The 72,089-nt window shown below is 40.7% G+C and overlaps 2 protein-coding genes across 3 annotated transcripts in view; both read left to right on the top strand.

The window, feature by feature from the left end:
• ndnf (neuron-derived neurotrophic factor) overlaps positions 1-833 on the top strand; it is a 9,294-nt gene extending 8,461 nt beyond the window's left edge. Inside the window, exon 4 of the mRNA XM_085348380.1 lies at positions 1-833. This exon is cut by the window's left edge and continues 555 nt beyond it. Within this exon, the coding sequence (XP_085204506.1) occupies positions 1-833 (833 nt within the window).
• Positions 834-15,268: 14,435 nt separating this feature from the next.
• On the top strand, positions 15,269-55,873 carry prdm5 (PR domain containing 5). 2 transcript variants are annotated; one of them, XM_085348287.1, is made up of 16 exons: positions 15,269-15,367; positions 16,082-16,165; positions 18,608-18,730; positions 21,261-21,426; positions 21,554-21,731; positions 22,518-22,610; positions 22,733-22,854; positions 23,542-23,621; positions 27,010-27,094; positions 27,191-27,348; positions 27,857-27,950; positions 30,431-30,591; positions 34,781-34,874; positions 45,291-45,376; positions 52,048-52,152; positions 55,709-55,873. In XM_085348287.1, exons 1-16 carry the CDS (start codon positions 15,269-15,271, stop codon positions 55,871-55,873), a joined length of 1,893 nt encoding a protein of 630 aa, XP_085204413.1. The 2 variants fall into 2 exon arrangements, with proteins under 2 accessions (XP_085204413.1, XP_085204414.1); XM_085348288.1 differs by having other exon boundaries at positions 15,275-15,367; positions 21,261-21,431; positions 21,568-21,731.
• The last annotated feature ends 16,216 nt before the right edge of the window (positions 55,874-72,089 follow it).

Genomic DNA, 72,089 nt, shown 5'->3' on the forward strand with positions numbered 1-72,089 from the left:
TTGGCAATAAAAACATATTCACGGTGTCAGACCTAAAACCAGACACACAGTACTACTTTGATGTATTTGCAGTAAATGCTGCTACCAACACCAGCACAGCATATGTGGGAACCTTTGCCCGCACTAAAGAGGAGGCTCGTCAGAAGACAGTTGAGCTGAAGGACGGCAAAGTATCAGAGGTTTTCATCAAAAGGAAGGGCAGCAAGTTCCTGCGCTTCGCTCCCGTGTCTTCCCACCAGAGGGTCACTCTTTTTGTACACACATGTCTGGATGCTGTGCAGGTGCAGGTGAGGCGAGATGGCAAGCTGCTGCTCTCCCAGAATGTGGAGGGGATACGGCAGTTCCAGCTACGGGGAAAGCCAAAAGCCAAATACCTGATCCGTTTCCGTGGCAGCAGAAAAGGAGCCTCCACTTTGAAGGTGCTTGCCAGCACCCGACCCAGCAGCAAACAGCCTTTCCCTTCACTTCCGGAGGATACACGCATCAAGGCCTTTGACAAGCTGCGCACCTGCTCCTCCGTCACTGTGGCCTGGCTGGGCACGCAGGACCGCAACAAATACTGCATTTACCGCAAGGAAGTGGCTGACAATTACGGCGAGGAGCAGCGGCGCCGGGAACAAAATCAATGTGCTGGACCAGAGACCCGCAGGAAGTCAGAAAAGGTCCTGTGCAAGTACTTCCACAGCCCGAACCTGCAGAAAGCTGTGACCACAGAAACCATCACAGGTCTGGAGCCAGGAAAGACCTACCTGCTGGACGTTTACGTGGTGGGACACAGTGGCCACTCAGTAAAATACCAGAACAAACTGGTGAAAACAAGGAAATACTGCTAAAAGACTCTGCAAAGAATAAATCTATTATAAATATATATATTAAATAAGTTTATTTAACTCTAAGTGATATTCTACTAAGGAGTGTATACAGACTGACTACTCACACAGCTGATGGGCCCGTGGCAGGGACTGAACTGTTTGTAGAGAGAGATTTCAACCTGTATATTTATGTTTACATTTCATTGTGGCACGTCTGGGTGGCCCATAGCGTGAGGTGCTTTGTTACCAGGCTTGTCATCTTGACATCATGCTGCCACTGGGAGGGCAGAACTTCAAAGAAGATCCCCCTTTTTCATTTTCTCTGTTCCTTTGTTGCTGCATGACTTTCGCTTTTGTCTGTCATATTTGTTGCATCCTTCGGTTTCAGTGTGTCAAGGAGATACAATAGCTGCCCGCTTTGTATAGATCTGTCACCGCATATTCATGACGCATTTTAGGAGGAATTTAAATTATTTTATACTTTTCATCTCTCTTTTTAATTGTCTGTTTTATTGATGACAATAGTAACTGTTACAAGAAAATTCCAGTTTTATGAGGAAGTTGTCGTAGCTCAGACATTCCCGTGTGTATCTCAGCCAGTGTTTGCTCTAGAGCCCATCTTGTAAATGTGTTCTGTGCTGGAGATCTGTGTTATTATCACTGTATCGCTGTGTATGTGTGTGCGTGTGTATGTGTGTGTGTGTGTGTGTGTGTCACATGTACAGAGCTGTCCTGCCAATATTCATGTACATAAAGACTAAATATAGAACATGTAATCCCCGTGTCACCCTGGGTGTCATGTTCTTTTGCCAAGCAGTTAACATCCCTATCATGGCTCTCGGAGAAAGAGCTGAACAGCATATTGTGATTATAGACTCAGACATCTAAATCAGGGCTGCATAAGCACAACCTAATACTAAGAGGGATTTTGACATCAAAACATGACCCTCTAAAAGATTTGCAACAGCAAAAGAACAACAACAGATAAGATATATGCTGTAAATAAGCATATATCTTAAAAAATAAAAACACCCCTTGATATCATCACAAGTGGCTAAATGAGGAAATGAGCGTATATCCTAATAGATTTAGTTTCAAGTGTATTTCTTGATTTTTTCTGGAGAACAAGTTATTGTCTTGATGATCTGCAAAGAGCCTGATCTGATTTTTTTTACCGGTGGGAGTATGAACCATCTGTATCACGTGGTCCCCGTGTAATCTGTAATTTTATAAAAAGAGTATAAATTAAAAATCGTCATACAGTGTTGTTGTTCTGTACACTAGTGCCACTGTAAATTTAAGAAAATGGAGAGCATGTAGCTTGCTTTGCTGATGGAAGATGAACCAACCATGAAAGGGAAGTGATAAATTTATGTATAAAATGATGTAAAAAACAAAAAAAAAGCTGTAATAGGTTGAGCATCGGATGGGTGATTTAAAAATCCAAATTTGTACTGCAGTAGTTCTGCTCACATTACCATACATATGACATATAATAGATATGATATATCTGGTGTTTCATCTTATGTTCTTTTTTAATGAGAACAGAATATCTATGGTGTAACCGAAAGCTGCCTTAATGGCCAAATTCCACCCTTCCATAGAAATACTTGGCCTTACAGCAAAAGGTTTTCCCTTTAGCATCAAGTAATCTCCCAAAGATCTACTTCAAATAATGTCAATGCAAGGTTTATGCATATCATGACAAATTTAACCTTCTAATGTCCAATGACACCCGTTTTTGCATTTCAAACACAAATAGCCTGCAGTCTAACTCTTGGTCTGCTACTAAACATTTTTCCTAAGACATCAACATGAACACAAGAATGTTTTCGGTGAATCATAAATAAAAAACAGCCTCTGCTAATTTTGAGTCGGATTTTGCCACCTGACTTTCTGTCGCTCTGTTTTTCATTTATAGTCAAATCAATCTGAAAATAAACATGATTTAAACCAAATATGCCAGAAAGAAACAAACAGGATAGCCTTTTTGTGTCAGTTTAATCGGACAGTTTCTTACTAGAACAAGTTTATGGAACTGAAATGAATGATTCAGATTGACTGTAGCTCTGCTACTGCAGCACTGATTTTGTCAAGATTAAAAATATCAAAGAATATAAACCCAAAAGTGGTGACGTCAACAAACTAACAAACTAATTACAATAGTAATTAGCTACAATAATACACTCAACAAAAATATAAACGGAACACCTTTGTTACTGCTCCCATTCCCCATGGGATGGACGTAGAGACCTAGAATTCATTCCAGATACACAATATAACCATCCCTCCCAAACAGTGGTCACAAATCAGTCCAAATGTGTGGTAGTGGGCACATCTGCTATATTTAGATAATCCATCCCACCTCACAGGTGTGCCACATCAGGATGCTGATCTGACATCATGAGTAGTGCACAGGTGTACCTCAGACTGCCCACAACAAAAGGCCACCCTGGAATGTGCAGTTTTGTCTCACAGCAAAATGCCACAGATGCCACAAGCAATGAGGGAGCGTGCAATTGGCATGCTGACAGCAGGAATGTCAACCAGATCTGTCGCCCGTGCATTGAATGTTCATTTCTCAACCATAAGCCGTCTCCACAGGCGAGAATATGGCAGCACATCCAACCGGCCTCACAACCGCAGACCTCGTGTAACCACACCAGCCCAGGACCTCCACATCCAAGATCGTCTGAGACCAGCCACCCAGACAGCTGCTGGAACAATTGGTTTGCACAACCAAACAATTTCTGCACAAACTGTCAGAAACCGTCTCAGGGACGCTCAACTGCATGCCCGTCGTCCTCATCGGGGTCTTGACCTGACTCCAGCTCGTCGCCGTAACAGACTTGTGTGGGCAAATGCTCACATTCGATGGCGTCTGGCACGTTGGAGAGGTGTGCGCTTCACGGATGAATCATGGTTCACATTGTTCAGGGCAGATGGCAGCTGAGAATGTCCCAGTTCTTGCATGGCCAGCATACTCACCGGACATGTCACCCATTGAGCATGTTCGGGATGTGCTTGACCGGCGTATACGACAGCGTGTACCAGTTCCCACGAATATCCAACAACCTCGCACAGCCATTGAAGTGGAGTGGACCAACATTCCTCAGGCCACAATTGACAATCTGATAGACTCCATGCGACGATGTGTTGCACTGCATGAGGCAAATGGTGGTCACACCAGATACTGACCGGTTCTGGGTCCCCAGACCCCCAATAGCGCAAAAAACTGCACATTCCAGGGTGGCCTTTTGTTGTGGGCAGTCTGAGGTACACCTGTGCACTACTCATGATGTCAGATCAGCATCCTGATGTGGCACACCTGTGAGGTGGGATGGATTATCTCAATATAGCAGATGTGCCCACTACCACACATTTGGACTGATTTGTGACCACTGTTTGGGAGGGATGGTTATATTGTGTATCTGGAATGAATTTTAGGTCTCTACGTCCATCCCATGGGGAATGGGAGCAGTAACAAAGGTGTTGCGTTTATATTTTTGTTGAGTGTAGCTATCAAAAATTAGCCACTTATCGCTAATAGTCAAACCAAGTAACTCTGTGAACGTAATCTTGATTATATTTAAGTGGGGAAAAATGCCTTGCTCTAAAGCAAAATAAACATAAATACAATCATCAGAATCCTACTCTGGACTTCGCACTTTCCAAATGGTTTTAACTACACTATAAACATAGTGACACTGAACAGGCCACCCTCTATGAAGCAATGTCGCTGTTCATTTCCACTTATTTTTTTAAGTGCTTACACTCAAAATCCAGGCTTCAAATTCGAGGGACTTGGTGCAATAGTATTTAGTCAATAGACACATTTAATCACAAACAAGCAAAGAGAAAAGCCAGACGCACATGCATGACCATATCTACATGTACTGAGTAGTCTTAGATGAGTGGAAATGGCGCCTCTGTTGAGGCCAAGAAAAGCAGCTGTTGTTTGAGAATTGCCATGTTTCCATCCCGACCCTGATTGTGGGTAGCTGCACTCCAATTCATCAACACAGTTCACTGTCAATCAAGTGCTCCTGGTGGAGTGAGGCTCCACCTGGCTTCCATTAACCTGCCATTACCCCGAAATAATGTAAAGGAGCTTCCAGAGAGCTATGGGACTGTCATAGATATCCCTGTAAACTGCCACTAATAAAGCTGGCCAGCTCTGCTCAAATGTTATCCTACATGTGTGAATAATATCTGCTGTGTGCTAAAAAAAAAAAAAAAGTCCTCGTCTTTGGTCCACCCAAGAGGTTTAAGATGGAAAGAAATATACAGACACTTCTATTTTTCTAACATCTTTCAGGAGATCTCCTCACAAACACTCATGCAAACATGAACATACAGAGAAACCTCTATCCTAGAGCTAACCATCTGCAGGGCTTCCCGTGTTTATCTTTTGCGTGGAATCGAGTGCAGCGCTTTGATGTATGAGTTTTGTATATATGTGTGTACATGAGTAGGACGAGGAGTGGAGACAGACATGTAGGGCCTGGATAAGTGGTGTAGTAATGACAGCAGTGCACGGAAGAGCTGGCTCTGATTCTGGGGCTTATGTGAAGTGATCAGTGTATGGAATAAAACAAATAATCTGTACATAACACCTCAATTAAACTGTGGCTGGAAATGTCATAAAATGTTAGTTGCGCCCATAGAGCCAGATGTTTGAGCTCAAAGGCTTTTGATGTCTCTTATCAAACATTTTAAACAAAGAGCTTAATTTAAAAAATAATCCAGCCGTCCATTTTCCATCCATTTTCTTCCACTTACCCAATTCAGGATCACGGGGGGGCTGAAGCCTATCCCAGCTGTCATGGGATAAAAGGCGGGGTACACCCTGGACAGGCCACCAGTCCATCATAGCACTGGAATATTATATTGCTGGTAATTTTCTGGTGGCTTAGGCGCTTTATGTGGCACAAAAAAGAAATCCTGTATGGAGGAAAAATGAACCCTCCTACTGTGTTCAAGTCAAAGCTGACCTATTTTAATTTGAAATATTTCATAAATATTATCCTTTGAAAACAGTGATGACATAAAATAGATGGCTGTCGCCAGAGCCATCATCCATCATCCATCCATCACCATATTGTTTTAGCCACCATATTTGGACGAGAGGGTGGAATTCAAAGGCATCAGCCAATAACCTGCATCAATAAGCTGTAGCACCAACAGCATGAATTCAGTGGAGAGGTCCAGCTGAATAACTGATTTGTGGAACGGAGGCCTAGCAGACAGAAATCAGCTACAGTGGCCTGCGCATAATCCATTTGGATACATTCAGTATCCAGATAGATGAGAAATAACAAAAGTCATCCACCATACTGCTGCTTTGAAGGGGGAAGCTATCCATATAGAAGAGTCTATGGAGTCTACGGAGAAGAACTTGTTTTTGGAGCCAGCCTAAAGTGACAGTTAAAGAAACTGCAATTTTTGGTTCCTTCACCCCAACGGTTGTCCCTTACTTTTCACTAAGACATCTAGCTAGTGGCCGAGCCTCTGGAAATTAAAGCAACAGTCACAAAGGGAACCACTTTTCACTGGGAAAATGCAAAAATTAGTGTTCCTCAGATGATAAGTGGGTAACTGTAGGAGGTTGTTTGCTAGTCGCAAGCAAACCTCCTGCAGTCGTCCTGCTTGTTGCAAAGAGGTGTATGGTACCACACCTAAAATATCCCAACTTGATCTGAGGTTGCACAGTTTGAAAGTTGGGCTTTTTAAAATGACTTGTTTTCAGCTTCAAACTTTTACTTTGAAAGCAAACATTCTTTTCAAGTTTAACTCATGCTTGGTGGTTAGCGAGTGTGTGCAGGCATGCCAATATCTTCTCTAAATACTGTGAGCAAGCTTGGCAATATGCTAGCAACCAAAGCATTCACACGGAGGGTTTTGTACATTGCCAGGTGGGGTCGCCAACCAGTCTTTATGCCTCTGTGACTGGAGTCTAGGTCTTCTTTCGTCTGTTTTATCGTAGTTACAGAGAATACAGAGCTAGGTTCTTCTTATAGCTAGCTAAAGACCCATAGTTTGTGGCAGTGGTATCACTCAGTGAGTCTAATGAACGTCTCTTTCGCAGAAATCAAAAACGCCATTTTTGAAACCTGGCATTGAGAAAAATGGCAACACTGTGGTCTCTGAGTCTGTCAAAAGCCATTTGCATAGCAGCAGGTACACCATCGACTTGACTTCCTCCATTGTTGTGGTGTTCATGTTGCACAAATGATGTCACAGAAATATCGGCTAATTGCCACGCACATTAAGTGGAACTTAATTGTAATGGAAAACAACATAAACCGAGTCGAGTCACGTCAAATCAACCAGGTACTAGTGGAAAAGGGCTTTATGTGTTCACCCAACTTAGATCTAAGAAGCCCTTCTCACTTTTACAGGGCAGTGTACCATCAAAAGGAATTTTAAGCTAAAATTGTTTCTTAATCAAAACTAAAAATTGTAAAAATACCTTTACCCAAAATGATTATTTAACTGCCAGTCTAACTAGCTAGCAGTTGCTAGCAGCATGATAAATAAAACTGCCTCCTAGAGTTTTAAAGCTCACCAGTGACCATTGTTAAGGACTTTACACACAAGACGCATAAAATTCATGTGAAAATTTTGCATGTTAGAAATATCTTTTGAACTCACCTAATCTTAACGCAGCCATTCGCACCGACTCTGGAATTTTGTTGGATGAATTTGCAGCATTTATTTTTCAGATTTTTTGCATGAAAATAAACAGATCTGACCAATCAGATCTTTTTGAAGATTAATTTAACAACTGAGTCAGCGATTATTTATCGCCACTCTAATGAATAATTTAACCTCATTCTCAACAAGAAACGCAAAAAGATTATTTTAAAAGAATTTCAACTGCTGTTAAAGTAGTGTAACATTTCAGCAGATGCAGAGGCCTAAGAAAATAAACGTTTGTACTGTTAAACTGAGCAAGCCAATGTAATGTCACAGATGTGCTTTGTAGTCCTATAGCTGTTAATTTGTTGCAGAATTTCCATCACCCTCTCTTCAGGGAGGTTTCAGGAGTTGGCATTTGTGCGAGCGTTTTGTGTAAGTGTGCATGAATGCACTTGCTGCTCAACTTAGAGCTGAGTGACACTTTTGGACAGAGATCGTGAAAAGAGAGTCGAGGCTCGAACAGAATCCAAACAGAGACAGACAGCAACCAGACGGGCACGCTGGGGGGGCTTTGACTCCAGCTTCTGTTGTAGAGAAAAGTAGGGAAACACTGTTTTGTGTAAACTCAATAGCAAAGTGAATGAAGGGCTTCTGCTATCTATTGGGTTGGTACTATACTTGTGGGTGGTTAAATTAAATGATTCAGTTTCACACTGGTGCAATGTGCTGCAAATCACCAAAGTAAACAGTGTGAAATGAAATTATAATGCTTGAAAACTTGACACATGCACACAGAGGGAACCCCTTCTAGGGACTAAAGAGGCATAGACCATGATGAAAATGATTCCACTTCAGCAGTTCCAGGGATAGATCATTACCAAGGCTCAGGTCCAAACCAGCTCTACATAGCTCTGATTTAGCAGAGGGCCAGGCAAAAAAATCGGAGGCTTCCTTCCAAACCCATCCTGACCGAGAGCCCATTCCCAGGAAGGGTGGAGAGGGACCAGTGGCCCTCGGGCATTACTCGTCTCAGCCGATCTCCATTAGGATAACTCAAGCAGTGAAAAAACACAATGACTGGCTCCTGAATATGACTTTCATTTAACTCCACCATGTACTTAACTGTAAGGTCAATTTTATTATCGTACACAGAAAAACAATCCTCAACACATGATACGCATTTGAGGATGAGGAAACTGTTATGGTGCTGATTCATCTGCACTTGAGGGAGATATGTGTGTGTGTGGGGGGGCATGTGTGTGTGCGGATGTGTTTATATATTAACACTGTGCACATGCAAGGCCATGTGTGTTTGTGTACTCACTGCCATCGGTCCCTCTTGCCTGCATGGGGGTGGTCCCTAAGCTCTCTTGTGCTCATGAAATCACTTCTAAGTGCCTGTAATTTCTCACGCTTCATCAGTACTGTAATTTCAAAAGGCTCCCTCTGAAGACCCTCCTTTAGCGGCGACCTGGGGTTGTCAAATGAAAACATCATTTATCCAGTGACCTCGGAGCTTCAGGAAATGGTTTGCTGGCTATTCAACGACAGCCTTGAAATAGGGAGCTGTGGTAAGGAACTGTGGGGGTTTGTGAAACATGAAACAAAAGGTGGTCTGGCCCCTAAATCTACAGTATCAGGTTTGAGAGATTTCAGAAAAATGCACCCATCCATTTGGAAAATCTTGTGTGGAACCATTTGTATGTTTGCCAAACTGAGGCTTTTTCCCCAGTGAAAATATTTACTTAGAAAAAAAGGAATGCTGAGAGTATTTATTTCAATGCAGTGCTTTCCTTCACTGTGCCCTAAATGTGGTTTCTGTAGTTTTTGGCCTTCAGAGTCTCAACCAGCAGCACAGCAATGAGTGGCTCAGTTCCAGGGCTGGGTACGTTCACGTTCAAAGGGAATGTCCTATGGCGACCCTAACCCTCTCTTTTGGCAGTATTTTTTTTTTTAAAGTCCCCCCCGTTTTGCATTGTTTTCTCATAGCTTTAATCTTGCAAGGCATGTTGGTTAAACGGGTTGGTCCATCATTTATCGTGTGTTGGTGATTTTCCTCCAGCATTTTCATAACTGACCTGTCCTGTTGCTGTAATGACACAACTTTGCAACTTTAAAGAAACAGGCCGAGGAAATGTAGACGAGGAAGTTTGGTGTTAAGTTAGGTCTGGCAGAATGACGGAACAAAGTCATCCTGAGGAACAGGCTGTGGTGGAGGAATTGATCTATTTCACTTGGAAGACACTTTTTGTTTGACTTTTTTGTAATTTAGTTGGATTATTTATTTATTTTTCATCTTTTGTTTCAGCTTTTAGTTGAAATGAACTGGTTAAGATTAGGACCTGACCATTGTTTGGATTAAACTATGCCTTTTCACAAAAATCATTTGTTGTTAGAAAAACAAAAAAACCCCAGCTATAACTGAGTGAAGCTCAGCCATAATCCCAGCAGATCAGCTGATCTCGGTAACCCACAGTTTCTACACATCTGCAGCCTACTTCAGCAGAGAGATTTCTTGTGTGCGTGCTACTGTTTAACTTGAAGCTCTGCTGTGATGCCTTACTGAGCTGCTAGCATGTCTGTGGAGTCCTGAGCAATTTTCCCATATGAACTAAAGGTGGTGTTTGTCTTCAATCAGGTCAGGATATTGTTAATATTTCTTATATTAAGCATACAACAATAGATCTGGACTGGATGTGTAGTGGCGAATTTCTGTCCCAAGCTTTGAAAAAATAATTCTTTCACTTCTTAATATGAGCTGTCCAGATTTATTTCTAACTTGTACATACAAACAAACGATATCACGGTCAATAAACTATTTGCTGCTACAGCGCACATTTCCATTACCGTCCTGGCTCATTCTAACCTGCTACCACACATGCGCTGTGCATATATTCTCTAACCACATATTATACAAAATCATACATGTAACATAATAACTGAAACAGTATCAAAAATATTTCTCTGTAGATTGGCTCTAACATTTCCAGCCCCCTCATTGGAGGGCGTCAAGACTGACAGTTAGCGAACACTTACAAAAGAGCCAAATAACGTTAACACTTCCGGTATCACACAAAATATTTCTCTATAGATTGGCTCTAACAGGATGTGTTCTCACTGAAATACTGTTTTTGGTTTAGGGAAGGGTTGATTGTTAAACAGAGTGCAGAAGCTTCGAAAGATAACAGCCTCAAGCACATTGTGCATCCACTGAACACTTACCTGAACTCTTCTCAAATGAGTCCAAGAGTGGATTAGACTTTTGTATTTACCCATGCAGCACTTCTAGGTAAAGTCTAGAAAGATTTAGAGGTGTAGTGCATGTGTGAAATTGGCCTTCTCAGTGTAGTAGTAGTAGGCTAGCAATACAATGCTGTCCTTCGTTTTTGTGCTTAAAAACGCTGATGGAGCACATTTACGGACAGAGCCTGGCCAGTTTTTTTTAGACGACTTATTTAGCAAGTCACAAATATACCAAAAAGTAGTACAGATGACAAGTTTGACAGTTTTACTACTATTCATGCAAACTGCTGCCATCTTGAATTGTGAAGTTGGTGTTGGTGGGGCTTCTCCAACTTTTCTGATTGGAACTCTGACCTGAGGGGTCAGAATTTAGTAGAGCATTGCAGGTTTATGCCTTGAAGAACTATCTGCACTTAATCTAGCTGATTTATGTCATTTTGCTTCATAGATGACTACAACTTCATGTCATCTGCATGACATCTAGGCACTGAACCCTGTGCAACTCCATGACTATTTTATTAAACGAGGACAACTTAAAATCTAACATGAAAAAATTCAATTTTCTCACATTTAGTAGTAAATGTTTTGAGATTCTTGCTTAGACCATGGGATTTTTGGATGATTCCAGTATGCCTAAACTTAGCTCAAGATACGCTAACACCAAAAATATTGAATTATCTGTACAGACCACCACAGACTCTCACTGATCCTAAAATAACGTAATGGTGTCCCTGCTTTCAGGGAAGACTCCTCTGCGAGCCTCTTTGTGTCTTCAATGCAGGTGTTGGGGATAACCAAGGGATCTTAGTGAAAGCCGAGTGAAAGTTAATGGGTTTGAGGGTCCTCAGAGGGCACAGAGGGAAAAAGGGGTCATGACATTTGATCGTCCTGCCCTGACAGGCCAAGGCACTGACAGAGAGGTCGGGGTTGGAGGGGGAGCAGAAATGTACCAAGAAGCACATGGGTGGGGCAGGCACGCACAAAGACCCTCTCAGTGCAGTGATCAGGCTTGTCACCCAAGTGTAACCCTCTCCTATGGCTTAACTCTCCGGAATACACTGGGAATATGACTCCAAGCCACTGATGAAAACATTTCGAATACAAAAGTGACCTGGGAGGAAAAAAATCCCTATTGAAGGACATGTTTATCCCCGTTTTGAAGCGCAAATCCTGTAAAAACAGCAGTCGAGACATTCAAGCGCACCAGCTCATTGACTCTGATGTAAACGCGTACATCATGATTCAGTCTTCTTCGTAGCCGTCTACCAACGCTTGTCATATGGACCAATCATGGAGCAGTTGGGCATAGAGCCACAACATAACAGGAAGCAAGTGGCATAAACACGGGCTATAAACACAGTAAACAAAACCAACAGAGCACTGACATGCTGCTGATTAAAAGGGTGAGACGTTTGCTGAAGAGGTGTTCAGAAAAAGAATGTACACAAACAGTCGGTGATTAGAGATGATACTAATCTCTCTCTGCAGGGCGAAAGTCAACAAATCAAGGTGAGGGGAGATAAAAAAAAAGAACATAATGGAGATAATGCGAGGTCTGTTACTTTCAGCGTTTCCACAGCACCATATTCAAGAGTTATGGTTGTTGTGAAACCACAACCAGTGTTGGCTGCTTGAACTGTTTGTCAGATAAAGAACAAAAGAAAAGTCATCTGGCATCACTTTAAAGAGCTTTAATTTCAAATGTTATGTATTCGCTTTACACTGATCCAGTCTGAAGTCCATTTTCTCAGCCTCCTCAAATAATAGTGATGCTATTCAACGTTGTTTTCTTTTTTGAGAAGTAAAGTTTTGACTTGCAGTCCATTTTAAATTAGCATTTTTACAATTACATAGTTAAACCAGCACTTTAATAGGACAGTAATGCTGCTTTTACTGGAAAACAGAACCAATAAGATAATAATCCAATGTTCCCTTTGAGGAATATTGACTCACCAGCCACTTTATTAGGTACACACTGATAGTATATGGTTGTACCCTGGAACTACTGCAAACATTCATTTTGATCCAAATTGACGTGACAGTATCACACAGTTGCTGCAGACTTGTGGGTTGCACATCCATAATAGGACTCTCTCGTTCCACCACATCACAGAGGTACCGTTTTTGGATTGAAATCTGGTGACTAGAAGCCATTTGAGTACACTGAATTTATTGTCAAGCACAAGAAACCATTTTTAGGTGATTTGAGCTGCTGGAGTTGGTACACTGTGGTCATAAACGGACGGACATGGTCATCAACAATACACAGATGGGCTGTAGCTGTAGATGCTCAGTCGACACTAAGGGAACCAAAGTTTGCCAAGAAAAGATTCCCCACACCATTACACCACCGCCAGCCTAAACTGTTGATACAAAGGAGGATGGGTCCATGCTTTCATGTGGTTCACATGAAATTCTGGCCCTAACATCTGAAGGTCACAGCAGATATTGGCACTCAGCAGACAAGGCAATGTTTTTCCTCTTTCTATTGTCCAATTTTACTGAGCCCATGTGAACTGTAGCCTCAGTTTCTTTGTCTTTGCTGCTGTAGCCACATCTGCTTCAAGGTTCGACATGTTGTGCATTCAACCACAGGACGTTCAACGTCACTTAAATAACCCGTCTTCTCAATTCTGATGCTCAGTTTAAATTAAGTGGGTTGTTTTGACTATGTCTACATTCATAAATGCACACAACTGCTGCCACGTAATTGGCTAATTAGATATTTGCATTAATGAGCATTTAAAAACGAGCCGGTGAATGAAAAACATATCAAAAGAAATATAATCTGTTTGATTTTTAATTTATATATAACAGAAAGATGTGAATTAAACAGGCCAAACACATATGTACCATTATTTTGTTTTATTTCATTATTATAAAACAAAGGTTCAAAGACGTTGAGATTATGAAATGTTGGACATCATTTACCAACAATGGAAAACCATCATCCTCACTTGCAGGACACTGTCTACTTTGAAATAAATGTTTGGTTCACATGGTTGTTGAGCATTGTGGTTGAGTCTATAACAGACATCTAGAAATCTGTCTTAGCAGCCTGAGTTTGTTGGTAAACTGTGGTTTCTGGCCTGCTGTTAGGACTGTTTTAGACTGAAAGGGTCTGTCAGGCCTCTGGTCTTCTGCTTGTTGGTACAGTGTGGTTTCTGAATTACAGAACAGATATGTTCAAGCCAAAACACACAGAACATCACAATATTGTGAGGTTTCTGGGGTTAATGGAGAATGGAGTAATTGAGGGGGGCTGTATTTCTGTGCTATGTGAAGTGCAGGATTGAAGTGTATTGCGACATTTTTCTATGTAATAACTAATCTCTGCGAGCTAACGGTAAGTAGTTTTAGTGATGATCAAACTGGCACATGAAGCTCCTACAGTCTACACAACAACTGCATTAGTGTAATATATTTTCTCATTGGATGGTATGTATGAATTCATTTCAGTCTTACTTAAATGGGCAAACAGATGCTCAATAACATATCCATCTAGTTACCCTTTATGGTAGTTACATTGTTACTAAGATCCAGCATTTGTATATAGAGAATACTCAGTGCTAAAATACAACTAAGTACATTTACTCAACTACACAAAATGACTCTGAAGTACTTCTCTTTTATATTACTTCTTTTTTTTTGGGTGGGAATTATTTCCCACCAAACAGTAACATCTGTTTTTTTTTTTTTTACCTTATTCTTGCCATATAATACAGTGATAGTGCTGCAACCTCATATTTAGTCATGGCCAAAGATTCAAATAATGAGGTCAGTGTATGTATAAGTAATCCCTGAGAGCACAAAGCTCAAGCTTCAGTCTGCTCTTTCAGCAGTTGTTCTGGTCTTAGCTCTGATGATCTCAAAGAGAGTAGATATCACTCAAATTATTTAGGCGCATGAGTCCTACCCACCAGCTTTTCAAACCTTTTTCTTGCTAGTAATAGCCAATCAACAAAGTTGGCTCAAAGGTAAAACAGCTTGTACGATCTGAGGGACTGCACCAAGTATTGGTGTCAGATAACCACCGATTACTTTAACCTGGGAATCATGAAAAACTACTGTTGTAATGTATAAGAATAAACATATAAATGTGGAAATGAGCATAAGATGTCCACTTAGAGTTAAAAATTTGCAGAACATTAAATAAAAGTATGGAAACTTTTATCTATTCCTAAAGCTAAAAGATTCATTAAACTAATCCATGAGCTCTTAATGGAGCCTTTCATTAAGTGAGCTGTCTTTATTAAATAATGTCATTACTTTCATTTCTGTAGCTCCTCTGATACTCCTGCACAACCATCGTCAGACTGGGTAAGCTGGGAGTGCAGGCTGAATGAAACAGGCAGCAGCGTGTTGCTCGACAGAAAAGGTAGCTTCTGGTTACAAACTTTGGACCAATCAGGGCGCTGCTTCGCTTTCCTGCAGCAGGAGCAACAGAAGTTCAACCTGGACCCCTTCACGAAGAAACTATCTGCTCTAAATTCATACTGACAATGCCTTTTCACTTCCGCTGACATATCTGATAGCCAACTAATTGTCACCGAAGGAAACATTTCCGAGCGATGACAATGTTGGGCATGTATGTGCCAGACAGATTTTCCCTGAAGTCGTCAAAGGTCCAGGATGGAATCGGTCTATACACGGCGAGGCGAGTCAAAAAGGTTTGTAGTTTCTGACTCGGGCAACTTTGTAACCAGGTTTACACGCGGGAAAAGTTTCGTGTTGCTTTTTAAGAGACTCCCAGAGGTGTAGATACTTTTTTCTGTTCGCCTTTTCCCACTGATAGTCGCTGTCAAAATCTCAGCCAGAAGCCAAGGCGTCTGTGACGTGAAGTGCCACGTAGCTACAGTAACTCCGGCTGTTTCTCCGGGTTCACTTCACGTATTCCTGCCTGCAAAGAAGGCTCGTTCCGCGGATAGACATCCATGTTAAATCCAACGTAAAGATTTTAACTGTTCACGCCAATTAACTTATACATTCACATTCATGTCCCCCCACCCTTTGTTGCCATATATGCAGAAAAGGAGGTGGGAATGTTGCGGAGGATGAGTGGGTTGAAGTGTCTGTACTGGGGATGTTTGGTCATTTAAATGTGTGGTAAAAGTTGCAGAGTGTGAACATGAATACAACAAGAAGAGCGGCACAATTTGACCACGCCCCCTGGGAAGTCAAAAGGAAAAATGTCCCGTACTGAGGGACACATGTACATGTCACATTAAACAGTAGGCGGGCCCACCATCCACCCAACACTCATCAGTGCAGAAATCATGTCCTCTGGGGTGTATTATTATGGTTTAATGTCATTCATTTTTGGCTGCCACTGTTTTCTTTAAAGGCATCGTGTTTGACAAGTGATCCCTCTGTTTGTGTTAAAGGGAGAAAAGTTTGGCCCCTTTGCTGGTGAGAAAAAGCTGCCCAGTGAGTTGGATGAAAGCTCGGACACCAGGCTGATGTGGGAGGTGAATGCGCTTCTTTTTTAAAAATTTAAAACCTCAGGGAATGGAAATGCTGAATCTTCAGCCAGTTTGACAGACATCCTTCAGACCAAGTAGTTTTAACTCCAGAGTTCCCACGACTGCACCTCTGATAGCAAAAACCAAACATGTAAAATGCTGTAACGTACCCGAATCTTTCTAATTACTACAACAGTGTTATTTCTGTGATGCTGCATAACACGACAGCTATAGCTACAAGCTATATTTCAGAATAAAATCTTATGTTTAATAAGAATTTAACAGATACCGCAATCCAATACCCTGTTCAAGATTAATCCGGTATTTCTCTGCATTTTGGCCTGTGATTTTTAACCATAATAATCAGGGTGTTGTGGTGTCTTGTTGTCATGTTTAAAATGTCTGTAAGAAGTCAGTGTTGGTCTTGTCACATGGTTTCATTTAAATTTCTGTTCAAAGTCCAAAGAGATACATTTGTCAAAAAAATGTCACCACCCCTGACAATAAATAGTACCCAATCCTGCAGTCTCACAATGTCAAAGCATCATTCCAAAAAATCTTTCACTGGATTGGGATCAACTCCAAGTGTTAACCACATTGGGCCAAGACCAGTCTTTGGTGAAAATTTCATTCAAATCCATTTCTAACTGGATGAGTAATCTTGCAGTACTGTGCAAACATCTATAGCCAGCCCTCATTTCCTTATCCTTTGCTAGGAAATTTGGAAATGGGTGTAACAGTTTATTGAAACATGTGCAAACATACAAGGAAATACAGTATAAATAACAGTATATATTGCATATATACATTTTGTAAGTCAATATTTGTTATGCCTGCCCTCATTCATCATCACAGTCAGCACTCTCTGATTCATGACTGATAGTGTTGCACATCTTTTTAATCCAGGTATGCTTTTACTGTATTGAAAGTGTGTTTGGGATCACTGTCACGTGAAAAAATCAAGCTGTTGCCAATCACACTTAACAGATGGTACTGATGGTGTCAAAATCCATCAATTTTGACAAGATTCCCAATGCCACTGGGTGAAATGCAGCTCCAAACCATGACAGCCTCCATCCCGTTTTACAGATGGATGCAGACGCTCAGTGTTGTTCCTCTCTACTGACCTCCATAAATACTGATGATGATTTGAACCAAAAATTACAGGTTTGGATGCAGGTCTTGTGTAACTTGGCATACCGCAGTTTTTTCTCCCTGGTTCCCTTTACTAAGAATGGCTTCCTGACAGCCACGGTTCCACTGTGACCATTTCTGGTGATGCTTCAGTGAACAGTAGATGGATCAACTGAAGGGCCAGAGGCACCTCTCAGGTCCTTTGTCAGGTCTTTGCTGGATTTTTTTCTATTTCTTAAAGTCATTACTTTCAGATATTGCTTGTCTGATGCCTAACATGTCTTCTTTTATTCTCCACTTGTCCTATTTCCACATATTTTTTAAGGAAACACTGCAACCCATGCCAAGTTTTCAGCTAATAGCTCTTTGAGAGCTATTATTTGGTCCATAAAAACAATTTTATGTCTTTCAAACTGTGTTATATTTGGCTTTTCCCGCATAGATTCAACTAAAGCGCCTAAAGATGTAATTTAAACTTGGTTCTTTGCTTCTTTTAGTTATGTTGTAAGCTTTGTGCCTGTTTATGCTTGAATGAGTCAGTGTTTTAATGCTGACCAAACCAAACTAAACCAAAACATTCCTTTAAAAATGGTCACATACAAGGACTGGACTGAAAATGAGTGAAAAAGCAGCCAATGTTCAGATAAAAAGTTCAGAAAGTCTGTAGAACTATTTCTCAAGACCACTTTAAAGAATTACAAGAAAGTCTGGATCACTGGAAGCTAAATTTATAGAAAGGTGACTCAAGACTTTTTGCACAGTACTGTATAAAAAAGGAGACAAACTGAACCAATCAAATAACCGCTCTGGTGGAAGCAGCTAGTCAACTGTATTAAGACCAGTTTAACCATAAACAGCTGCAGCGGAGAAAACAGACACATAACAACTTTAAGAAACGTGTTTTTGTGTAGCATTAATACAACTAAACACAGTAAATATTCTTATAAAAACCTGTATGACAATTCAATGCAAAAAAGCCCCAGATCAGTCCTTTATCACACGATGCAGCTGCTTGTGGGTCTGTCTGAGTACATTCTTGTTTTTTCTGTGATAAAGGAAACATTTAATTACGTTGCAGACAAATGAACCATAATGCCTGACTGAAAGTCAGTCTTATCTCGTCTTGTGTAGAAACGCTGTGATGTAGTTATCTGTAGCTGCCACACTGGTGTTCATATGTAAGGCCAGCACGCTTTGATGTACAGAAGACGAACCTTCAAAGAAGGCAATGAGAGCAGAAGAAGAAGAAAAAGAATCAGTTGTTCTCATCTGACAGCTCATGTCGTTGCTGTTTCTTTTTTTCCCCCTCTCTAGGTCCGTGGCAGTAAAGGAGATGTTCTGTATATTCTGGATGCGAGCAATCCCCGCTATGCCAACTGGCTGCGGTTTGTCCATCAGGCGCCTTCACAGGAGCAGAAGAACTTGGCAGCCATTCAGGTACATTTCCACTCTGCAGACAATGAATCCCTCAGACCTTCCTGAAAGAAAGAAAATGATAAATATTACAGACATCTGTCAAACCTCTAAACCCGAAGTTCGAAATTATGTAAATTATTTCAAATTTGATCTCAGAAAATACGGAAATCTTATTTTCTTCTGGAAAAAACCTTGAAAACAAGATCGAAATGACAGGCTTTTTTCAGCAGCTATTTATTGTTTTTGTTGTGTGAAAAATCACAGATGTGCATGCGAGATAAAGTAGTTGCAAAAGAGCAACGTTAGTAGAAAAAGCACGGGTAAGAAAAAAGTCTGGAGACCTACAAGCTGAACTGAAATGGAATACTGCTTGAAAATTGATTGTTTTTCTAATGATTAAAGGTTTAAGGCAAAAAGGGAAATTTCTGCCAAAAAAATTCAGAGTTCATTTATATTGCAAAACAAATTACTTTGGCTCGAAGTCTCTTTGTTGCCAGATGTTTAAACTGTTAAAGGCTGTTATTAACGTAAAAAGGACATTAAGTTGGAGAAAGAGAGAAGTGTATTTGTTTCTTTTCTCTGTTTTTATCCTTGGTGTCCTTAGGATTTATACATTTTTCTGGATTTTGTTGAGGGAATATTTTGCAGCTGCAAAATTCCTTTTCTTAATTTACTTCCAAGACCAGCTTTTATAAAGTTATTATATTGACAAATAATGTGTTAACTACAGTTATGCGGGAAATGAGAATCGGAAAATATGCAGAATTTTCCAAACGCACAATGTCGATTTTCACAGTCTTGTGAATACAGTACAGTGGATATGGGAAAGTTCAGCTTCTGCGCTTCTATGTGAAAGATGAAAAGAGGTTATCCGCTCATCTTGGGAGAAAAATGAAAGTCCAAGGAAGAGAAGATGAACATTTGAGGTCTGAGGGCCAAGTTGCTGCCATTAATAGTTGAATACACGGAGTGATCGGTCTTTTAAAGGTCACACATGTGAGTTAAATCTCTGTGTTTCATCAACGGTGACATTTATTGTGTAGCTTTCATCCGTTATTTATGTATATTTAGGGTCCCATAGTTAAAAACCAAATGACAGTTTGATTTTATTAACATGACCTTTAAGGCAGGGAAGTGAATGACAATATTTTTAAGAGTTTCACCGTTTGACCTGTGGCCTCAATCAAGCATTAACAGACTGCTGTCAGGGTGTAATAAGTTCAGCTAGCCTTACCGCAGAAGGTTAAAACTGTTAGCAACTGACTTTAATTTTTAATTTTTTAATTTTTTAATTTTTAATTTTTAATTTTTAATTTTTAATTTTTAATTTTTAATTTTTTATGTGTCCCGTTTGGATCTTTAGCCATCAGAATTGTTGTCTTAAGGCCAAGAAAGATGCCAAGCGGATTTATTTTACCAAGTGGATCATCATGGCCTTGCCATATTGGTCCATTTGATTGACCTTTATTATAATTATGAATTTATTTTATTTTCGGTTGCTACAAACGGGACAGACATGACTGGGGGATAGGACAGGGAGAAAGAATGAAAGAAAGAGAGGGAGAGAAAGCAAACCAAAGGGGAGAAGAGACGGTGAGAAAGGGGGGAAGAAAGAAAGAAAAACAAACAAAACACCTGGATCACCTGTATGGAGAAAAAAAAAAACAGAAGAGAAAGCAAACCAAAAAAAGAGCAACATAATAAAAAAAGCAGCACCATCACAATAAACTAGCTAGCAGTAGATAACAGTAGATACTAAATATTAAACGATATTATGCAGCACGCAAGATAAACAGCGCACAATGTGCTTTGAGGCAGCAGCCAAGAAAGCTGTAGTCCGCGTCTGTGAACACCCGTCTGTACACCTGTGTGCATACCTGTGTGGATCAGCATGCTTGTATTCCAAAGGTTTCTCCATGTAACGATCTGCTAGGGAGTGTGGGGAGCCATAGCCCCGTCCACCAGGGTATGAAGCTCCCCCGCTGACCCCAGTAGGCACCCCCACACTCTGGAACCCACCAGGGCAAGGGGGCCCAGGCCCATCCGGACCGGGGCCCGCAGCAGCAGCACCGCCCAGCCCCACAGAGTCCGGGGCAGCCCACCTGACTCCACCCCAGAGAAAACTGCACCCACCCCATCATCCAACCATCTCCCAAACTACACAAGACAATAGACACCCAGGTTGAGTTCATTCTCCACCTCTCCTATATCTCTCCCCCCACCTGCAGAGTGAGCTCCTGTAGTGAGGAGACCACCTGCAAAGATATAACAACCTCCCCACCAGTTAGAGAGCCCCCTAGTTGGGCCGATGCACCAGAGGTCCCCTGCACCCACCTGCCCACTGCTCCGGCGACACAACAGCCAGGACCCAAGCCCCCAAGGCCCGGCCAGCACCCCAGACCAGGGGGCGGAGCACCCCCAGACCCCCAAGCCTCCACGCCCGTCCCGGACCCCCCCCAGGGGCAGCCAGGCTTAATTTTTTATTTTTACATTGTTAAATATATCGAGTCACGTTCAGCCAATGTTCAGGCTGTGTTTGTGTTTTTTTTAGGACGGGGAGAACATCTTCTACCTGGCTGTGGATGACATAGAGACAGACACGGAGCTCCTGATAGGCTACCTGGACAGTGATATGGAAGAGGAGGAAGAAGAAGAGGAAGAGGATATTAAAGATGAAGATGAGAACAGTAAAGAGGCCAAGCACCTTGTAGAAATGGGTACAGTGGAATGTTTTAGTTTGCCTTCTTATGTATACACATTTACAGGTGATCAGTTTATAGCACACACATAAAAAAAAACAACTTGCCCTACAGTATGTCGTACTGTGTTCATTAACCTTAATAGAACTAGTAATAAAGAAGGAGGACCACCCCTGCTTGCTGTGTGAGAGCAGTTTTCCGAGTGAAGAGATCCTGGCTGCCCACCTCCAGAGTCTGCACCAGAGGCCCAGCACAGAGGAGAAGGAGTTCAAATGCAGGAACTGTGGCAAAAAGTTTCCCATCAAACAGGCTCTGCAGCGCCAGTGGGTTTACTCTTTCATTACTTCTAGTGTAGTTTTATTTCATGCTCAACGTTTCTCTGATCTCTGAGAAGTCTGAAGTTTGAAGAGATGCTAAATCAATCCAGGGAACTGATTAGATTATGTGTTAGATAGATAAAAGTTTGGCCCAATTTTTGATTTCGAGTCGAGGATGAAGTATGTGTATCACTTTGACCCCACAAAACATTAATATGGCATAAAGCAACAGTTTATACGCTATTATTTGACACAATCTAACACAAACATATAATAACATCAAGTAAATACATTTGATCACATTGCACAAAACACTGGCCAATATTTAAAGCCATAATCAGGTAAAATTAATGTCATATTTCATCTTTGGCCCAAAACTGAATTAGCAACAGTCTTTGGTGCCTGGCTATTACAAGTCTTTACAAAATATTTAACATTAGTCTGGGCAGGCATAGAGACCTAGAGGCTTGAACGTGAGTGGTTAGTGGAGGCATTCATTCTAGTTTTACCTTTCGACATAGATATGCTAACTGCTCTCCCTTCTTTTAACTCTTAATGCTAATTTAAGCTAAATGGGTGCTAGCTTTAGCTTTATTTTGCAGTATTTGAATGAAGAGTCTGTTTCAAAAAATGTTTAAATTCAGTTTTTTTTTTTAAATTTACTTAAAAGAAGAAAATAATTTGACTTTTTTCAGTGGAAAATCTTTTAATAATGTTACGCTGATGTTTTTCTGCTCTTGATTATTTGTGGTAGTCATCCTGGACTTGTTTTTATTTTCAATCCTCCCCCAGTGTTTTGCATTGTTCTGAGTCACTAGACCCATCAGCTGACTCCAAAGCCCATCAGTGCTCCCTGTGCCATTACACATTCGGCTCAGAGTCCAGGTAACATGCATCATCCAAACCATAGTACAGGACAGTGTAAAGCATGCAGTTGCACCACTGTTACTCTGTAACTCATAACTCTTCCTCTTCTCCTTTCGTCTTTGATATCTCTGTGTGTGCAGTTTTGAACAACATAAGGAAGCCTGTAAAGGAGATGCCAGGTTTATATGTAAAGCCGAGAGCTGCGGCAAAAGATTTAAGAGCAAAGACGCTCTGAAGAAGCATAAAGGAAATGTTCACACAGGTTGGCACCTCTGTCTCTCTCTGTTTCGCAGTGTTTCTCTGTGATGTTCACTGCCTCGTTCTCTCTGTTGTACACATGCGTAGCACTTTCATGTAATAAAGATAATCGTCCATTAGCAGCCTCAGCACTCAAGGAACTGCAGTTAGAGTGCATGACCTCGATCAGTTAAAATCTCTGCGATGTTAAGACACATCTCTAATTACTTGTGTTCCATAATTGCTGACCTGTGTGTGCTGGGGCAGCTCACTCTTTCAGATAATTGGACTTCCATAGCTATTTATGATGGGATGTAGGGCAGTGGGAATCTGTGCAGCCTTACATATCAACCCGAGATTAAGACATTAATCTGAGAGGCTGATGGAGCTGAGATCTGCGCCTTTATGTTTTTTCCCAGTGCAGTCAGAACTAAGTGGTGTGTGTGTGTGTGTGAATGTGTGGGCGAAGGGGGAAGTGGATCAGACGCAACAGATGTGGGTCATGTAATTCAGACGGGGATAAAGGGAGGGTGTCACTGGTCCCAAAATGGTGGGATCACTGGGGCTATGAGTAAGGGAGTTCAATGACAAATAAAACATTTGGTGTTTTTCTTTAACCACGTAATGATGTGTTAGTGTACCAAAATTGTTGTTCATTGCTAACAGCTCTGTACGTGGAGTTTTGTAATGCACTTTGTTTGTTTCTTTATAGGGAGTGCACGACGGAAACTCACATGCACCATATGCAACAGAAAATGCTCCTCTTCCCTGAATTTACAAGAACACAGGAAGGTGAGCTTCTCTAACATCTTCTGTACAGCTCAGTTTATCCCAGGCGGATACTTTGCATTGGATCTGAGAGGATTTGCTCAGCTTACGCAGTTTTGCATAAATCCATTTTTACAGCGATGTCTCTTTGGTGCTGTTTCTCGCTCTACAGTGGTATCCGTCAATCTCCACTGTTTCTGTAACCCAGTCTAACCTCTTAATCTTGCGTCTGCTTTACATGCTTTAGGGTTCATTTATTCCCTCTTTACGATCAGGTTTAAACTTATTTGGGATGACAGAGCAGAGAGAGGACGGCGGTTTCTTTTTCACTAGCTCATCCCACAGGTCTGTTGAAATTGACGAGGCTCTGCTTGCCGAGCACAAGGTTTTAACAGGGTCCCCTTTCTCACTGATGGATTACAGATTTGAATTTAGCTGTTTAAATAGTTCTTTAAAACATTTTTATACAGCTAAAATTAATTTTATTGCTGTGTATATAAACCCTTTTTCAGTACATGATTTTTCTATGTCTAACACATGCGATTAGACAAGTTTTTCCAAGCTACATTCCTCTGTTGAGTAGGCTCATGGGTCATCCAAAGATGTATTTTCTTTGCAATTACATTCTATTAAATTAATTGCATTAACTAGTTATTAATAATGTAGCTGACATGATTGAGGGGTTAACGTTTGCTATGACAATGCCAAGATAAACACTAGAGAATGGTATTTATGTAAAAAAAGTAAATGCGTGGTCACACTACAGCTATTTGGCTTTCGCTTATATTCTCTTCTATTTATGTGTAAATGCTGCAGTAAGAGCAGATGTGGCTGAATGTCTTGATTTGCCAGATGGGCTTTAAGGCATGTAAAACATGGTGCACAATATTTGTAAAGACATTAGATATTATCATTTTATTTTTTATTCCAGCCTGTTTTGCTACATTTTTAAACATTTTTATCGTCAAACTATAGACTGTATATAAAAAATGGACACAGCCACTGTGACATTACCCATTAGTTGTGAAGCTCTGTTTTGAAACTTTGATTTTGGCACTTTGGATTCTTCTATGCTGTTCTTGTTTTTTGTGAACATATTTTAACCAGATGGTGATGTGTTAAATTATTAGCTAATGCTAGCATGTCTGGTTATTAAAGTGATCCCTGGTACTTAGTATAATTAGACAAACGCGTTCAGGATCACATAGTTTGTGATGTTTGCTGACGACATAGTGATCTGTAGTGAGAGTATGGACCATGTGGAAGAGAGCCTGCGGCAGATGGCCCCGCCCCTCCCTGAGCCTGGTTCTGCTGGAGGTTTCTTCCTGTTAAAAGGGAGTTTTTCCTTCCCACTATCGCCAAAGTTCTTGCTCATAGGGGGTTGCATGATTGTTGGATTTTTCTCTGTATGTCTACCTTACAATATGAAGTGCCCTGAGGTGACTGTTGTTGTGATTTAGCGCTATAAAAATAAAACTGAAAAAAATTGAATTGAATTGAATTGAGGTGGTGGTATGCACTGGAGAAAAGAAGAAGGAAAGTCAGTAGAAGTGAGACAGAATAAATGTGTGTGAATGAGAGAGAGACAGTTTGAATGGTGAAGTTGCAAGGAGTAGACATAGTGAATGTGGATGAGTCAAATACCTGGGGTCAACCATCCACAGCAATGGTCAGCGCACGAGGGGGAAGAGTGTCCAGCCGAGGTGCAGCAGGTGGAAACTAGTGCCAGGGGTCATTTGTTACATCACCCCTTTGTTTACAAGATGATAGTGAGATCTGCTGCGATGTATCATAGCAGATTAAAATGCATATATGCAAATATCAATTTGGGGAAACTATCCGTTGAGACCAAAAAGGTTATACTCATGCTGGCCATGTTAACATGGGAATCTATGACTGTTCTAGTTTGTGTCCCTTCTGCATTAGCATAATGTGAACCAGCCTCGGACTGCAAGAAAACTCAAAACAAAACAATCTCAACTGCTCAAAACAATCTCTTACCAGATGGTCTTATACGCCAGCACAAGTTGAACCTGTTTAAGCATCTTTGCTGAGCTCAGTCATATTCAATTGAAGAAAAAGATGCCTTTTTTTTTTTTTCATTCTTTACACGCCGGTCAAGCCAGATCTTGATTTGCAGAGAAAAGTCTGAGGCATAAAATAAGCCTGCTGCTGTCAGCAATATCAAGCTGCTTTAATATTTTCAGTTGAAGACCATGTGCTTTTTTTGTGTAAGGGTCATGTTGTATGACTAGGCAAACTGCTCTCTATCCAGTTGTATGCATTTTATATATAATAGTAAGTCAAAGGTGTTAAGGAAAAACTATAATATCTTAGTCTACTGTTTTTTGTGCTAATTATCCCTTCATTTTAGTCTTGAGAACCTATTTTGTACAGCACTTTTCAGTGATGTTGGTTAATAAATTAGTTTGCAAGTTGTCTCAAATAATTTGTCTTATTAGAAGTCATTCATTAATTATCCCAGTTGGTGATTGTGAAATGTAATTTTCTGCTGTCAACATCTATCATCCAGATTAATCAGCTGACATTGTTCCATCCCTGTCCACTCATTCATCAGCAAGCTTCTTCCAAACCGTGCAACTGTTGTAAAGTCACCTGGAAGTGACACAGTTCTGCAGAGAATCATTTAACCTACTTCACCTGTCTATGCATCGGTATTCTCCAGTTTCAGATCTCCAAGGGGTTTTAAAATAGGAGTGTGTGATATTCCTGTGTGGCCTCTGGATCTGTCTGTGTACCAGTTTTACATCTTCTATTATAGTAAATGTGTTTTCTAATCGCACACTGTTGTCTGAAAGTAAAGTAAAGATGTTTCTATAAATTTAGGCCACAACCACATGGGGTTTATATAAATTACCTATTTTTTTTTTTACAGTAAGAATCAAGTCCCATTAAAAGTGTTATTTTAAATATGTCACATTTCTGACAAAAATCTGACATGTTCTTATAGCTTCAATCAAAGCCAATGGGCATTTAGTATTATTCTTACAGAAGAGAAATCAAACTTTCCATACTGATAATTTGGCTCCAAAGCAGCTTAAAAACTGCCTTTATCATCATTTAGCTGAACAAGGTTTTGCAGAAGCAGCTGACAAGAGGAGCTGCGTTACATTAGCATATGCTATTGTAGCTGTACGCCGGGGAGCTATTGAATATGCAATTACTGGAACTGTGTTGTGAAGCAGAAAAGGGATTGAAAGTTTTCATCACTTTAATTGCTTTTCCGTCTGTAGACATCAGTCTAATGAAAGCGGACAAGATTTAGTTTCAGTTGACCATCGCACACTGAGATCCTTGAACTTTCGCAGCTCATTTCCCCTGAATTTTTTCAGTGGTCAGCAAGAACAAAACTTCAAATGCTCTCGCTCTGTTTTTTGCTCTTGTACCGTAGATACACGAAATATTTGAATGCCACGCTTGTGACAAAAAGTTCATCTCTACGAATCAACTGAAACGCCACATGATAACACACTCGGGTAAGACGATGACGCTGCAACGATGAGCTGACCTTTTTGCTTCATGCGTTCTCTCTGCTTCTCGGAGATAATCTCTGTTAATCTGTCACTGATCAGAGAAGCGACCGTACACCTGTGAGATCTGCAGTCGGTCATTCAAGCGTTTGGACCAGGTGACGGCTCATAAGATCATCCACAGCGAGGACAAACCGTACAAATGTAAGCTGTGTGGGAAGGAGTTTGCACACCGCAATGTCTACAAGAATCACAAGAAGGTGAGCAAGTGTATAAGATGTGAAGATCCACTTTAGATTTTTATGTTCTATAATTAGGTAAATTATGTTAACTATACCACTGTATCCAGACGATCGGTGCTTTCAAAGAGGAGATACTCCTTAAAAGTCAGTGTCACTTCAAAGCTAGAATTATTAGTGAAGCTGTGATCAATCAGGGTCTCGTTGGTTGCTGTTATCTGTGGGGTCTCTGGGCATTTCCACCCTTGAGGTTCCCTGTGTTTACTTTTGAGATTGAGCTGTCACTCAGACAGATATGTGGGGGGTGGGGGGTGGGGGGGGGGACAGACGGGTGTCGCAAAAACAGAAGCACTTTGAATCTAAAGCCCCTCAAGCTGCTTGTCTTCATCAAGTCAACAAACTTAATTGGCTACGGAGCCTTAAGCAAAATCCTCCTGCATCAATTTATGAAGCCTCCCCGACGTCCACGTCGAGGCGGGAGACGGCTTGTGTTACACTTTATAAACATGCTGCTCGATTCTCTTTGCAGACGCACTCTGAGGAAAGGCCTTTCCAGTGTGAGGAATGCAAAGCGCTGTTCCGCACCCCCTTCTCTTTACAGCGTCATCTTCTCATCCACAATAGTAAGTATAACCATTTATGTGTCCATCAGACTCCTCAAACACTGTTGACATAGAAACCCCCTATCTGGGATGATAGTAGTAGATAAATCTGCTACTATCCAGTTGAAACTGCTGAAAACTGCTCCTGTGCACATACATGAGTACAGCAATATGACCAGCTCATACATTTCCTGGCTAATTGTGATCAGCTGCAGTGGAAACACAGTTACTCCCACAGGTTTCTGTTCAGGATTCTTTGAGCTCCATGTGTTCTCCTTATAATGCCTCAGAAGCTGTAAGTAGATATCTCCTTAAAAACATAGACATCTTTGATCTTAAAGTGACGAGTTCGCCACATTCTTTCACAACATTTTAAAATAAAATTGCCCCGTTAAAACCAGCCTACTAAGTTTTACAGGCTATAGTCCTGTATTTTTACTGTTTTTATTGCCGTCTCATCCCTACCACTGTGGATATTTCCAGACGCTGTAACCCCATCAAAAGTCTCCCTGTTAAGACATCAGTTGTCTGATTGTCTGGTCCCCCCTGAATGCTTTGCTTTGACAGAAACTTTCTCCCTGGACAGTTGAGCTGCAGATGAGTCTTGGCAGGATGCATTAGTCGTCCTCAAACTGTGCCAGATAACAAAAGGATTGTAAAGCTCAAGGCATTTCCTGCTGCTGTCTCAGGCGGCAAGAAGCAATATAATATCAGGACTTTTATTATGTACCAATGGGATATAGGGCTTGAGGATTGGATGTGTGATTTCATTGTGCTCTAGGCGAGAAAACAGAAATAATGTACCAGTAAAGCTATCCAGTAATTGGCCAATGAGTAATTTTCAAAGACTTTTTTTTAAGTGCTTCTTGGTCAGTTGGATCACAGACAGAGAACCAAGACACTCAAGTGTTTACACCTGAATCTAATATGTGTTACTATCAGTATCGCTTCCATAAGAAGGTCAAAAGTCTTTCCTCGAGGTCTCTGTGTTCACCAGTGAAGTGGCAGATTTTTGAGCAAAGAGGAGAAAATGTTTCGGGGAGTTTGCCCATTTTTGGACTTGACTTTTTAAGTCCTGCATTGATGGTATATTTTCCTGCTTTTCTAGCTGAGGATGTAAAATTTAACATAACAAAAGACATGTACACGCGCGCTTTAAAACCAAGTGTAAAAACCACCCATTTCTCACATTTTGCTCAAAACTGCAGAACTATTGTGTAAATGTGCCAAAAGAAACAAAAAAGGCCATATTTTGGGGTTATTATTGTGATAGAATAACAAAATGTGTTTCAGTATTTTTCAGTTGTTTTATAGATATGAAATTATTTATTAGATCTAAAAAATGCAATTCCAGAGATTATAGGTAGATGTTGGGGTGGTGGAGGGGTTAGAAGAGAAAGCAGCAGCATATTTATAAATGTATACTTATACATTTTGCAGCATATGTGGACCATCAAATTGAGAGGGTGTGTCTGGCATATGACGTGCCTGACATGAGAGTGTGTGTGAAGCAGTGCAGTTGAAGCTACCTGCCTGAACTGGCTCACAGGCTTCGCTCTATTTAAACCTTTGGTTCTTTCATATTATGTCATCATAATTCTTAAATCCCACATTCTTTAGCCCTTTTCTGTACACGACTTTAAAGTTGCAGTGTATTCGTAACAACGTGACAAATCAGTATGTAGTTCTTGCTTTGGGTAGGGCACATTTATGTGTTTAGACCCCATTTGTAGACCTTTGGCATAACCCCTGCGTGTGTGTGTGTGTTTGCATCTAAATTAAAGTTTGTGCATGCTTATGTAGGAGCGTGAGTACCTTATTATCAGACTGAAGCCTTGCTCTGTGTTTTCATGGAATCACTTTGCGAGTGTGCCGTTGACGTTAATTACCATCACGAGAGTGTTTCCATCTAAATTAAAAAACAAAGCGAGCCTCAGCTTTCGCTGGTGTTCCTTTTCACTGAGCTGACCATCATCTGCCTTGGTAATAGGAGAATGAGTGCAAGCTTGTAACCACTTGCTCCCTCCATCTAAACTACTCTGTGGAAATTGAATGATCTCCATATAATTGAAACATCTTTTCTTGAACAATAGAAGCTGTTGTGTGGAGGCAGAGAGCCGAGGCGTGAAGGAAAACATCAGGCTTCGCTATCCCAGCAGCTGACATAACTGTCTAAAAGCTGTCTGTCTGGAGTTTTAGGCCTGTTCAGGGAAATGATTAATAAAATAGGGCATGTTTTTTAACTTTTTGACGTACAGGCCAAACATATGGCAGAGTATTTTATTTTATTGTTTACTTTGGCGTGTGTTCAGCTACACATACACAATAAAAGGCAACCAGAGCTTTTTAAAAGATGGTTGTCTGGGTTTTCTTTGTAGTTATCTGCCCACACAATAGCCCTGGTGAAATTGGGTCCCCTCTTGTTGTGCGTGATGACTCTGTGTTCAGACGTTTAACAATAGCTGAGGCTCTTGCAAATGTTCATCTTTTCCTTGCTGCAGGTGAGAGAACATTCAAGTGTGACCAGTGTGACGCCACCTTCAAGAGGAAGGACACGCTCAACGTCCACATCCAGGTGGTGCACGACGGCCACAAGAAGTACAAGTGCGACCTGTGCGAGAAGGCTTTTGTCACTCCTTCTGTCCTCAAGAGCCACAAGAAGGTGGGTGAAAAGAGCTGGAGCCAGACGACCTCAATCATACGCGGTGATTGCACGTCTGCTGGGGCTTTGTCCTGAAATTGAGTTCAAACACAATTGTAGTTGCATTTATTTGAAATGCGCACAGACATAACAGTTAGAAAATAAGTTGTGAAACTTTGCAAAGTAAATTTTAGACAGTTACTAAGATTATATGCCATTTTGAGATAAATGTTAAAGTAATGGAAGAACTTTGCTAAATTGCAGCTTAAAGCTGATTTTCCATCATCATCACTCTGCTATCAAACTAAATTGTAATAAAATCAATGGCATGGTGAACATCTATTCTAACAAAATATTTCCATTGTTTCACATTCTGTCCTGCTCCTTGCCCCTTGACACTGATTTCAACATCCATCTTGACCGTTGTTGCCTAAGCAGGCTTGGAAATCAGTTCATATGTTGATTAGAAATGGCAGTTAGTCCATTAGCGCCGCAGGCTTTCAGAGCCCCGAACAGATCTCGCTGCAGATTGCGAGCCCTAAATCTGACAACGTCCGGTGCAGTTATGGATCAAGATTGAAACCAAACAGTTTCTTGGCACACGGCAAAAGAAAATGTCTTGGAGGTTGTCTCAGAACAGTAGGGCTGAAGACAGGCATGTTGAACTGTCTCAGTGCTCGGGGTGTCTGGAGGCTGCTGAGAAATCTGGCGTTGATCAAAGTCAGGTTGTTGAGGAGATGACAACTTGCCGACTGTGTTTACACGCGTGGAGCAACCCCACTTTTGGCCGCGTTATTGTTGAAGTTGTTTTTAATATGCACTTTGATACTATGCAACTGTTTGTCTCTGCAAACCTGGCTTCACAAATAATTATCACACCCACGCTCTAACTGGAGCTCCGCTCACAATTCGGAACATATGACGAGAATCTAAAATATATGTAGAAGGATACGAATCTTTCTTAACCTCAGGAAACGTGTGAGTCAGACTTCTTATGATCACAGTAAGAGCTTACTTCCCTTTTTTAACTACCAAGGTCATGAGGCGTTTATGCAGGGCTGCAGCTGCAGGTTGATTAGAACAGATATTTTTCAATTACTGTCGTTCAGTTGGAGTTTTTGAAAAAAAGAAACTGTTAAACTTAAAAACACACACACACACACAAAAATAATCGCTTGTTTATTAAAACTAGTTGCCGGTTATGTTTTTGTAAGCTGGCCACCATCTGACGTCTTTTAGAACAGAAACAGAAGCAGCCATTGAACTGGAATAATTTGATTTAGTTCATCAAGTGAATGAATCAGTTTCACTCATCGTCCGCGTCATTAGGTACCCATGCTCAGCCAGAATTTGCCATAAACAGCAAACACCACACCCTGAACTCTGTTGTCATTTGGTAGTTGCTTCAATTCTTTCTATTAGATATAAACTGATATATCAGGTTATAATGCCAAATAAAGTCATGTTTTTACAGTGTTTATCTGTTGTGACACATTAGTTGTGCTAAATATTCAAAGATGAGGAAGAATATAACCACTTATTTCAAGAGGCAAGGTAAACCCTGGACAGGACGCCCAATAAGTGCATGTCTTTGGGAGGAAGCCGGATGACAGGAGGAGAACATGTAAACTCCACACAGAACTCAGGATCTTCTTGCTGTGAACCACCATGCCACCGTGCTGCCCATGTTGAAAGTTTCTGTTAATTTCTAAATCAGTGCATCCCTACTCACTAGATTCAGTGAGTAGTTTTTTTAAATTCAGTGAATTCAGCATTGCTGTAGTTCTACTTAGTATCAGAAATAGTTAAATAAGCACAAGAAATGTGTGTGTTTGGTTTCTTTAACACATGTAGCCAAAAACCACAGGAAACAAGGGAAAGTATGAGTTGAGTGCTTGACCCTCGAGGGTTAATCAGTGTGAGTTTATTTAGTCGGCGCAATCGTTATGGAAACATTTCGTTTGACAAATGCTGTCATCTCACCTGAACCAAGATTTTATGTTACAAGAAGGAGGAAAAATCAAATATTTCAAGGTTGAAAGTGACACTGATTTGCTGAAACAAACAGTTTTTGCTTTCTTTTCTTCTTTGCTTGTTCAAGCAAAACTGAATGGATGGCATGAATTTGAGCTTCATTTTATATTGTACAGTGCAAATGTCTCGAGCAACCTCTTCTTTCTTGATATTGTACTTCCAAGCAGTAAGACTTTCTTATCCTATTTTAAAGTGGTCTTGAGCCATAGTTCTCCAGGCTTTGCTTAAAAATCCAAGGAAACTTACCGAGTGGAAGCGGCAGGCCTAAAAAGCTATTTGCAGCAGATAAACGATATGTTTAGGTTCTTAAGAAATAGAGAAATAGTTTTGGGGCTGCTTTTAAGCCAGTGGTTTGGGAATCTTGCCTAAATCAGATTTTTATCCATGAGGAAAGCATCTGTTTGGCAACAGCTTCATTTATCAGTATGACAACGATCCCAAACAAAGTGCCAGTGCAGTAAAAACATACCTTGGAACACACAATGGAACATTATAAGTCATGGACTGGCCTCCCCATTACTGAAGCAGTGACAGAAAATGGAATAAAAACCACCCAAAATCTAAAGAAAAGCTTTGAATGTCCTCCGGGAAAACTATTCCTGAAGACTACTTAAAGGCTTGCCTAAGAGAGTCTGGGCTGCGTTAAAGAATGAAAGTGGTCACAGAAAGATTGACTTTGAAGCTCATTAGAATTTTTGCCTTATTTCCTTTGATGTTTTTATATGTTTCAATACATTGCTGCCCCTAGTTCCCATTTTCTGAAGCAGAATATAAAGAAATGAAGGGTGACTCAAGCACTACTCTGTGTGTGTGTGTGTGTGTGTGTGTGTGTGTGTGTGTGTGTGTGTGTGTGTGTGTGTGTGTGTAATGGTAGCTTATGTAAATGAACAGTAATGTACATATCTGGCAGAACAGGACAGCGGATTCACTGAGCTCTCTTGTATTACAGTAAATACTTTATCCTCAGTGAGCCTGAATTTAGGTTCTACATAGGGGGTGTGTGCGCTTGTGTGTGTGCGTGAAAGCATGTATGTGCACACAATGTGTGTTTTGCAATCTTATCTCTTTTAGTGGCATGCTGGAGGAATGTACAGATGAATGAAAATTGCCGGGTTACTCTGAATAGATACAGACATAAAAATCATTGTCATAAAAGAAATCCCCAGCCAATTGCACGTTTGTGATTTGAGACGTGATGTTCCCATGTGAAATCGCAGACGTCACTGCGGGCTGTCTGTTTATAAAGGTAGAATATGAATTGTATTTTCTCTGTTTGTATTAAATAATGCAACATTGCTCCATCTGGGATGCATGTGTTCATATAAATGGATTTGTTTGTGCTTGTTTGTGCGAGACTGAGTGTGTGTGTGTGTGTGTGTGTGTGTGTGTGTGGATGGAGCCTTTGTAACGAAACACCAGAGGTGTCAGAGGGACACAGTGGGGTGACGGAGGAAAGGATGGGGGCAGAGAGGAGGTGTTCCTGCATTGTTGTACTGCTGTTGAAACTGTCGCTCTGAGTTTGAGCCTTTCATACTCACGATTATTCTCGGGAATTTACAACAGGCCAGCAGGAAGAATTTAGAGTGTACTTTTCAGCAAGGAGCGGAGTGAGGGGGGTAGGGTGGGGAAAGGTAGAGGAGCTAGTGCACTCTTGCCACATGTTCTTCTTCTCTGTTTGCATGTGCGGCCCTTATGGGTCCATGGAACTCACCACGGTGGACAGCTGGGAGGTGAAGGGAGAGGAAGAAGAGGGAGAAGAAAAGGTCTCTTGGGTTTTGGACCCTGGCAAATGTGTATCGTCTGAATTCTTTGATCCAGCAAGCTTGCAGAATCAACTGTCATGTGAACATGAGCATCTCCATTTACTTGCATTATGAGAACTTGTTTATTCTGGACACAGTCATATAGTTCTGGAGTTGCTTTTACCAAATGAAAAAAGCACTAAAATCTGAGAGTGTTTGGTTGAACAGATGTATTCTAAGACCCGAGTATGAAAAAAAGCCCCTTAATTATCTTTTTTGATAACTTGGTTATGGACACATGTTCTGACTTTGAAATCCAGTTATTACCATTGATCACATTTTACTTTGTAATGTAGCAAAGATGTTAAAATGTGAATTTTCTAAATTTTTTCCTTAACATCCACCATATGTCTCTTTTATCATTTCTCTGCCAGACACACACGGGGGAGAAGGAGAAGATCTGCCCATACTGCGGGCAAAAGTTCGCCAGCAACGGCACGCTAAGGGTCCACATCCGCAGCCATACAGGTCAGCGGCCCTCCGTGGTTCAGTGCTTTGTTAAATCGACTTTACAGCCGCTGCACCTGCATTGGAAGTTGCAGAGTAACATATCAGTTCAGATTAGTACAAACTGATTAATTTGCAGTGCTTTCATTTCACTGAACTTTGTTTCATTTACTTTATTTATGATTATATTAAAAAGGTTAGTGTTTATTTAAAGTGTTTGGTTGGAAATTTGTTACCAACGTTATTCCTGAATTGGTTGGAAGAAGAGGCGAGCGCCTTAAAGCAGGACATCAGAGGCAAGTGTGTGCTTGTTCAGAACGCAAATGCTTAATCAACAGGCTGAAGTCATACGCAGGTTGACAGCTAGCATAGCAAGGAATCCAAGCGAAGAGCAGGCAAAAGGTTAAATCCAGAATGAGATGAAACAGGGAACTGTGTGGGAAAAATACACAAGGAAAAAACTAGAATAAAAATCAAGCCACAAGCAAATTCCTGTGAAGTACAAAGGCAGTCTGGTAGGGAGCAAATGCAAGCAGGAGAGTCCATAGAGTTTTGATTACTGGGCATACGTGATACCATTTGGGAAGAAGGTGGGAAATGTAACCTTGCAGAACTTGCTCCATAGAGTTGCATGTCCTGGGAGATCATATAAATGTGCTTTAAAGTCAGATTGTGAAAACAGAGTTCACACTGTAGCTGTTTATTATCTTCACATGCATGACTTGGTGTCAGGATTTCTGCAAATGAATCCATCTTCTAGGTCACTCGTATGTGAAGTAATTAAAAAAAGCAGAAAATAGCAAAAAAGCATTACATCATGCACATATTTTATGGTTTTACTTTCTGAGCGCAAAGTTAGATGAGAAGATCAAAACCACTCTCGTGTTTGTAGTTAAATATGAAGCTACAACCAACAGCTGGGTAGCTAAGCTGAGCATACATAAACCCTGGAGTTAAGGACAAACAGCCTGGCACCGTCTCATGGTAACAAAATCCAACAATAAGCACCTGCAAAGTTCACCAACTGAACATGTTTTGTTTATGTTATCCATGTTCACAGCCAAGAATTAGTCTAGCACATACATTCTCATAAAACCACTACTTGTAGTTATTTTTGTGCACAATTAACAAATGACATGTCTTATAATCTGCTTGCTGTGGCTTTATATCGAATGCACCCACACGAGATAGATGTTGTCTCACAAACAGACCCGTTCCTCGTTTGTTCTTCGTAGTATCCGTAGATCCTGTAGATCCAAACGCTCCTGTCCTCCCACCTTCGCTCTGCACATGTTACATCTAAGCAGTGAGACGGAGTGCATTTTAATGTTAGAAAATGGCAACGTGTTGGAGCGCTGGTTGCACTATCCTTTGCACCACCACAAAAATAAAGCCCTGCATGTTCATTAAACTGCCTTAAACTGGAAAGCTACACATTCCTGTGCGTTTCCTTACCAACAGACTGGTGCAGAGACCTGGCACGGCCACACACACACTTCTTGGCCTCACTCCCTCTTCTTCTTTCTGTCTGTCTCTGGAAATCTTCTTTTCCTCACTCCAACTTAAACTTCATCCACTGCTATTTTTTCCTCAGCCGTGTCCTCTTATTGTTGTCTGTCTATTTGAGCCTTACCTGTAGTAAGCCTCTTAAACTCAGTAAATGCAGTTTTTTATGAAGCCTACCTAATGTAATCAATGTTTAAACCCATTAAAGCTTCATCTTCCTTGTAGCGTTAGCTCCTCAAATTTAGGAATATTTGTGGAAGCCTGTTAGACTTTCTGTCCACCTGATGTATGTTTGAATTGCCATCCACAGACAAGCGTACCACGCTTTGTCAACAGCCCCCTTTGTATCTGTGTGTGCGTGCGCTGTGTTTGTGTGTTTGCGTACATGTGTATGTGCGAAGGACAAACCAACAGAAAGGGTGAATGTATACCAGTGTGGTCTGCAGCCCAGTCTGATCGTATTTATATAGAATAAACAAAAGAGAGGAATGCTGGGGGAGGGGTGGGAGCCTAGGGGACACCTAAAAGAAAGAAAGGAGGAAAGAGAGAAAAGACCACTCCAAGAAAGCATCTAGCCGGATGACCCTTGACCCCGACTAGCTGTAAATCTGTCCCCTCATTCTATAGGCCGGGTTTTTTGTTGTTGTTGTTATTTGTTGTGTTTTTGGGCAAAAGGGAAAAAAAAAAAAGCTCTGGTGAACAGCGTGAGTCGTTCCCTGAGCGACAACACTAACAAGAATCATCTTGTTCTCACACAGTGAAGAGTGATTTCACACAGCTCATGTAGCTCATCTGTGAATATATAGATAAAATGAGCCTGTTAGTGTAAGTACAGATCTCCACAACCGCTTTCTGTTCCATGGGTGATCTCCTAAGAAGGCCACTAGCTGAGTTAGATGCCTGTAAATCGGCAGCTCCCCTGGATGGAAGGCGGGAAAGCTTGATCTTGTTTGTCTTTCCTGCTTCACAGGAAAAAGACAGCATTGATTGTTTACCTGCTAAACACAGAGGACTTTGTAAGGATTCCTTGGAGATTTCCGTCCCGTATCACTTTACCATCAAACACTACGGAGCATTATGAGAGAAACAGGCGAATAACGAGGATAGAAAAAGTGTGAAATGGATTAAAGGGAAAATTGAAAGAAAATCAACCTGAGAGCATAAAATGTTTTGGAAGAGATGTAGCGCATATGTGACTTGGATTTAGTTTTAGTTTAATTTTGTTAGAACATCATGTTGGGCAAATTAGTTTTAGTGCCACAAAGACAGGCATCTTCTCACAGAGCACCCTTTATGAGATCACCCATAAAATGCGAGCTGTCAAAAAGCTGGATGAGGACGCTGTAGAAGTCTGTAGTCATGATGGATGTTTCTATCATTTTCTAAATTATTCTGTTTGGCCCTGTGATGGAGTGAATATGTTCTAATCCACATCACAGCTCAGTGAGAGCAGATTTTCCCACCACGTGTGCCATGAAGTGGTGAATAACCATAGTGGGGTCATGAAAATTATTTGTGCCAAGGGAAAATGTTGACAGAGCCCAGTGACTTGCTGTTATACTGACATCATAGGACATTTCAAGTTGGCAACGAGCAGTGTAAGCCCATGAGCTGCGTAACAACTAATTGGAGTGTCATTTTTAACCCTTTAAAAATGACACTCCAACAGTCAGACTTTTGACACGTGCACTGGTCTCCAGTGTACCATTCCTTTTTGACCATAAAGGAAATTGTGTTGTAAAATTAAGTTCATAATCACCCACATAACCAACTAATTACAAGCACATTTTTAATTAAATTTAACAAGAAGAAAGAAGACAACAAAACATGAGCTTTAAAGCTGACCTGACTTTTCCACATTTTCTGTCATACATAGTGTGTGCTCAGTAAAAATGGCCAGTTTTAAATAGTGATGTCAGCTTATGTGCAAAGGATCCCCTGTGAGCTAAAACATGAGCCTTCAGGTGCTCTAAATGCTTGCCGTTTTGCTCTATTTGATGTCAATTAGTGGGATTTTTGGGGTACATTTTAAACAGCACCCGTGTGCTCAAGGTTCTGCGTAAGATTTTGGCTTGAATATGTACAAGATTTCAGAAGTTTCCATTCCCAATTAAGAGTGAGGAATGATGTTCTGCTTGCAGAAGCCATGCGATAGAGGTAGCCCATCCAAAGAAAGATGACCTAGGCTACGCCTATACTAATCTGGATAAATTTGAAAAAGGTGTTTTCGTCTAAAAATGCACCACGTCCACACTATCGTTTTCAGTCATTTCTGAAGAGTTTTTCATCCACACTGAAACGACTGAAAACACTTACTTTCCCCGCGGATGCATGAAACGTAAGATGATTCGACCTGCCTCATTTCAGTCTGCCGTTTATTTATGTTCCGGCTCTTTGAAACATCACGGAAAAATGTCGAGGAAAAGCACCGAGTTTTTTAAATAGACTGACAATGAGGTGGAGTTCTTGCTGCGAGTAACACAAGAGTACAAAGTTGCAAAAGCGAGTGAGAATATAGACTGGGAGACGTACCAAATACACTGAAATTAACATTCCGTCTTCTTTGAAGAAAAGCTATGAGGAGCATGTACAAACTGATATCAATCTTTAATAGGGCTGAGAAAAATGGGGAAAAAACAAAACAACTGCCGTACAATGCCGTCCGCCATCTTAGTTGAATTGGTCACATGACTGCATCATATGACTAAAATGCGTCATCGTTTTTGAAAGCCTCCGTTTTTCACAATCCACACTGCAACACGAAAACAGCTTTCAAATGTATCCACTTTTGGGAGCGTTTTCAAAAAGCTCAGTTTTCCTTGACCAAAAACGCCGTCTCAGTGTGGAAGGCCAAAACGGAGAGAAAAAGATGTGTTTTCAAACGAAAACGTATTAGTGTGGACATGTCTTTAAAGGGAGGTTGGCGTTTAGGAACGTTTATTGTTGCCGTTGTCACCCTTACAAATGCTGCAGCCAGTTTGTTATTTATCGTAGTTTCAATTATCTATCAGTGTAGGTGCCTAGAGATTCCCAGATTACATAGTTGGAAACATCCTGAGAATGTGAGGAGGAAAAAAAACTCGGAACAAACATGGAATAATCTTGCTTCCTGTTTCATCTTTCTCTTTTCCTATACCACTGCTGATGCAGAGATCTTTATCTTAGTTACAGACATTATAGTTTTCACATGCAACAACTAATGTGGTGACCACAAACAAGGATTTAAAGGGTGGCTGCAGCACGCCAGGGAACAGCAGAAGATAAATAAGGATTAATTTGAACTGAAAATCATGTAAAACTACTCTTGTTGTTGGAGCTATAAGTGAGCGCAATAAGTCCTGTTTAAATGAGATGGGATGCATCAACACCACTATGTGTCACCTAGCACGATTGGGTTAAAAGGAACACATTAGCCCTAAATACCCTTAGATTAATCAAGTACTGGAACAGAACAAGGTTAAGCACACAGAGAGACATTGGAGAGAAGATTACTCTAATCAGATTTCTAATTTAAGCATCATCTTGTACGGCTTAAAGAAAACAAATAGTCAAGTTATTTGTAAGAGAGGGATCTTTCTTAGAGCTCCTTTTCTTAAAAAAAAATATTTTCTGGTTGTGGTGCAGCTCGGTTCAGAGAACTAAGAAAAGCATCAAACCACCATAGCTGTCTTCATCTTTGTAGTTTTAGCTTTAATTTGTGTCATCTGGTTGGATAAATTAGATCTAAATAGATTAAATCACTGCCAGGCTTTGTGTGCGCACCGTCTGGTTATATGCATTTGTGTATGTTTTAATAATCCACATTAAAAATATGAAAATGATTCGCTAAACAGAAGCTTGACTTTAGCCCCTCATGCTGATAATAGATATTAATTAAGGCTTAAGTGACAAAACATCAATAACATTACATTTTTTCAGCTTACTGTAGCTTTTCTACTGTATGACTTATATCTATTTCCACAATCTGAGAGCCAGTAATCTAGTCTGCTAACTTAGTCTCTGGGGACAACTTTTAGGTTTTTGATATCAGTGGTCAAAGCTTCCTGTTTGACCTGTTGTTATAAATGTTGCTGTATTGTTATATTTAAATCATTGCCAGAAAATAACCAATCAGTGTGCGGTTACATTTTGACAATCACAGTCCCTCTTTTGCTCACCGCACATATTGTGCGTCTCCATGCAACTTAATCGTGATTGGTCAGTAGAACTCACACTACAGGCTACAAATAGATACTTTGTATTCACAGGCGTGTATCTGCTTATGGAGATTACTCTTTTCATTAAGCACATTTACATACAAATAACCTGTTAATGTCATCATGTTTAACAGCTTGATAAACCCTGCCACGCCGACAATTTGAAAAGCCTGAGATCTCAGCCATGCAGGCCACCAGATAATCATTAGTGCCAAACACTGCATTCTAATATTAACAGGTTGTATACAGTAGATAATGTAAATACAGCTCTCTGTATATGGTTTCCACAGATGTAGAGCAAGGGCCAGTAAATGCTAGCATTTACTCAGAGGCGTGCGCTGCAGTTGTGTGCTCTGTATAACGTTGGTAAATCATTGCCACCTGAGTTTTGTAACATTTGTATAATTACACAGATGGCCGTGCCAGAAAACTAATATTCAATGTGCTTTTTTTAAACACTGGGTTGCTGTAATAGAGATTGCCCCCTGGCACAAGATAAGAAAGGCTCTGTTCTTTGTACAAATAAGTTTCTCAGCGAGACCACAAATTATATTAGAAGCAATACACATAGTAATACTATAATGTTTTAACTCATACTATCCATACTGCTGGCACAGCTTGGAGGTTACTAATTGTCTTGATCATGGTATCATTTTTTATAGTAATTATATGCAGCCCATATTTTGATGTTTTTAAAGCTACACGTTTCAGCTTGTAGCGGTCTCACGCCAGAACAGCTGCCCCTGAACTGACATCTGGCAGAACTCTGGAATCACTGAACCTATTTACGTACAGATGACTTTGTTTGTCTTGACTGTGGTCATGGTTACAATCTTGTAAAGCAAAATCACCATGTAGTGAATTATTGTTTGTCTCGATGATGAATAGTACGTCACTGTTGCATGGGTGTTGAGATGGTTAATTTGGATTGAGGGCTTGGTTTTGAGGTACGTCTGGATCAGATCTGCACCATGTGTGGCGAGGCTCAGGCACGGACTCGTCTCGATAGAGGTACCTTGGTATGGTACTTTGAGCGAATTGTTTGAGGAAGTGGTGAAAACTTCTGAGCCCTTTGCTATAATGGAAAGGTCAAGTGTAAAAGTTGTTGGACGTTCCTATGGCTCATCAAAGGCAATCTCTTATCATCTTTAACACACTGATATCACGTTACCTCCCTGGCCCCTGTCGGCATGTGGCACAGAGCGGAGAGAAGGACAGCGGAGGGCCACTGTCTCCCCCAAACTGGAGGAAGCCAGGAATTAATTTCTGATGGACAGCGCTAATGTCTTTCAGACTGGAGCCCCGAAGCTACAAAGCATTCTCCATAACACGAACGCCGTGCGGCAGGCAAAACGACAAAGCCGACCATCTGCTAACCAGATACACGGCCGTATGCGCACACATATACAACGCACGAGGGGTGCCAAACGGATCGATTAGCAGACAAGGAGTGTGAGGGCCACAGCAGGGGGCTGGGGGAGACATCCAGGGTCAAAGAGATGGTGTACTGTTTCAGCACATGCTAAATCAGTTACCATCTCCACACACATAAAGCCCTGGCTCAGTGCTGCAGCCACCCCTCATAATCCCCAAACAATCTGGCTCAATCTGGAGAATAAGTGGAGGGTTTCTAGTTACAGTAACACTCGGCAGAACAGACGCTGAATAATAGAGACCAATGTTCCAAAGTTACTGCTTTGGTTTCCAAGTAGCATTTGTTTATTTCCTGTTCCGCTAAGAGATTGAGGGGTTCTTGTTTTAGTCCAATCAGACTGAAACCCTGGAAAAGCCTTGACTGTTGAACAGAACTGATTTTGAGTAGGGTGTTTGAAGAGACCATATTTATTACTGACCTCTTTTTAAAATATTGGATACCATCAATTAATCTGTTTGTAGTTTCTTGATGAAACACACATGTTCAGAACCAAACAATGTATAGGTTAAGTAGGTGAATTGGTATGCACTTGTAGCAACACTCAGTGTTAGCAGGGTGTGGTTGTCTGTGCTGTATATTTGCTGACAATAGCCAGCTCCTGGGAGGGATGTGATCCAAGCTGCAGAGTACACTAGCACTCTGTGCTCTGGTGCTATTAGCACACTAATGCCTTCCCCAGGACTCCCCAAGGCTAGCGCTGGGCCTTAACCTGATACCACACATGCTACATAAGACATAGGGTTTGTCTGAAAACACATCTGGGATTCAGATTTTCCTGTTTGTCAACAAAAGGCCTCCTAGAGGCTGAAATTGCTCAGAAGGGGATTTTGGGACAGAATGCCGAGCTGCCCTCGTGCACATGTTTCAGTACGTGTAATCAGTTCACATATGTCACATAAATCCTTTGCACACCAACCTGAGGTTACACGTTGTATTACTAGAGCGCTCTTCCTCATGCCTCTTTAAAGCTGTCTTGCGGATGGGTGGGTGGGGTTATGGTGTGTTTAGAGCCCAATTTGTATGTTTTGCACATGACAGCTGCTGTAGCTTTAATGTTGAAAGATGCAGGCTTTGTAGGATGTGTTAAGAATAAAGCCCTCGACCTTCTGTTTTTGTAACTTAGTCTTTAGAAAATAATATAAAAAAATTGCCATACCTTGCCCAAGCTTTCATTGTTGAAACAGAGATGGACCTAATGGTAGAAACAGAAGCACAAAATCACCCCAACACAGTCCTGTTTATAGCGGTAGGATAATATTACTCGTCTATTCCCGAGATGGATTTTCTGATTTAATAAGCATCTCTGCATTTTGAATCCCACGGAAACACGGCTAATTAACCTTATTACTTAAAGGGGTAAAACATCTCCCCCATCAATAAAATTCCTTGCTTGCCTGTTCAACAATTATTCACTAAAGAGAGATTACTGTGAAGCTGATAAGAAATTAGATGCTTGTAGTGAAGAAATGAACAACAAATGTGTAGCTTTAGGTATCTGTTTTTGATAGCGTTTCATTAAATAGTACTGTGAGCACTTGCGGGCAGAAATATATATATATATATATATATATATATATATATAAATTCAGCCAAGTTTCACATGGAGAAAAAAAATCCTGATCACTGTGATTTCCTGATGTATCTGTTTTCTAGACATAGGGGTGAATTTAATGTTTAGTTTGCAGAGTATGAATTAAATTAGGCAATAATGGAACCTGCATTTTTTGTCAGTTTTTGTACTGTATTATCCTGTCAGAATCTTTAATTTCAGCACAGTCGTATAGGTTACCTCATATCCCTTCTATAGATTAGAAATCCATTCTGTGACTCTTATCTGGCCCGTCGATCAGTGCAAGGTAAACAGATCCATGTGTCAGTGAACCGTTTGACTGACAGCTTGTCACTTTCTCTTTGTCATCAGCGGTGTGTGCTCAGATAGGATCTGCAGGAGGTTGGCTTAAATGTTTTTGATCCAACCAAGAGAAGCCACATTGCCTGTGATGTGCTCCTAAATGGTTGGCCAGTTGAAGCTAAGATAGCGAGCCAACACAAGCTTTAGCTCTGCAGTGGAAAGACAGTGTGCATCACAATGAATGAGAAGTTCTTCACCAGTAACCAGGTCAAATTTGTATTGGGGCAGGACAAAAACACAGTTTACTGAATAGGACAAAGGCAGCAGAATATATGAATAAGCAGGGGTAGTTTTAGACATCAAACCCAGCGTCGAGAAATGGTCAGAATGGGGAAAAAGTGATTTAAATGATTTTAACCTCCTAGGACCTGGCATTGACAAATGTGGACATCACATTTTGGGATGTCTAGACCAAAATACTAAATTTTGCTCTACAACGGCCTGATATCCACTTACGAGGACATTTTACTGCCACTGTTCTATTGAAATTTCAAATGAATGTCCTCTTATGTGGATCTCATTTTTCTCAGAGACAAAAATCAGGTAAAAAAAAAAAAAATCTGGAAATTCTTTGTTTTTACATTCATCAGGTCCCAAACAGCCCAAATAGCAAAGAGAATTTAAAAATGCATGCCATGTAAGAGTTGGGGTCTTAGGAGGTTAAACATGACATGGCTGTTTGGTGTCTGAGTATTTCAGAATCTGCTGATCTACTACGAATTTTACTGTAAATCATCTTTAGGGTTTACAGAGAATAGTCTAAAAAAGACTAAATCTCTGGGTGAAAATGCCTTCTTGATGTCAGAGGTCAGAGGAAGAATGGTTAGACTGCTTTTAGCTAATAGCCAGGCAACAGCAACTGAAATAACCACATGTTACAATCAAGGTATGCAGAAGAGCTTCAAATAAACAGCATATTTAACCTAGACGCACATGAGCTACAGCATGAGAAGACAACACCTGGTGCTACTCTACTCCTGTCAGCTAAAATCAATCACAAGTTAGGCAAATGAACCTGTCGATATCTGATGACTCCACTGTAGTTTTCACAGTTTCCAAAGCCATCCACTGGGCCAGATTAGTCACATGTTTGATGGTCCCAATTAAAGGCTGTACACAAAGTAGTTACTTTCATGCCATTTATTTGCATGTGCAAGAACTAACTGCACTAGTTCTTGCACTGATGGTAGCTGTATCTCCCGACCTCTGTGCTGCTAGCGCTAGCCTTAAAGTGAGCAGCATACGTGTTCTTTCATATTTTCTTTGTGGGGTTCTTTACAAGTGATGCCTTACTGATATACGTACGAGTTTCAAAAACTGTTTACTCCTCTGTGATGCCATATCAAATTCATATACATATATGATGTATTATGGTGTTCCTTTCCTAGGTGAGCGCCCATATCAGTGTCCTTACTGTGACAAAGCATTTAGCAAGAACGATGGCCTGAAGATGCACATCCGCACACACACTCGTGTAAGTTTTTCCATTTCTTACTGAATTTTTCTTTCCTGTCTTTCCTAGTTTTGTATTGTTCGTTAATACTAACCATTGTACACGAAATGAAGCTGTTATACTCTTGGCTGTCACAGACAAAAGCTGACTGTTGTGGATGAATTATGGCGATGCCCAAAGAGCGGTTTCCAGACCTTTACCTTGTTTGCGTGTATTGTTTTGCCTTTTGTAGTATTTTTATGACTAATTTATGGCTGGCACAAACAAAAGATGTCCTTCTTTATATGTCCCATCCCACATTTTGAGACAATCCCCCCCAATTTTCTCAAATGTGGGACATTCTATAGCACATGCACTTTTCTAAAGTCTGGCTTTTACCTATAAAGGGAAAGCTTTTTACCCCTCAGCTGTCACCCTGTTGGGCAAAAAACAACATAGAAGTTTTAAATTGATACCTTAGGTGTATCAGCTAAAAATGTTAGACATGTTTGAATCTCAATGAACTCAACTTTAAGGTCAGATACAAAGTCTCCTCAAAATCTTGTGAATGCAGCATCTCGAGAAGGAAGTGACCTTGAATTTGGAAGTTTATACTATAGGTGCATCTACTAGGAGGCTGAGGGGTACTACAGACTGCCAGTACTTTTATTATAGTCAGAAAGTTAGTCTGTCTAATGCCACCAAGGAAATGTCCAAATAACCAAAAAAGCTGTGCAGATTTTGTTGAATATCATGGAAACAACAAGTTATTTTTCAGTTTTACACAAGGGAAAGCACTGTGTGAGGAGACTCGGCATATGTGTGTCATAATTGGATACAATTCTTAGATATGGCTCAAAAAAGGTGTGTCAGTCTATGGATACTTTCAAACTGAAACCCAAAAGTGTTATTAAACAGAAAAGCAGCAATAATATATTTGGACTGTCTGGTAAAATGGACAACTTATTGGTTTTTTTAGGTTAGATATGAACATTTCAGACTCTTTCAGCCTTGTTGACGTGTCCAACTTTGTCCCACACAAACAGGGTTTGACGAACATTTTAGTTTGTAGGATCTGGTCACCCTAGATTGTGCAGTTTTATCAGCCTGTTATCAAGTAGTTGATATGTGTGCGTGTGAGTTGTACCTGCATAGTTGATGAATGCAGCTTGCTAACCAAGTTAGCTAGCGGTAAATGATAAATTAGCATTCTAGCCTATAAGGTAACTTAAGTCCAAAACAAAATAAAACCAACATGGCAGCAACCGAATGTTAATTCTGAGAAGCCACCATCTCTATGCCTACCTTTTATACCGTCTATATTTAGTGATACAGTGGAACCCCGACTTATGAATACCCCATTTCCATTTAATGAAAAATTCAAGTTACGAAGGCACTTAACAGCAATATTTCTGCCCGTGTTACGGCAAAATGCCCACGTAACGAAATCCGCTGGCTCTGATTGGCTGAGCCCAGAATGCCTTCCGAATCATGTGACAACCCCTTGGCTTTCGTACTTGCGCTTCGCTGTTCCACTTGAACGAAGTATTGTTGTTTCAGTTAGCAATTAGCCTATAGCCTATCGTTCACTCAAAAGGAGCGATGGGTGCTTCGACTTACAAAAGACCCTCGGGAACGATTTAATTTCGTAAGTCGGGGTTCCACTGTAGTTTTGAAACAGTGGTCGTTTGTCTCAAAGTTGGCCAGAGAAAAATTTCCATGAAAAAGCTGCACTTGGTTGGCCTAGTTAGCACTTGCTGTATATTTTAGTGCTACATCCCAGAGCAAATCTTTTGCCCAACTTCAGAGTTGTGTGGCTCCACGTCCGGCCATCAGACACCTTAACATTCTTTCTTTGCTAGATTTTGGCTACGTTCACACTGCAGGTCTTAATGCTCAATTCCGATTTTTTGATCAAGTCCGATTTTTTTTGTCTGCTTGTTCACACTACAAATAAAATGCGACAGCAAACGCGCTCTAGTGTGAACGCTCAAAGCGGCCCGCATGCGCAAAAGAAGACGTCACTCACAACGCGCTCTGTTTAGACCCAGAGCAAACAGTATTATTTAACTGATGGCCCTTAATATAAAGACTTTGGACTTTACGTTTCCCAATTTTTGCTTTAAGTTATTTTGTTATTTACATAATAATGTAAATAACCTAATAATTATCCTTATTGCTGTTTTAGAGAGGAGCGGTGCTTCAAAGGATAGTTGGTGATTTCTGTCAGAATCTGCAGATTATACAGTACAAATAAAATGTTCACGTTGTCTTCCCAACAGTTTCACTAACATCTACACGGGATGGCCAGGAAGCGTTCACGATGTCTTCTCCGGCGCTGATAATTAGCGTCTGTCTTGTGTCAGTGACGTAAAAGATGGATTTAATGCGACATAACCATTCAAACAGCGGTCGCTTTCTAAAACATCGGATATGTATCAGATTCAGTACCGCATACGAAAGTGACCCAGATCGGATTTGAAAATATCGGATTTGTGCCGTTCACACTGTCACACCATGATCGGATATGGGTCGCATAGGATCAAAAAAATCGGATTTGATGCGCTTTCGCCTGCAGTGTGAACGTAGCCTTTGTCAGGCCATTGTCTGCTGCCAGTTAACGCATAATTACACCTCTGTCAGTGGTTTGCCATTCTCCAGAAGACATAATCTTTGCTTGTCTGTCTGTGAGGTTTTTTTTAGGTTCACTGATATTATTAACAAGCCAACCAGGTGGCTGGTACTATTCTTTTTGACCTCAAAAAGTAAATAGATCAGCATATGTGATGTCTGCTTAATAGACATTTGACCTGCCATGCATAATTCAGACGGATTAGATAAAGGATGATAAGACAGTGAATAGGTGCAGACACAGAAAGAGTGAATGGGATGCCGGCTCTGTTCCACGGTTACCTTGAGCGCACACTTTGGGTTTTTCTTTTGTGTACCACTGTGTAAAGTGCAGCGTTTGCATGAAGAATGAATTAACTCTCACACACCTTGCCTAATGCAAGATAGTGTGAGAACTCCGTGTCTAACATATGTGACTTTCCCAGTAAATTTAATTATAAGGCAATAACCACCAGTTTCATAATTTGTCCAGTAAGGCCTATGGATAAAAAGGCAGCAGTGGTGTAGTGAAGACAGGAGAGAGAATTGGAAAAATAATGCTTGCACTTTGCTTTGAACACATTCAGAGATTTTTTTTTTTACTTCATTATAAACAGACACAGCTGTTTGAGGATGTAGAAAATTCATAACAAGCATTTGTTTTATGGTGTGAACATGTAATTGCAAAATGAGGCCATGTTTGGGATGGAGAAAAGAAAAGGTAGGCTTCCCTCTAAATGTCATGAGGTCATTTCCTGTGCTGGGACACGGCTCATTTTCCTGCGTCATTTCTCAACCCACTAAAGTTCTCTGCCAAAGCGACACTTTCCATGCGCTCTTTGTAACCATCTGGATGTGTGCGTTAGTGTCACTTTTGACGAATGAGACCTAATATGCGTTTCATCATAGACTTCCATCATCAGTTTATACAACTCTGACTGTGACAATCGAAGCCTGTCAGCATAGTTAATTTCAAAGATTTGTTCTTCTTTAATGCTGTCCAGAGCACATCGCTCTGTTACACTGTGCCGATAATGAAGGTAACCTGCCCAGGTTGCTGTGACTCCGTAAGAACATGCAGGTATGATTTTGTAGCGTGCAGCTGATTAAACTGACTGATGTTTTGTTCCCAGCGTCCCAGGTCTGCCTTCGCTCACAGCGCTCGGAGAAATGGGCTGAACAGTTACACACAGCAGAGGCAGATGAAGTCACTGTTGAGAAAAATTAATGTCATTTGGCTGAAAGAGCTGCAGCTCACTGTTAATGTACAGATGATGTGAGATGGATGTGACTGGAGATTGTGTGATTTGTGTTTATACCGCAAACCACATCATCTGCAAACCAAAATGGAACACGTCTGATGACGATATTTTGGAAGTTAAAGGATTTTTAAAACAATTTTGATCTTCAATGAAAACTGATATGGCTGTTTGTTCTGTGGTTACAGAAACACTAGCCAGTCATCTTTCAGCCATATGGAATAGAATTTCCAATTCCCCAGTTTCCTATTTTCTAAATGCTAATGCTTTATATGTAAGTTTAATAAGACTAATGTGTCACACTAAGGTTTACTCATGAAATTAGCCCCTTTCACTTTTTCCCAAAAGGCAAAAGCTTTACCTGATTCATGCGTGAGTCTCAGAGGTGATCTATTATGCCTTTCTTTAGTTTCTGTTAATATGTATTGTGCCAGTGTGGATGCTCATACTAAACATGGCCAAGTTTCAAAAAGTGAGGTCTGTAAATGTACAGTTAATTAATGTGAGAAATACAGTACATTAAAAAAATAGATAGAATTAAAAATGAATAAAATTAAATGGAGTTGAGTTAAAACTGTTTGTTTAAGATAGCGGATGACCTGAGTGGGTGCATCAAGCTCAATTAGTCATTCATTCATACACGCATTCATCCATCCACTAACAGTGCCGGTCTCAACCTTTCTCTCCTTGGACATCTCCTCCAGCTCATCCAGGAGCTACACTCAGGCACTCTCAAGCCAGCTAAGAGATATAATTTCTCCAGCGTGTCCTGGTTCTGAATTATTTATCTTTCGGATTCATCTTCCATTCAAAAGATAAATAAAGAATAACTTTAATAATTAATCATGCAAAGCTACTCTAGTAGAGATCAAGAAAAAGCTAGAGCTATGCTTGTCATTTTGATAATGTCACCACCTTTATAATTAAAACAATTTTAAGTTAAACCACAAAATGAACGATGTTGAATACATTCAGTTTCTCCTTGTTTTCTGGGCAACATCTTAATCAAGTCAGTTTTTGCACATTAACTCAAAGCTGACACTGCACCTTTGCAAATTTTTTGGACCGACTAATATTGATTAAAGCCATAATATCATAAAGACCTGGGTGAGATTTCTTGTTTTTGGCATTTCACTGTGAACCACAATAATACAATCTTGTTGTGGTTCTAGACAAAAAAGGACAGCGCATGTTTGCACAAAAGAACACGGCACTCCATCCAGTATTTGTTAAGATATTCCGTTCTCGATCAAAGGAGAGAAAAAAAACAACCAAGCAGACAGACTGGCAGACTGACACAGCCTGGAGCCGTGCTGCTAGCATGTCTGAAAACCATTCAAACCTACAATGGGCTGTTTGTTGATATCTGGTTGGAGCCTGAAGCCTAATAGAGTACAACAACGTGCCGTTGGCATGCTGCTTTACAAATACCAGCTTTTCAAATGTCATACGAGAAGATGTGCTCTGTCGGAGTAATTAAACGAGACTCCATCCTTGCATGTATAGATGTGCACATTTTTGGAGAGTGGTCAGATCCAGAAGAATGGCCAGGTCAGATGTCAAAGGGGGAACAGCTGCTGAACAGTGAAGGCCACCAGGTACAGATGTTCAATGTTACCGGGGTCGTAGTGATGCATTCTGGGTACACCACATCACCTAAGTCCATCCATGTGTTTCGGGACCTTTGAACACTGACCTTTTCAGTCTTTCATAGAAGAACCCTCCTCCCCTGATGGAAAAAGAAGTGAACTTGTTATGGCTGCAGGTTTAAGTGGAAATTTGCATCACACTGATCAAGACAGAGTTTGTTTCCTTGAGACGGCGGTCTCTCGCCCACACACACACACACACACACACACACACACACACACACACACACACACACACACACACACACACACAGATCCAGCTTTATCGTCCCTTTTATTCAGTCACATTCACACAAACTGTTGCATACTTAAAGCCGCTCATGCAGTGGACCTGATCTTTACCTCCTTTTGTGTCCTGTGTCATTGGGCGCTCCTTGCCCCGCCCACATGATAGTGCCTTTCCCAGGACCCTAACTTCCTGCATTCACCCTGTTCCCATGACAACTAAGCTTTAAATGGGTAGAGTCGCTGCTATCAGCCAGACTCGTCAAAAACAGCTTTCCAAAGAGTGACACTGGGAAACAGCTCCTCGCTATCTACATGCGTCTTACTTCTCTTCAAGTCTTTTAGGTGTCACCGCCGTTTCCCCTCGAAGTGGGGAGCACACGCCTACCGTTCGACTGTACATACACACACAGGCATACTTGGGAGATTTTTGTGAACACACCCACTGTGATATAGCAGCTTTGACTGACAGTGAGACAGGCCTCCGAAAGGCATAGATTGTTCTTCGGTAAACCGATGAGGTGTGGAGACGCAGGAGTGATATTCTACAGCCCCAGAGTGCCAGTGCACTGATACGCGTTCAAAGAGATTTTCTCTCCTTTGTTTTCCTTTCTCTTTTGAGGAATCCATGTGTTTTTGATGGCCTCTATGGTGCTCATTTCCTCTCTACTGCAGGCACTGTACAATCTTTCATTTCATATCTTCATAAACGCACAGGGAGACCGCTGTGGTGTGAAGTGAGAAAACATCAGTGCGTGAAGGTGAATGTATGTGTTTCCACATCTTATTGTGTTTTCCACTGTGCTGTGCATGCCTGTTTGTACATATGTCTGTCATTACACTTTTCCCTCCAGATTTTGTCCATATGTGACCAAAGCTGGTGAATTATTGTTTAATGTATTTTTCTGCTGTACACTGACAGACAAAGTGCCCTCTTTAAATTTGTGCCTTTGTGTGTTTTTCACTGCAGGAGAAGCCGTATAAATGCAGCGAGTGCAACAAGGCCTTCAGTCAGAAACGAGGACTGGACGAGCACATGAGGACTCACACAGGAGAGAAGCCTTTTCAATGTGATGTGAGTGCGCAGCTCTGTGGAACACTGCAACTGCCTAAAATATATAAATTGACTCAGTAAATTAATTATAGCTATAAATGTGCCTAAAGAATTAAAAGAAAAATAAATTCAACTAATTATTCATCATTTATTTCAACTTTGTGTCTATTGGTTGACTGATGCGAGCATCACAACAGAAATGGAAAATTAATAAAAATAAATACAAAGGAAATTTACTCAAAAAGAAAATAAATGGGGGAGTTATTACAACATTTATTTTCCCAAAAAACAAGTTAAACCAGAAATATCAATTTATGTCATATCTAATTCTTAATTTAATTACATTTTAAACAATTTATTGGTCTTTTTAAAAAAATTTGGCGGTTTTGGTCCTCCGTACCATCAACCACTGTCTGTTCTTTCTTGTTTTGCTGGCATAGGGCCAGATGTGTGGAAGAGTTGGGGCTCAGTTAGAGGCAGATAGCGATCTTTCTTCTTTAGAGGGGCCCAGTGGGCTGATTCACATAAACACATTTAGAGGATCAGAGGGAGAAATTACTCTCTGCTTATAATGCTGCAGGAGTAATAATTATTCTCAGAGATTGAGGAGAGAACACGCGACAGAATTTGTTTTTAGTGTTTGGAAAATTTTTCTCCCTGCTTTTGTTTTTGTCCAATTTTGTGTTTTCTGTTTTTCATTTATAAAGCCACAACTGTCCTGGAAGTTGAACTCGCCGAACTATGGTGCTGGCTAAACAATACAGGGGTCTGGGTTGCAGGACACCTTTAAACATTATTAACATTGCGATTGCTTTTTTATTCCCAAGCAACGGTTTACAGACTTTGAAAAGAAAGTTATTTTGTTGGAGCTTTTTCTGTTGATTTGACCTGGTCACAGAGACACTCATTCATGTAAGCCGCTTCTGCTAGTCATAACAGTCCAATCTGTACACACAGATGCTACACATATTTTTTTGGTTTAGTGTGACTAACACTTTCCAAGAACATCATTATCTCTCATGTCTATCGTGAATAAATATACATAAGTCTCTTTGAAATCACAGAAAAAGAGATGTTATTTATAACTTGCCTAATAATTGTGAGGTTTTCAAGGGATTTCAGTATGAAAAGCAGTTACTGTTTCTTGTTTATTCGTCAGTACACAACAAACAGGAGCTGAAAATGCCTTTTTTCAAAATTAGGAATGTAACTCTGAAAGCGAAATCATGACACAAATCTTCACCGACTCATCAAGCAGGTCCATTTTCCCATGTGACAACTCCCTTAACTCCCTATTTTCTTTGCTTTCATTACCTTCATATTACCTTCACAATGGAGCCATCAATATGACATTGATGTATTAAAAAGTGCAGCAACTTGGTACATAAATATAAACATACATAAAACAGTAAGAGGATTAGGTGACAGAGACATATCAGTAGGATCATGTGACAGCCACGGCAGAGAAACAAAGGGGTTGCGTCACTGCTTCAGCAAGCGTCAGCAAATCATTCATCCATCCATCCACAGTTGTGGTCTGAAGTTTCCATACACTCATCACGAGCCTGAATGTCATGTTAATTTGGGGCTTTTAATGACTTCTTTGAACTGTGCTTTCTCCAGGGTGGAATGATTATACAGAATATATTATTAATTACTAAAAAACAAATTTGAATTTATTGGGGATTTTAATTAATCCACACAGGGTCAAAAGTATAGATACACACTGCAATATATACATACATCCCCCCTAATATTTGGTTAAATGCCCTTTAGCAAGACAGTTTTGTTAGCCATTAACAAACTTCTGGCAGAATTTTGGTTGGATATTTGACCACTAAGTCATTTAAGCTGGCTGTATCCTGGGTGAATTTGGTGGTGGTCAGCGGCAGAGGCCTGTCTGACCCCCACCTGCCAAAAATGGCTACAGGGATATGAAATGAGAAACAGTAAGAATTAGTAACCTGCATTATATAATAAAGATAAACCATGGCATGTTTTCATGTTGCTTACACTAGTTTTCCATGTGGAGTTGATAATGCATATTTAAATCATTCTAGTCTTGTGAAATATGAATGTTTATTTCTTATGCAAATTTATTTTAGCCTAAAGTTCAACAAAAACATGGCCTGTTACAGTAGACCCTAAAAATGCTACCATTGGGCTCAAGTTGAAGCAAATATTGAGCAAACTATGTATAAAGAAAATAAAACAACACAATCACAGGAAATACAGGAAAAAGCTCAACACTAAGAAATAAGGTGAGTGATCTAACTAAAAAGAGACACTGACTAAAACTGCTACAAAACCAAAACTATGATAATAATACGACTCGCATGGATTTTCCCTGTGCTGAAAGTCTTCAAGGCAAAAGCTCAGAAGATTTCAAACTGATGCAACTTCTGTTATCCCGTTTTTGTTGACTTTTGATGTGGACGCTGAAGTCACGCAGAGTACTTTAAGCTCGTAACTGTAGATTCCAAGCATGTCTTATTCAAACAAAGCTTAAAGCACCAGTCTGGATTCCTAAATTATCATTTGAGCTTTAACACGCCACTAATCCTCTATCCACAAGATCATTGAATTCTAAAACAGCATATGCGCCCATATTCACTGAGAATCATCTACAGTTGTCGTTTGAGGACACACAATCAGTATCCCATTCATCTCCGGTGAAGCATCACTGGAACGTGTCTCTCGGCAACATCAAGCGTTCATCTGGATCCTTTTTCCCAGCTTTGGAAGAAATAATTCAACATATAAACTATTAGAAATAATAGAAATAACATGTGGATTTTATTTTGGGGTGGATTTTGAGTCAGACAAAGAGATCACACAGTCCCAGGAACATTTTCCAGACGAGCTGGAGGGGTTCTGAATGCAGCGTCTGTCAAACCAGCATTAAAATGTTGTCGACGCATCAAGCAACATCTGGGATACCATGAGAAGTGGAGGCCCCTCTCTCTCTCTCGCTCTCATCAGCTGCTGTCCTTCTTTCACTTTGCAAAATTGAAAATATTTTTCCTGACACAGCAGCAGATTTATAGATTGCTGGAGCAACATAAATGACAACATGATAGCGCATCAATGAAAATGTGGAAGTCCACCTGATAAACTATTGGAATGGTATCATGTGATGGTTCTGCTGTTTTCATTCATAGCTTCTATATTTGCCGTTCACCCACAGATGTAAGCTGTCTGTGAGATTTTCTGAATGTAATTCATAGCGCTGACGTTCTTCGCAGATGGAGCGAGGAGGACACATGCTGCGATTCTCCAAGCTGTATGTTAAACTGCAGCTGAACGCCAGCCATTGGCGGATTATCCTGATTGATAGAGGGCCCTGAAGTCATTTGTACAGTGTAAAGTGCCTCATTTAAGATGGATGTTAAGTTGCGTGCATCCCCCCTCCCCCTGCTACCAGTGTGGAGAAAAGAGACGTTTCTGTTGCCAAGTGCGTGTCCCATTTTTGTTGCACCGAGGCTCTACAGTGAGCAGATATTGCCAGATTTAAATAAAGTGTGTTTAAATAGTGTAATTATGACTCCTATAATCCTCTATTTGTTGTTTTCTGTAGGTCTGCGACCTTTCATTCAGCTTGAAGAAGATGCTCAGCAGGCACAAGCTGACGCACAACCCCAACCGACCGATGGCAGAGTGCCAGCTGTGCCACAAGAAGTTCACCAGGAACGACTACCTCAAAGTCCATATGGAGAATGTCCACGGGGAAACGGAGAGTTAGAGCCAATTAAGGAAGCACTGGCTAAAAACGAGATCTTATTCTTCAGATAAACTTAAGTCTTGTGCTCTAAGATGATATGCAGATAGAAAGATAGCAGAAATGTTGCTAATAATGATACATGCATGTAGGACATGGAAAAGATTAAGGCGAGTATTTCAAAATTGAAACATTGACTGTGTATTTGTACTTTCTTTCGGTCATACTGTTTCCATATTGTTTTTGGAGATCTGAACAAACAGAATCCCAGATATGTTTGATCTGCCTCCGGAGCCTCTGTGTCTGCTCCGGTCTTTCTGAACTCTAACCAGTGTTACTGTACATACTGCCACAACATGACCCATTCCACTGTTCTCTGAATACCTTACTGTACAGTTGTGGCCAGTTGCCAAATGATGAAGACAAGTTGTGACCAAAAACTTTTCTGTGCACTTTAGTTTTATCTGTACACTTTCTACATATTTTCCTGTTGGGAGGCTAAACCCTTTTGTTCAGGAGGCAAAACAAAGCATGGGTCTCAAGGGCAGAAAAATAAAGCCAGCGAAGTGACAAAAACTGCAGGCCTCGGCTAAAATTGTTTAGCTAAATGGAGCCACTAAACTAGATTCTGACCATATTTGTGGTGTTGGTGCTGTTTTGAGTATTTGAATACATTTATCTGACAAATTTCACAGCCTGGTCTGTGGCAGAGAAGTGTATTTCACTTTTGGTGAGTAAAATCTAGTAGTTTATTAATTTATCGATATCCATAATCTATGGATTTGAATGTCAACTTAACACTTTAGTCTTTCACCCAAATATTGTCGTTTTTGGCTCCAAAAAATAACAAACTCTAGTAGCCATAATGGTGAATTACAGGCCTTAAAACAGGACAATGATTGGTGTCAAGATGTCCATGTCAGTTGTTTTTTATGCAGACTTTCTATTGAGCTTTATGGTTCCTATAGCAACACAGAGCACAGGCCAGAAGTCTTATTTAAATTAATAAACACAAAAAATTCATTCATTCACTTCATGTTTTACTGATTTAAATGGAAGATTATATGTAAAGATGAAAATACAAGGCACAGGTCCAAACCTGTTCAGATGTACTGTACTTTTTAGAAGCATGCTATAGCATTATGAGTTCTGAAAATGCCTAGAAAATCTGAAATAGGTCCTAAATAGTTTTTACACAATAGCTGTAAACATATTGCTATTGCATCTTTCTTGAAATCTGTTTTTGGATGAATGTGTTGGGTGTGACCTTCATCTTTACCTTGAGGAATGGGTTGAGCAGTTCCTTCGTTTCCCACACCTTGTTGTATGAAAACCAGCGGTGCTTAAAGCCTGTTAGCATACCTGTGTCACAGATTCTGGACAAATGTTTCCCAAATCTGGGGCAAATAAAAAATGCAAAGTACTGTTTCTGTTGATTCTGGTAATGATTTGTAGAGTATGGTTTCATATAAATGTCCCAAGGGTTTTGTGCCTTAAAATATGTGTTTACATTGTTCTTTTTTAAATCATTGTTCAAACCAGAACTTCATGCATTTCAATAAAAGTGCACTTCTTTTCTGTTTTTTCCATCTACTTCCATTTGCTCCTTCAATTACTCCCCATTTGATTAATGCCCATTTTCCAGCAGTTTATTCTGAGACTGTGAATTGTCACTTCACACCTTTGTATTTTAAAATGTATAAAACCTCATCACCTATGAAACATCCATTTCCTCTACTCTTTGTAATTATGTGTTTGTAGATTGTTGACATTAAGGTGGGGGTGGGTACAAGGAAAAAGAGGCTTTGAGAGTTGATTAAAAGTGTTCAGTTCTCGTTGTTAATCTATCCCCTATTCTTAGGTTGGCAGTCTGCTGGGAGTGAAGGCTAATTAAGGCTTTTTTTCCCCTTTCTGAAGCCACAGTCACCACTTGCCTGATCTGTAAAACCACACACTAAAGAGTGCCTCTGATGGTTTCTCTCTGTGGATGTAGGGACTCTTTCTCACATCTGTCCTTGTGCAGAGGCTATCTGGTATCCCAGGATATGACTGTGAGAATCGTACTGAAGTGGGAGAGCTGTGTGTCTTATTCAAACTTGGTAAATCTTGCCACATGTGCCTTTGGCTTCCTGAAATCATACAAATGTTGCAGTATGCTGCAGTAAACTTCACATTTTAGCTCATGTGCATTTTTTTAAAAACTATTAACTAATTCCAGGTATTTGTGTTTAGTTACATTTTAGCTCCCCTGCACATAAATATAAACTTGCAGGGTGTCTCTGAGCTCCTGACATGCTTCGAGGGGAGCATGGTTAGTGAGGATTCTCAGATCACATGTGGCCGGGTTAACTGGCTTTCCCTCTGGAGTTTGGTTCACCACATGGGCATGCAGGGCATGGCCTGAGCCGCCCGGCCACGCTGAGGCCCACGCTCTCCGCGAAGCTCGTGCTGTGCACCGTCTGCTCTTTAGTGGCGAGGCCTCCAGGCCATACTGACGCAATCTTAAATACAGTGGCATTTATATTGCATCTTGTAAACAGTAGTAATAGTAGGGATTTGCAGCAGTGGAATATTATTGTCTGCCACATATCAAACTAAAGTGGCTGACAGGTCAGATTGGGTGTTGAGATGTCCCTGCTTTTGATTATCGCTCTGCTCTCTTAAGCTTGTGTCTGTAACAACATGTCACAGTCCATGTCTCTGCTTTTCCATTTTAGTCTTACAACACTGGATTTTCTCATGGGACTTTCCCAGTGACCCAGTGATCTTGTCCTCCACTTCAATCACTTAAAAAAAAACAAAAAACCTACGTGCATCCCTGCCTGCATGTGTCTCCCTTCCTGATGGGTGTATCATGCCAGAGCTCCCAGTCAATGTGTTTCTAATTACATGTTTTTACTGGAAGCCCCAGTTTCCTGTGTTGCCTCCCCATTTGTGAGTGTGGGCCAGACTGGGCTCCAACCAGCGATCACAGAGCCAAACACCAGCCACGCCCACTGCGCAGGAGTATTATTACCGTGCCGGTACAGATTTATGGCAAACCACTGTCATGTTAGGAATGACACAGACACGCTTGTCTGACCCGTGTGTTTGGCTGGTGTTTCGTAGCAACAGGTACCCTTCCCGTCTATAGACTAGAATAAAGTGGAATGTGTGTGCCATGCAGAGGAATTTTAATACGATTGGGCAGGGTGTGTTTGGGTATTCTGGGTCACCCTTTCGGCAGTGATGGACATGCCCTCAAGCCATATTTCCATGGAAGCAGACTGTGGCTCTTGAGTACCTAAAAATCCTTGACACTAAAAAACCAGCAAAGAGGTCAAATGCTTGACACAAGAGCCTCAGATGAAAACCTGCCTGCCTGAGGAAATAAAAAAAAAAACACACTCACCATTCTCATAATATTCTTTCTCGCTCTGTGATTTACACGATGGTTTTAATTTAATCTCCAAACACCACTCCAGGTAAAAAAAAGTGGTGTATCACTGCAGGTAGATGGGAATTATTTCATTAGGTGGAAATTAGGAAGGGGACCATCATTAAAAACCAAACCTTCCACCGCCACCATACTCAAGATAACCCAGCACTTAAACATGAGTTCTTCCTTCCTTTTTTCCTGTGAATTGTTTACTTTGTAACACTAAAACTATTGCTTGGTTTTATAAACCAGCAAACAAGACTACCCACCAAACATTGTCATAAAGGTGACTTTAAAAAATGTTGTAGACAAACTTCCCCTTAACAGAAAGTAAATGGCCTGTATTTGTATAGCGCTTTACTAGTCCTTAAGGACCCCAAAGCGCTTTACACATCCAGTCATCAACCCATTCACACACTGGTGATGGTAAGCTACATTGTAGCCACAGCCACCCTGGGGCGCACTGACAGAGGCGAGGCTGCCGGACACTGGCGCCACCGGGCCCTCCGACCACCACCAGTAGGCAACGGGTGAAGTGTCTCGCCCAAGGAAACCACGACCGAGACTGTCCAAGCCGGGGCTCGAACCAGCAACCTTCCGATTACAAGGCGAACTCCCAACTCTTGAGCCACGATCGCCACAAAAGTACAAGTATAACAGTGAGAAGAAGGTGTGTGATGTCATGAGGGCTGGTAAAGCTTTCATCATGAAATTACTTTTTTCAATCAACTTAATCAAAAGAAAGAAAACAGAACAGGATACAGAGTAGAAACACACACAAAGTTTACAGAAAAAATATTTACATCATGGACAATAGTTACAAAAACAGTACTGTACAGTTATTAAGTTTAAAGTACAGAGTTTTTATATGAACTGAGAAAAATAATCTAAGAGTTATAACAGTAGTAGTTGTTTGGTTGATTAGTGCAAATTACAGCGCTGATGTAAACATTTATGTTTGTTGGGAGTAGTTTTGATTGTACAGTCTGACAGCTGCAGGGAGGAAGGACCTGCGGAAACGCTCCTTCATGCATCTAGGATGCAGCAGTCTGTCACATGCTAGAATACAAAACAATCTTGAGAGCTTGAAAAGAAGACATCTGGACTTCTTTAGTTTTTTGAAGACAATCACTTCTCATCCAAGAAGATTTTTCAGTTCTAGAACAACTGGTGGAGAGACGCAGGTAATTAACCCCTAATGGGGGCTGTCCCGTAACAGGCAGTCCTGAGGGTCATTAACCCACTATTGATCAAGCGAGTCTTCACATGACCCAAGGTGTGAAAAAAAAGCATGGGTCATTACCATCACTGGGGCCGACAGGTGAAACCTCTGAGACATTGCTCAGCCCGCCATCAGGTGAGCTATTGAGGTCAATTGAAGCAAGGTGTGAAAGGAGATTGAGACACCTGGGAAGGGATCTCAGGATTGCATTGAAGTTGGCTGGTGTCGTAAGCCACCACCTCAGTTCAATGATGGTCATTCTCAGTGGATATAGATGGCCTCCTTTACTCCTCTCTAACACTATCTGTCTTCTCTGTACAAAATGTGAACATCGGCATCCTCAAAGAGAGTCCTTTCTTCCCGACTAGAAATACTCTGTTAGTAAATGTGTTAATAGGTCAGTTTTGTTTTACAGCCTATTTCTACTGCACCAAACACATCACTCCATACTGGCTTGAATATTGATCTACTGTTCTGTCATTTTGCATCTGATTGTGTTTCCATCCATGAAAATCTTATTCAAAAACCAGAAGTATGGGAAGTGGCATGCCCTGGTTGTTTATGTTTTAACAGCCTTCAGGAAATGTAACCACATTTAAAGCTCTGGAGCACAATGGTGCCTTGGACACCGAGTCGTGAGAAAGACGATAACTTAACCGAATACTAAAGCAAAAAGCTGGCCAGGAAATGCTCCATAAGAATAATAGAGAATTAACTCATTTTCACATTTTTTGTCCTCTTTGGGAAGGAAAACCCTGTAAGAACGGCTCAGCCTAAACCAAGCTGATGATTCCAGTAAACAAGAATGTTTATTGGAATTTGCTGACTTTTCCTCATTGTGAAGAAAAACACGCGTTAAAAAGCCCTGCAGTGTGTTGCTGAGCATAGAGGCTCATTTTGAAAAGCTTGAGAGTTAAAGAGATCAGTCAGCGTGCTGGTCCACCTCTGGAGCTTTAGCGTTGGTCAGTTCTGTCAGCACGTTGTTGCTGTGAGCGATCACTCCTCGGCCTCATTAGGAACTACAGCGCTGTCTTCACTTCAGACATGCTGAGCAGCGTCTTGTGTCCATTACGTGGCCATGCATTGCACTGTAGCAACAGAGTAAATGCAAAAGCTCAGAAAACTCTCCGGCACAAATTCTGCGAGCTAGCTCGGCTGTCGAAGTAGAAATTCAACTTGGCAGAAAATGTTCAACAAAACAGAAAATCCAATAAGATGTTGACCTATTCTATGGTTCATTGTGAACCGCAGAGGAGAAAAACTCTATGATGGACTGCCAGAAAACCAAATTCAACCCATTCTTTTCATTATTCAGTGAATATTTGAAAATGCTGTGTGAAAAGCACCCTTCTCTTGCAGACAGAGTCATCTCTCTAGATCTTTACTTCACTACCAAGAGCTGCTCGGGGATTTATTGTTAGCTGATTAGTGATGACAGAGAAGACTCAACTAGTCTAGCCAAAACATTTGTGCAAATGTGTTGAGAGATATGCCGTAATTCCTCTCTTTCTCTTTGTTCTGATTGCTGCTCATCCTCCCCTGTGCAGTTGTTGTCTCAGCCCTCATGATCCATGATGTTTAGGGAGACCTGCGTTACACACACAAATAATACCAATCTCCTGCTGAGGTGAATAACCTGGTGTATAGGAACTGTAAAGAGGATTTAGTTTGAATAGATACGAAACACAGGGAAAATAAACAATTAAACAACTCTTAAAAACCTTTGAGGCTCTGATATATGCAAACTATCTCAGTTTTTTTTTTCATAATGCAAAATTGAAATACTTGGAACAGAAGTGAGTAATCTGTGGCATTAAATTTAACTAGTGACATAACATTGGCCTCATTGTTCCCACTCATGCTGCATTTCTGTTTTAAATTTTGCACCATGTTTGAAACCGAGTCCTGTGTGGGAGCTTGGAGAAACCATACACCGCAGCCAAGGTCTGTTTCCTGTCAGAGCAGCAGGAGAAGCAACACGGAGATACACACCTTTCATGTGCTGATTTAAGTTTCAGCCCGTTGCACAATCACACGTGCGCACACACACATGCATACGCAGGCAAACGTGCACTGTGTTCCTGCTTTATGGAGCGAGGGCTTCTAGTGTGGGTGACCCTTCTGAAAAGTGTGAGGTGGAATTGGGGGTTTCTGTCTGGGCCCTGTGAATTACCCACCCGGACCACACACACATACACTGAATGACGCACAAACATGCGCTGAATGACAATTCCCTCACCACACAGGAATATCATGTGAGGGGAATGACTATTGTCAGAGCGAACAGCTGCTCAAGCCAAAAGACATCTATCTCCCACAGGAAGTTATTGATCAAACAAACGTAATGAATCTGTTGATCTTGCCTTGTTGACCGTGACCCTGTCTGTCTCTCCCTCACACACACGGCCCAATTGTACAATATATGTGCGCTCAAAAAACAAAACAGAACAAACAAACAAAAAAGAAAAAGTGCATGTTTGTATTTTCACTCTCACTTCCTCTTTCTCTCGCCACTTTAAAAGACATGGTGGTGTGGACAGATCGTCAAGGTCACTTGAATAAAAGATGGCTGGCTCACTTTCAAACTCATTCCGTTTCAGCACCGAGTCAACAAATGCTGTAGCAGTAGTTTGTATAAACATGCAATATGCACATATAGACAGTGTTATAAGATGGTTTATTAGTTGTAACAGGTCCTAATATACATATGGTGTCACCTAGTCAGTGGTCCAATAGAAAGAAAGTAGGCTGCACATGTGTTGCTCCCTTTTCTGTCGCAGAAGTATAAAAGTTCAAGTACAACTATTGAACTTTACATAAAAATCCAACAAGGTCAAGATGGATTTGAACTTTTAAGGTGTAGCAGTTTTACTCAAAATCTGAATTATTGATCAACAGTAGTAATTTCTGTTTTTAGAGTACAGAATTATAGCCTTAAATACTTATTAAGTTGTTCAATTAAAACACCCATCTGGAACTTTTATGATGTGAAGGCAATAAAAATTGATCTTTTTAATGTAACACTTTGTCATATATAAATAATAATAATAAATTATATATAGAAAGTAAGAACAAAGTATTATTAAGAGAGAATGAAGTCTTGGTTTTAGTGTAATGAAGAAGTAAGTAAGGTCACGTCGGATGCCACTGGGATTACAATGTAAGGTGTAAAAATGTGTAAAAGTCAAGATTTTAGACTTTAAAAAAAAAGAATCAATTATATATTTTATGTATCTATATATTATGTTTAGACTTTAGTACAGTGAAAGTGGCAGCTTGTCTAGTACACTAGTCTCCTATCAATTTCCTGTGAAAGACTAGAGGTTTATCCACAACGTGCATCTGCAAACAACCAGAAAAAGCTGCAGGCCTCACAGCTAGACCAGCTCAAGCCTTTGTTAACAGGACAGGCACATGATAAATGGCAGATGCTACAAGATTCCTATGGCTCCCAGTCAAGCAGAGTTAATGCTTGCTTCCAGAGACAACTGCCAACCGTGGTCACAGAAGGCAGTAATCTAAAGGATGAATGCAAACAGTTAAGACTCTTTATGAAAGAAAAATGTTTGCGGTAAAAGGAAAGAGATTTTTCTTTTTAACTGCAATATGTGTTAAATTGATGTCTGTTTTTACATTTCACTGGACAAGCAGTGCCTTTCTTGCCTTGCTTGCCCTGATAGAACACCACTATTTCTTTCACACCTACTATAATGACACCCTTGAAGACAATGTGGAATATTTTAGTAGCTTTTTATTGCTACACTGACAGAAATCTAAAACAAGAGAAACAACTGATTTCCCCCCGCAAACTTTAATAAAAACAACAAAAATAAAAAGACTGTCACCAAAAAAGTGCAGCTCAAGAGATACCAAAGGAACTGACTTTGATGAACTTGCTAACTCGACTTCAGTTCACAGACCAGAGGTACCAGACTTGAACTTTAAACATTTCCATTAGTATAACTTACCAGAAGACGATTGCTGAAATAATAAAGCAACTATCAACCAATTAAGAAGTCAATTATTGCCCACTCTACGCAGGTGTACACCCACACAGAGCCCTAAGAGAGGCTCAGCCTGTCATGCTTCATTTCTTAAAGGCAAAAAAATGACGGCACACATGTAGAACATCAGACGATGCTGTGCCTTCCTGCCTCTCGGCTGTCATCAGGAGCAAATGATTTATAGTGGCCCTTGTTCATGTTCACTTGTTGGAGGGCTGATAAAATAAGGAAGTGCAGATACCTGTTCCCCCGAGCGGTGCTCTGTAAGACATCAGCCTTGATCCCATAACTCCAGGAGCCCAGCCCTGTCAAGCTGAAGAATGAGTGAGTCTGACCTGGGTTATGGAGTAGTCAGGGCCTTCAGATTCTCATAAATTACATCCTTGTTATAAATAAAATCCCCCGTGCAGAGCGAAACTGGGAGAAGCAGTGAAATCTGGCATCTACAATGAGAAGCAAGGCATAACACAAGACAGAGAATAGTGCTTTTGTCTACAGATACACCATGGTAGTATTGACTTTTTGAGACAATACCTGCACCAAAGGGACAAAAAGCCTTTCTTTCTCTGAAATAAAAATATCTAGATAGTGACTCAAGAAAGACCTCACTTTCTTTCTCACGTTTCAGAGTGTGTTAGGTCTGAGACAGTTTACCTCCGTGTCCTTGAATGAGCCTTTGATGATATAACCTCTAGTCTTTGTGGCTCAGTAGCACACAATGATGTTTGTGTAGGACTTTCCGCTTGTTTCTCCTGGCAAATGTGGGCAACCCGTATATTTAACCTCTGCATCAAATCTTTACAGCCACTGGTCTCACATCCCCCTTACCCGTTAAGCTGATACTATCACAAGGCTATGTAAGCACACCAGAAGCGGAGAGCCGCTGACACTATGAAGGGCTATCTGGGAGTCATTGTGCTCCAAGTCCTTTCAAAGCCTCTGCTTGTGGCAAATGAGCGAGGCCATCTTAAGCTCCATTAAGCAGAGGAGGGGTTATTTACTGTATTTGTTTTCTTTTCCAGAGCTGTGTACGCGACCAGCCACAGGTGCAGGCTGAGCTCTGAGACCTTGAGGCAGTGGACCACCAAACACAGCAGTCTCTGAGGGGAAAGTAATAAACCTTCCTGTTTGTCTGACTGGGAGGACGCGGCTGAGATACGGATCATTTGAATTTGATTTTTGCTCCCTAAAGAATTGTGTGTCATGTTGACGTAGAAAGGATGATGTCCTTTTCACCTGAAAGAGCTTTAATGTCCAAAGGAATGGTACTGTTGCGACTTTCATCCGTAAATAAAGCCGCGGCCGGCTGAGTTGGTTGTGTCCCTGTGACGCGCCTCCAATAATCCATAATGAGTCGTACTTGTACTTTGCGCATTTATTTTAAGAACAAAACAAAAACAAACATTTGCGTTTTCAATCAATTTACAAATAGCGCATGGATTAACTGGTGTGCCAAAAAATGACGGTCAACAGACCAACACCCAACACACCTGCTGCAAACGCAGGTAAATAGACTGTGACCACACCCACATACCATCACCTGAGACGCAGGTAAAGCTATACACCTGTGCCACCAAAACAAAAAGGAAAAACATAAACATTGACTTTGGCTCTTACAGGTACCTTGGGATTAACCAATTGTTTTAAGGAAAAAAAAAATACTTATAGGCTTTCATGTCAAAACTTTGATAAGAAGAAGAAGATGGTGGTATACAGAAACCTAGAGTTAGCAGCAGGTTGACTTCCCTTAGCATAAGGTGCATGTGCATAAGGACTTTTAAAGGGTAACAACTTGATGTAGTTTAAAATATACAGATATTTTTAACTAAAATTAACCATTTTGAGAATTAGAAACATAACTATTTTTAAATCATGTTAGATGTGTGAAAAACCTCATCTTTAATGTCATATCATATCGTATCATATCGACACTAATTAGTCTGCCAAGTCTTGTACGTAAAGCAGAAGATTTTAACCCAACCCATTACAAATAGCCAGATTTTTTGGAACTGCGATGTTTATTAACCCTTACAACAAAATACACATTTTCTTTTGCTATGTCATTTTTTGGATGATATATTTTTATTATATATTTATTCATTTTTTTGTATCACATTTGAAACACTGGGAATTTCTGGCAACTTTTTGTTAACAACAATGTTAATTTTAGACAAAAAAGAAGAGTTTTGTCCATAACATTTTGAAATTATGGCACATATTGATCACGTTGATGTCTCAGAAACTCGTGTATCAAATATGATACAAAGGGCATTATAGGGTTAAGACACTTTGTGAGTACCCCAAGCACAAAAGAGCCCCCAGAAGTAATTTGCTGAAGCAGTTTTAATGATCCATAGTTGCTTTAAACTGAAGCTGCTTCCTGTACTGTGTAAATACAAGCATGTAGAATCTGCTCTAGGTTTAAACCAGAAAATATAGTTTTTGTTTCGGTTAAAATAGACCTTTGGACAAAGCCTTATCCTTCCTCTGACCCTGACCCATAAGTTTAAACAGTGATTGAAAACTCTGGTTTGAATGATACTTAAAATCCAGTGTCAAAAGTTGGGTGTGTGTTTGCTATCTACTTTTGATCTTGCTTTAAATATCTGTTGTTTCCGATGTTTTTACTACATAGGGTGTTTCAAGTACCGGCAACGAGGAGTGAAAACAAATATGACGGTGAAATTTTTGGACATTTTGAGGATTATATGCCAACATTTTTTAAACAGTTTTTGTACAAACTAAGCAAAGAAGAAATTCTGAGCTGCGTCTCTGATTGTGATATCAACTTCCTCTCTAAAATCTCTGTAAGACTGCAGCCAAGCATTCACTAGAAGGAAGAGCTATTGATTTAAATACAGCCATTTTTAAAAGAAAAATTCTACAAGTTAAAATGTTTTTTTTGTACATCTGGTTAACTTGATATGAGAAAAAGAGCTTTTGATTCAAAAGTAAGATGCAGTTCATTCAACTGATATTTAAGCTGTTTCTTGTCTTCAAAGTATTTCAAGGTTTCAGTAGCCTCAGTTTTTTGTTCTTACATCTCTGGAGGCAATAAGCAAACTAAACTGTAGTTTATCCATATGTCACAGACTTTTCAAAACAAACTGTAATTCTAGATAGCAAAGGCACAAAGTCTGGCTACATTTGCCAGGCTGCTTTGCAGTATTTCGGGAACAGGACGCTTCAGTGGGGCCTTGTTTGGAGTTGGCCTTTTGTGAAGAGCTGGTGTTTAAAGCTGCGAGCGTGCCTCGGCCCGGGTCACCTCTGCAACAGTTTTCGATTCCCCCCTCTTTGTTCTCCAATCAGAAACGCGCTTCAGTTTGAGTTTCATTAAAAGCATGTCCTGAAATTGGATCCGTTTCTTTGTACACCCAGCGAACAGGAACAGTGTGCGACCTAACTGGAAGCAGATCATCCTAACCTTCATCAGCGGACCACGCTGCACATGTTAAATATCTTTGAGTGTGTGTGGCGTGTGGGTGTGCACCTATGTTGTCTGTGTGCGTATATTTTGAACGTATATATTTCAGCGTGCTTGTGAAAACCTATATTCCAAAGTATCAGTCTCCCTACAAATGTCTCCCACAGCTTTACCACAACAAGTTGTATATTCACTGTGCATGACATCATTTACCCTTAAGACATATTAATGATTATTTCATTCTCTCCTCTTGCCAAGGAAACTCCCTTTTCTGTAACAGTACAGCCCATGCAAACATTTTCCATAGGAAACAGAGACTTGAAGAGGCTCTCTTGCTGCAAGTGTCCAGAACATTTCATGCTTTGCTTACAGTGGATGTTAGCATGCCATCAAAAATGCCACAGAGCACCTCATCTTTGTCGACTTAGAAAAAATAGGTTTCACTTTTCTAACATTCTACAAAGCACCAAGTGTTAAACACTCTGGGTCTCAAAGTCATTTGCTACCATTTTGATCTGCCCGTGTTTTTCACCTACTGAGGAAACCGATCCCGTAAGATCGAGGGAGGAATGTGTCCTGAATGCATTCATTAGCCCAGAACTGTTAAGTACAAATCTCAAGTCTCATTTTTCTACATCATTACAGAAGCTTCACAATCAGGCCTCCTGGGACGGGGAAAGTGAGCAGAGAAACGTCTATGCATCACATGTAGGGAAGAGTTTCCAGATGTAAAATGTCAGCATTAAAGACACTCAATGACGAGGTGAGGATGTTGAGGGGGTAGGGGGTTGAGTGACTGACGGGCTCTTGGCGCGATCGAAAATATCCCTCCAGAGGAGAGAAAAATAGTCACCTTTGCAATAGTAAACTGTGTTTATGTCTGCTAACATTTGAATGATTACATTTGAGTTTGTGTCCATGTTTTGTGGACATCATGTGATGTGAAAATGACATCAGAACATGTGAGTGAAAACATGACACACCAACAGAATCACCATCACACGGCTTTTTATATCCTATGTATACACAATATAAATGGTTAGGTCGAGGGAATGCATTACATAGTATATTCAATATATAGATACAGTTTAGTATCAAAATCACTTCTCAATCATGTATCTTTGTGATAGTGTTGACGCTGGAGCGCTGTATTTATGGTCCAAAGAATTTAATCTTGAGAGTTCAAAATAGAAGAAGCTGTTAAATCTCATTGGCAATGTAATATCCTCTGTTGGTTTACCGAGTTATAAGAAAATGAAATAAAGGTGCCAAAGTCTTTAATGTAGAAATCATACTCTCTTTAGAGACCTTTACTTTTCTACAACTGAAGATGGATAAAATGCCAAACATGAATATCAGAAAAGCAATATAACATCAGTTAACCAAAACCTTGTGGCTCTGATTTATTGTATCTCACTTTCATTTCCATTCGTAAATTACCTTCAAATGATGTGTGCATGTATTTCAGTATTTAGCAGGTTGCAAATGTATGTTATTGTTAGAAGTAAACACAGGCTCATTTTTGCAAATGGTGTAATGAATAAAATAATTAAAAGCCACAGTGGATTGTTTACTGATCAATTGGAGCTAAATAACTTTACTTTGTTCTGCTAATGTGTGGAAATCTACTGAAACCGTGTTCAGCATAAAATCTGATTGTTAATGTCAAAACAAAAGCGTGTTTGGCTGCCCTGTAAACAAAAATGGCTGTTCTGTTATATTTCTGGGAAATGATGCTGAAAACTCAAGGACTGTAACTAGTAAACCATTAGTCTCTACATCGTATAAAAGATGCATACAGTATAGCCCCTGAACCCCAGCCATTACTTTCTGGTCTTAGCATTTTTGAAGCGATGATATTGGAATTGTTTTTATAGACCAGAGGGTGAAGTTATCAGTGAGCTGCATAAACTGTACAAGTCCAATCCATCCATCCGCTTCCGCTTATCCTTTTTAGGGTTGCAGGGGCGCTGGAGCTGTCATAGAGCAAGAGGTGGGGTACACCCTGGACAGTTCACCAGTCTGTCACAGGGCTAACACACAGAGACAGACAACAATTCGCACTCACATTCACAGCTATGGGCAATTTAGACTGATCACCTAACCTATGCCCACTAAGTGCACGTCTTTGGAGAGTGGGAGGAAGCCGGAGTACCTGGAGAGAATCCATGCAAACACGGAACATGGACCCCGGCCTGATGCTGGAGTTGAACTCAGGAGAACTCATCTCTGGTTCTTTTCCACAGCATGTCTTTTATCCTGTTTTCCTTCTATCACCCCAACCGGTCGCGGCAGATGGCCGCCTCTCCATGAGCCTGGTTCTGCTGGAGGTTTCTTCCTGTTCAAAGGCAGTTTTTCCTTTCCACTGTCGCCAAAATGCTTGCTCATAGAGGGTCATATGATTGTTGGGTTTTTCTCTGTATGTATTATTGTAGGGTCTACCTTGAGGTGACTATTGTTGTGACTTGGCGCTGTATAAATAAAATTGAATTGAAATTGAAAATGGGAGCACACAATTCTTCTATGGGGTGTACCTTATGGTTATTTTTTGACTTTATCCCATTAAAATGCTCAGACACCATCTATTGGCTACAGCTTCCTATGCTGACTTATCTGTCAATCACAGCTACTACACCTGTAATTTTAAGCCCCAGTAAAACCCAACTAAGTGAATAATAAGAAAGTGTAGCCGTGATCAGTTGTTAGGAATGAGAGAAATAGTTGCAGAAGACAAACCTGTTCCTCCCGTATCAGGATGAAAACATATTATTGTCATGGTGACGAGAATCTACGGGGACTGTCACTTTTGGAGCCAGCCTCAAGTGAAATACACTATTTGGCACATGACTTTGGTGACTTTTTCAGCCCTGGAGGTTGCTGCTTGGCCTACATAAAAAGCTCTTTGCTTCTTGGAATGGCACTTTTAGTTGGCACTGGAAATAAATGGTGAGGTGCGGAATCGTCCATAAGATCTGATAGGTGTGTCTGATGGAAGTACTCATCTTTGTTTGTTCATTACTGCACACTACACAAATACTTAAGTGTTGTAGGTCTGTTTGTGCTTACCATTACTGGGCCTGTAGGCCATATGCAATATACTGAAAGAAACCGGTGCAGCTTAAAAGAGCAGAGATTCAGCCACCAGGTCCGCTTCATTACCTAAGAAGCATGACTTAGACCACAGCGATTTGGCCAAATGGGCAGTGGAGCGTTGATCAGGGCCGCAGTTTCCTGCTGGGCACAATGTTGCTCTCACAAGCATCGAGCCATATGTCAGCCAGATGCTTTTGGCCTCACTCCCCTTCAAAGAAACAATTAAACACAATTATCGCAACATATAAATGAATTTCATCCATGATTAAAATGTTTGGGGTAAGGGGCGAGAAGGACGCACAGCCAGGTGGTTGTAATCTCAATGGTAGTCGCAGTGGGCTTCACCCTCAGAGGGTGGAAGAAAGAAAAACCTGCTGCTCTGTTTATTCAGGCACTTGAACGTCTGGACAAGTGCTCTCGCTCCCTCCTTCTCACTGCATGTTTAGCCTACGAACAAAGGCATCTGTCCCTTAATACCGCTGTAATGAAGGTCATTCATTTTAATGGAGCCTCATTTCAAACTCCTGTCATTAAAGCTTGTAGTGCACTTGACTGGGAGGTTGTTGAGACACTGTGAGAGAGCAAGTTCTACAAATAAACAGTTCCCCCTGCAACCGAGCGGGCATCTGAACATGATAATCCAGTTCACAGCGGTGGAAAGAGGAGAAAGCAGCTCACCTCGGAGGAGAAATCCAAACCATGTTAGAAAGATGAAAACCACATTTAGTTAAGTGGTAAAAAGGATGACAGGTGGCTCCAGCATGTTCCGAGGATAAGAGAACAATCACGAATAATCAGGTTTGAAAGGTTGAGAACACGAAGAGGGACTGAGGATACAATGAGATTCTGATGTCAAGTGTTTGTCAGGCCACAACTGGAAACTCAGATCAAACTCAAACTGTCTGCGAGTGTGAGCTGTCATTGGGATGTTTATAGCATCCTGGAGGGCAATGCATGGAGCCACAGAAAAAAAATGGCCTGTAAGCCGAGGTGAAAGATGAAGACCTATAAAGTCATTTCTCTCTGCCTCCTCTGCACAAGATCATCAAGGTCTGCTGAAAAATCACAGTGCGGTCGAT

This window comes from Diplotaxodon limnothrissa, linkage group LG23, assembly GCF_057381915.1.
Source record: "Diplotaxodon limnothrissa isolate DT_005_m linkage group LG23, D_limnothrissa_male_GT1.1, whole genome shotgun sequence".
Lineage (NCBI taxonomy): Eukaryota > Metazoa > Chordata > Actinopteri > Cichliformes > Cichlidae > Diplotaxodon > Diplotaxodon limnothrissa.

Excerpts from the sequence above, each read along its gene's own strand:
- prdm5 (XM_085348287.1), top strand. The coding sequence starts at position 15,269 with ATGACAATGTTGGGCATGTATGTGCCAGACAGATTTTCCCTGAAGTCG. Across the intron at positions 15,368-16,081 it reads CGGCGAGGCGAGTCAAAAAG|GGAGAAAAGTTTGGCCCCTT; the intron begins GTTTGTAGTTTC and ends TTTGTGTTAAAG. Across the intron at positions 22,855-23,541 it reads TAAAGGAAATGTTCACACAG|GGAGTGCACGACGGAAACTC; the intron begins GTTGGCACCTCT and ends GTTTCTTTATAG.